The 72,089-nt window shown below is 44.7% G+C and overlaps 2 protein-coding genes across 2 annotated transcripts; both read right to left on the bottom strand.

Moving 5' to 3' along the window:
• Positions 1-3,645: 3,645 nt before the first annotated feature.
• Positions 3,646-4,773, bottom strand: UTS2R (urotensin 2 receptor). The gene has a single exon (XM_084832367.1). It carries the CDS (start codon positions 4,771-4,773, stop codon positions 3,646-3,648), a length of 1,128 nt encoding a protein of 375 aa, XP_084688493.1.
• Positions 4,774-15,415: 10,642 nt separating this feature from the next.
• On the bottom strand, positions 15,416-57,728 carry LOC146354133 (sulfhydryl oxidase 1-like). Its single transcript, XM_084838256.1, has 12 exons — positions 57,005-57,728; positions 55,154-55,254; positions 53,647-53,695; positions 50,793-50,898; positions 50,427-50,505; positions 45,551-45,696; positions 42,494-42,631; positions 39,725-39,854; positions 34,483-34,605; positions 33,097-33,241; positions 23,675-23,851; positions 15,416-17,160 (listed from the first exon to the last, which is right to left on the bottom strand). The coding sequence occupies exons 1-12, from the start codon at positions 57,642-57,644 to the stop codon at positions 16,988-16,990; spliced, it is 2,007 nt and encodes a 668-aa protein (XP_084694382.1). The 5' UTR covers positions 57,645-57,728; the 3' UTR covers positions 15,416-16,987.
• Positions 57,729-72,089: the final 14,361 nt, after the last annotated feature.

Genomic DNA, 72,089 nt, shown 5'->3' with positions numbered 1-72,089 from the left:
CCATATCATTCTTTAGCTGGATCTAGATTTGAATTTGGCCATCTGATTCCTTTTATAAAAATATAGATATATTCTCACCCCCACAACTCCCCATCAAGACCAGTATAATGAGTGTCACTCTGCTGTAGAATAAAGACATAGCATAGGTGAAATGATAATTTGCCTTAGACCAACTAATGGTTCAAAAGCTCTGCAAGTATTTGAACCCAATAGGTTTTTCTTCAGATAGTAAATGGAAGAATGTAATGGAATGAGTTCCCTTGGGATGATTTCATAACAAAGAAGTGGTTGCTGTTGATTTAATTAAAAGATCATTTTGTGCTGCCCAGAGGAGATGGGTAGCGCTCAGCTGCTCTGATAAGATACTTTTATTTCCCCTATCTTAGGCTACTTATAGTTTGATGGAGCTTCTCTCCTTGCTGGCAGTGGGATAACTCACAAACACTTTCCCCAAGGTTTGCAACATGAAGCAGCCTGGGGAAATCACTTCTTCGGAATGTCTGTTCTTATATATTTATTTACAAAAACAAGCCATAAGAAGTGCATTCCTGCATTCCTGATATTCTCAATTTGACCTGTTCTGGTCACTGGACAGTGCCTGACCCCAGCAATGCCTGATCTCAGGGGAAAGAGGTATGTATCCAGTGTGCAATGAATGAATGAGCTCCCGGAATAGGGAGGACATAGAATTTCTCAAAGTCAGCGTTTTTACTCAAACCTTGTCATGTTTGCGGACCTTGAAATATGCTGTGGATGTACACCCACCTATTCACCATTCACAGCAGTCTTGTTCCACTTTTCTGTCTTTTGCAATAAGTGTGTGCATGGAGAGGGAGGGAAGAGGGAAATGATGAGCAATGCTTTCATTCCTGACTTACACACACATGCACAGATGTGCACTGTGTGCCCACAATGGAGCAGCCTTTCATGGCCCAAAGAATTCAAAAGCAACCGTGGTGTGCTGACATTCCTGCCTTTTGTATTCCAAGTCAAAACAGGAGGATGTGAGGGCACCATCTTAGCTGTTTGAAAAGAAATACATTTCACCAGGAATAACTGATAAGGCACAATAATTATTTTGCAGATTCCACTATCCCAGCTATTCATCTCTGCTGACAAGGAGGCAGGAAGCTCCTTTGCCAGGCTCCAGTGAGTGTAGCGAACATCTCACAGGCTATAAAGCCACAGTTCATATTTTCTAGGTCCTAGGAAGTGATTTATGGCAGGGAAGCCAAAAGAAAGCATATCTGTTTTCCTAGGCCTAACATTACCCTGTAAAGTGAGGGAAGTGGGAGTCAGAGTGGTCAGAGATGTCCATCTATTTTCTAGATCTATACAATGACCTCATCACTTCTCAGTTTATGTTGTTGGCCTTGTGGGGTTGATTACTGATAGACACTTGAAAAATACTAGTTGCTAAAGTAGGTACTAATGTTTGGAACTAAGCTTTAATTTAAAAAGAATACACAAATGTGTGGTATATCAATAGCTGTTATATAAGATACTCTAGACATCTATATGTTGACAAAGGCAACATGGAAGTCTTGTTACCTTGATGGTTCTATAGAAGAAGATAGACAGATCGATTGATCCACCATTGTACTGAGCCTGGGTGTTTGGGCATGACAGAAATATGAATATCCCTGTATTGTATATTGACTAGATTTTAAAACCTGCAAAGAAGCAAAGTATGAGTCTTCCAGCACCTGCTGACCCTTGTTCTTGAATGCATATAGAAATATGCTTCACCTATTATGTACCTTCCTCCCCCTCCACCCCCCTGTCAATACCCTGGGAGATCAGTATCCATGGTGACACTGGTAATGGTTTTAATGGGATTCTTACACAGTCACTTCCTTTCCTGTTTCCCCTCAATATATTATCTGCAAATCAACAAGTTCATTGTTAAATTAAAAACTTCAGAAAGATTCTACAAGTAACTCCTGCTACTATGTGGGATTGTGATACCACTTTGTTTCAAAGGGCTTTCCCCACTCATAAGGGTCAAGCTTTATGTGACTGATAAATCACGTTACATGGATACTTGCTGCAGACAGCTTCTGCCCAGCCAAGATACAGAGACTGCATTTTCCTCTCTAAGAATGATCTGATGTAACTCTATAGGCTGGTTTGCATGATCAAAATAAGACATGGTGGCTTAAGCTACAGTGACTTATTTAAATTGCGGTGCATACTGGGCATAATTTCCAATATCACCACCCAGGTGTGGCTTATCATGTTGTCCAAACCTGGGCAGCATGGCTTGTTGGAGGGGAAAGCAACCCTCCAATAGCTCATGGGCTGTTGTAGGGTTATTGGAGGTTTCTTTCCCCCTCCAACAAACCATGCCGCCCAATAAGCCGTGTCCAGGAGGTGATTATGGAAAATTCACCCGGCATGTGCCACAATTTTAAAAAGCATATTTTGATTGTGCAAACCAGGTCCATGTCTTCTGTCTTGACCAATACTACTTATTGTTTGTATCAAGTATATCAGAATGATGCTACACTCTTTTTGTTTTTAATCTGCTTGAATTAGTTTTTCCCCTAAACAACACTTATTTTTCTTTAATGTTTCTTGATTTGATTGAGATTTCTTCTAACATTTAGAATTTAACTCAACCCTTAACATCACCCTATCATGTTATATTGATGTTATGTTATATTGACATGATAGGAGAGAGAAAAGCAAATTGAATTAAATATGCATTAAATTGTGCCAGTTGAACTCCTGGCTAGTTGTGGATCTTGCAGGACCTGCCTGGGAGTCAGGGTAGGGTGGTGACACCTGCCCAGAGTTAAAGCAGTGTCATGCCCCCCAACCTTGAAACTAGCCCCAGTGAATTCAACCTCCCATTTCCTCAAATACAAATTCCACAAATACTCCATCCATTCTCAAACTGAACAATACACACATGATCAAACACCAAGAGCTTCACCACAAAAAGCTAAAATCCAGCATCCTTACTGGGGCTTCTGCTTCCATATTCTTTGTGGGATTAAGATTGGCTCCATTACACTGGTGGACCTGTACTTTGAATCAGGAAATTCTTTTATTGGCAAGTTCTATATGTTTCATTTTACAGCCAGTAGATGGCACTGTGGTTATAGCAGAACCATGCAATTACACACAGCCACTATATCAGGTTAATGTTCCTTATTGGGTTATCTCTGATCTTTTAAAAAGCAGGATGAAAGTCAGAAAGCACGGGAGATGCCCTGGAGGTTGACAACATCGTGTAAAGGACCCACAAACGTCCGTGAGTGACCAATCATGAGTGTGCAATAAAAGTCTCATGTAGAAATGCTCTGACTAATTTAGCTTATTCTCCCAAAGAATTGTGCTTTGGACATGCAGCTCAAAATAACAATAATTTAAGAAACCCTTGACAAATATTAGTTCAATAACTTACGTTGACATATACTACATGTTTTTGTGATTTACTGTAGCAGAGAGAGCTCACCAGAAATGACTTCTAAGACAAAAAAAAAAAAATGGATAGGGGCCTCTGGGTATTCCAGGTAAGGATGTTTGCGCCCCTCATATGATGCTCCCTCCCTTGATACTTCGAGCCTCCTCTGTGATTTTGCCTTCTTTCAGGCAAGGCTGCCTTGATGACAGTTGGCATCTGGGGGTGTTTTTCCTTCAGGGGCTGTTGCTTCCTCCAGGGATGGGAGGGAGCACAAAGGTCTCAGTGCAGTGTTGGCTGCTTGTGGACAAGGATCTCCCAGAGATTCTCTGAAACCTGTTCCTCCTCTGGAAGTAGACAGCGCTGCCACTGCTGTTGAAGGAACGTTGCCTGTTCCTCAGATACTCCTTGTAGTTTTTGGTCAGCAGGGTGTAGAGGAAAGGGTTGATGCAACTGTTGCTGTAAGTCAGGCATGTGGTCAGGTAGTTGATGTTCCTCGTGGCCTTCTGGGACACAGGGAAAGGCTCGTAGTATTGGGAGAGGAGCTGCCATATCCAGAAAGGCAGGAAGCAAGCCCAGAAGACCAGCACAATAGTGAAGATTAAATAGAGAACTTTTTGGTTGGGGAGCCGCTTGGTCTCTTTCAAGGATGTTGTTTGGGATACCCAGTAAGTTCGTGCCAGTCTAATGTAAAGATACCCAATGACGACCCCTGGCCCCACAATGCTGGTGCAGAAGAGGATGGTGATGTAGATCTTGTAGGACAGTTTGCTCCAGGTTGGAAGGCAAATGTTCTTGTCCCCTTGTACCAGCTGGATCATGATAAGCATCGGCAGGGTGAGTAGCAGAGACACTACCCAGATGACCATGGCAATGGCTTTCCGGTAGCTCTTAGACCTTTTCACAGTATCCAAAGGCTTCAGCACTGCATAGTATCTCTCTGTGCTCATCACCATCAAAGTGAAAATGCTAGCGTGCATAGTGAGGAAATCTAAGCTGAAAAGGATCCGGCACCCAGCATCCCCAAAATACCATTCCTGGATGAAATATGTCCCAACAATGAAAGGGATGGTGAGGAGATAGAGGAGATCTGCGAGGGCAAGGTTGATGATGTAGATGTACATAGAGGCTGAGTATCTCAGATAGTGGCACATCACCACCAAGGTGTACACATTGCCTGTTATGCCGATAATGCACATAAGAGAGAGGATAGTCCCGATGGTGCAGGTGGCTATCATGTCCTCCATGGAGCTGGCTGTGGAGGCATCATCCCAGGTGGTGTTGTAGGAAATATTGGGGTGCATTCTGAGTGGGTTGTTCTTGTCTGTGACCATTCTCACAGTTGAGGAGATGGGTCCCTCCATCTTCTTGAAGGGTCTTCCTTAACATACCTTGTGCAGTTCAAAGTGAGTTTGTTCCAGCTGGAGATGCCACACACCATGAGGAGGAGGGGAAAGGGAAGGATTCATTTATTAGCTGGTATGATGTTTATGTTGAAGCAGAAGCAGCTCCCTGGTTTCCACACCCACTGTTTATTCTAGAAAAGGGACATAACAGAAAGTGTTAGGCAGTATCACAGAAGGGTAGAGATGCAAATGTTCTGAGTCCTGTAGTGGTGGTTTAGTCAACTAGTAGATAAATAGCCCACCTTTTTTGCAGGGCTTTTTGCAGGTTTGTAACCAAACCTACCTTTGGTTCCTTCTAACGTTGAGTCTCTGATCAGCTAGTCCAGCTCTCTGCATTAAGAAGACAGGAGCTTTGCTGCCCAGCTGCTCCAAAACATTTGCTCATTAGATACCATCACATGGTGCTACAAGCAGATGCCAGGAACATGCATGGCCCAGTGTGTCTGAGATGCCTTAGAGCTAATGGATATATTTTATTAAAGCCAACTCCAATGGCCTTTTGTAAACTTTAATACTGTTCAATAATGAATTAACCCTGAATAGCATTTCTCTGTGTCTAAAGACCTATTCAGATATGACTACTGCAATCTCCTTCTCTCTGTTCTTCAGTTTTGCCACCTTTGTTCACTCATGCCCATCCAGCACTCTCCTGCCCAAATTATTCACCTCTCTCATCACTCTGACTAAATCCTCCTTAAATCCCTCACTGGCTTCCTGTCCACTCCTGGATCCTGCATGTTCCCTGTCCATGCCTTAAAACCCCTCCACGGCCTTGGCCCTCCTTATCGCTCTGCACTTATTTCCCAGCACATCCCTGTCAGTGACCTACCCTTGTCCTGTTCCACTGCCTTTATCCATCTAATGATCTCCTGTTTGCTGAAAAGATTCCACCCATTTTCCCTTGCTGCCCCTTATGCCTGGAACTGCCTCCAAGAACTCTGGGTGACCACCTCCATTATTTCCTTTAAGTCCGTCCTCAAAACTGATCCTTTAGGTCATCCCTATACCTTATGGTAACTAAGCCAAAATATGTGAAATGGAAATCATCAAATATTCTTCTGCTAACCCATGCCTCTATTTCCCCCTTTCCTCTGCTGTTTCCTGTGTCTATTTTAGATTGTAAGCTGGACCTGTCATACATGTTCTTTGTAAAGCACCATGCACATAAATATTAATAATAATTAATAGTAGCATGATATTAGGAGGTCATCTGCATGCTGCTTCTCAAGGGCATCTCTTTGCACAGCACACTGATCTGGTATCTTAAGGGCAAAAGCACTATAAAAAAATCTATGTGCATTTTTTTTTAATTGGGAGGATTCCCCCCCCCTCCAATGGCGATTGGGACCTAATCAAAAGGTTTGGGTGCTCCAGCTGGCACCAGTGCAAGGGTTTTGTTCTCTGCAAGTCTGTATAACCTAATTGCGATGAATTGGTTTGGCCTTTTAAAGCCACCTGAGCTAGAGGCCATCACCACATCTTAGGGCAGTGAATTTCACACATCTCTTTGAAGTTGATGTGATGATGGCTTTAGAAGAGGGTTCGACACGTTCATGGAGAAGTCTGCCCCTGGTAGTAGTCATGATGGTGATCTGTTGTCCCCAGGATCAGAGGTAGGGTATCTTTGAACACTACTTGCTGGGAGCAACAACAGGAGAGAGCTCTTGTCTTCATGTCCTGCTTGGGGACATCTGGTTAGTGACTAGGCAAAACAGGAAGCTGGACGAGGTGGACATTTCATTTCATTTGTTACGTTCTCTCTCAGAGCTCTCCTTATGCTCATCCTTGAGAGTCAGATTTCCAAAACTATCCCAAGACATTTGAGAGTGTCAAATTAAAGATGTAAATTCAGCTGTTAAAATTGTTGCTTTCGTGAAACTAAATATTTCATCCCATTGATGAATTTGAAGGATTGATAAGGAGCTGGAAGCCAAAGGCTTTAACACCTTTATGCTTAAAAAAATAAAGAAATAGAATGTCAAATGTGAGTCCAGAAAGCCCCAACTCCAAATCCCCCACTCAGCCATGAAGTTCATTGGCTCTCCAGCTCTCTCAGCCTAGCCTACTTCACAGAATTCATGTATTTCTTGTACTAACTCTAAAAGGGATCTGCCTGTGTATATAAAGAAATATTAGAGAGGGACAGAATATACATTTTTGTTATACAACTAACTAAACAAATTAATTAAAAAACAAGCAAAATAAGGGGGTTGGAGAGGTGCCAAAGGGAGATTTCCCCTCAAAAGCCGGTAGCAGCTTTAGAAGAGGGATTTTCCTCAGGACTGCAGCAGGGGAAGTATTAGTTAAATTCCCCTTGCAGACCTGCTGCAATCCCAATCATTATCAGCCCCCCACCAGCCATTGCCAATGGCATTTGCGGTGTAGTGCTGAGAGTGTTGGACTAGGAGTCAGGAGATCCGGGTTCTAGTCCCCACTCAGCCATGGAAGCACACTGGGTGACTTTGGGCCAGTCACAGACTCTCAGCCCAACCCACCTCACAGGGTTGTTGTTGTGAGGATAAAATGGAGATGAGGACTATGTATACTGCCTTGAGTTCCTTAAAGAGGAAAAAAGGCGGGCTACAAATGAAATAAATAAATAAATAAATAAATAAATAAAATTTACCTTTTTAAAAAAGCAACAACAACTGTGCATTAAATGCAAAGATGCATTTAACCTCATGACTAGTTTGGTCTGAGTTCAAGTAAGTATATATAGGACAGCAGGCTTAGTTTACAGACAGAACTACTCCACTCCATATCACTTCATTTGCCCAGTTTGGGAAGAAACTAAAAAGAGTCAGACGATAATCTACTTTCCTCAAAATGAGAACAACAGTCACTTCCTGAGCTGCTGAGCTGAGCAAGAAAACCAGAAACAGTTTGTAAAGTAAGTAAGATTGTTGGCGTGACATACAAGCACATGCATATGATTTATCTTTACGTTTCGTATCAACCAAAAGAACACAATAGCCTTTCTAAGGACTACAAATAGAAATGATCCTTCCTGTCCTTTCCCTCTGCCTTTCATCTCAGGTGACCAATCAGATCTATGACACACATTTCAAGGAGTTACCAAACGAAATGAAATACAAGATGAAATGAAAATAAAAATTGAAATTCCAGATCCAAACCTGTCTTTGGCAAAATCCAGTTGATGGACTTTCTTCTTCTTGGGAGAAAATAAATAAATAACAGAAGGGTTGGTCGGAATGCGTTTAAAGGATCTTTGTCGACACAAAGAAACAACGCAAGACCCAGTACTCAAAGCATCTGGAATGGTTGTGCGAAAAAGAGTGAGAGAGCGAGAGCGCTATCGAGCCAAGTATGTTTGAAATCTGTGCCCTCCCAATCCTCCCATTCATTCATGCCTGCTATTTATGCTGCTCAGTGACATTCAGCATTGTGGAACTGCAACTGCACTGAGGTAGCTAGGATTGCTTTTAAAGAAGCAGCATTTTGACAGCCAAAGCTGGTTGTGCTAATGCTGTACCCTTGCTAGCCCAATAGACATCAAGCCGTCGGTGCTGCACATTGGTGCTGTTTCTTCCTGCCAGCCAGAGACTGAATAAAAAGGCTACCGATAGACTCCTTGAAACACTCCAAGCCCTTTCCTAAACTGCTTGTGAGAATTCTTCACAAAAGCTTAGCAATGGAAACAGAGATCAGCGAAGAGCGGACTTCAGAGTAAGACAGGGTTAAATTCTTCTGGGGAAGTTGCCCACGAGAGTGTTGGCATTGAGGTGAATTTCAAAAGGGAGCTGTGGTTTGTTTGGGTTGGAGAATTTATTGACAGCTGATCTGACAAGAGGGTATCGCAAGTGACAGCTTTGAGATGCGTTGCCCTGATAGTAATAAACAGCTGTCCAACTTGTTTAGGGCTAGGCTGATTTCTCTTTTGATTTGGGACAGCTTTGGCAAAAAATAAAGGAAGAAGACAGTTGGACTGCTTTGGAAATGAAAACTTTTTTGAAATAAACTGAAATGGAGAAATTGCTTTATGAAGCCAAAAGAAAAACAAGATTGATGCAGGTAGGAGTTGAAAATATTGCTCGCTAATTACTTGCTCGCCCCCGCCCTACCTGCAAGCAGCATTCATTGCTGATAGAATCATTCTTGGGTGGACCCAGAGGATGGATAAGGAGAAGGAAGGAGTGTGGCAGCTTTCCTTAAATTGACTTCTATTAATGATTGAGCCTTCGCTTCCAAGCCTCCTGGAGCTCTTGCACAAAAGTTAGTAGGCTTGACTGCGGCTGATTAGCCCGACAGAGCTAGGCTCTTGGCTGCATCTATGAGAGAAACACACTAGGGCCATTTACAGATGCCGAAGCATTGCTCATCCGCAGTCAGCTGAAAGCACAATTGTAACTGTGCTTCCCATATGGTATTTAATATAAGATTATATTCTCATTCATTCTCACTCCCATGACAGAGGCAAAACTGCAGCTTTGCAGCAAGAGTCTAGGTATGTTTATTCAAAAGGAAGTCCCTTTCAGTGGAATGGGCACTTCTCCCTGGACAGTGTGCTAGGATCTTTCCGTTATAAAAATTGATCCTGTAGCTGTGCCACCGTGCAGCAATGAAAATGAAAGGGGGAAATCTGCTTCTCCCTCCTTGAAAGTGGGGGAGGCAAGCTCTTCCTATTCCAATACTGCCTACACTGATACGCACACACACAAATTGCACCTGTTTGCTATTTTTGTTTAACATAACATTCAGCCTGAAAAAGAGTTCTACTTTTGACTTTTTTGTAACTTTTTTGTAACTCCTAACAAGCCTGTCTGTTAGGGCATAATCCTATGCATGTTTAGACAGAAAAAGGGCCTACATCTCCCAGCATGCCCCAGCCAGCCAAGATTTGAGAAGAAATGCAGGAAAATTGTGCCCACCAACATTTTTTGGCATTGACTTTGCTAGTTTCCATATTTCTTAAAAAGTCAGGGCATCACATAGAACAGTTTTTTAATGGATAGAATCTGTTAAGTTTTAAGACTTAAAGACAAGCCTGGATCAGATAGCATAGCATTATTCTGCTTTTTGTAAACCTTCTGAATACGGTGGTGCTAATTGTGATATTGATGATCTTTGGACAGAAATCACTAGATTAGAATTGATAATGCAGCTGGCAGCTTTCCTTCATCATCAATTACCATCAAACATGATCTCCTTGTTGAAATAATGTCATTGTTTTTGTTTATTTTATTTTTCTTCAACTGTGTCCCTGTTTGCCTGAGCCAGGCTGCAGAAACACCTTGTCTGTCTTGAAAAACTGGAGAATGTATTGGTATCCTTTTAGTTCCCTTTGTTTCATTCCTTACAGTTCTGGCTACCTAATTTGTATTTATAGCCAGACCTGGCAGTATGGGGTGTGTGTGTGTGTGTGTGCGCGCACGCATGCACGCACGTGTGCGCATGTGCAAACTAGACATGAACTCAGATATATCTTGGCCCTGTAAATTCTGCCAGCAGTGCTGGCTCCTATTGTCCCTAGGGCCAATGTCCCTGATTATTATGGGATAATCAGGGGCATTGCACAGGGTAGTTCATGAGAGAGCATGTCACATAGGCCATTTCTACACGAGGCATTTATCATGAGCTCATAATTGGCCACTCACGGACATTTGTCGGTCCTTTACATGATATCGTCTACCTCCCGGATGTCTTCAGTGGTTTTTCCCAGTTATTCCATCATAAAAAAGATTGGAGATAAGCTGGAATATTAACACACACACACACCGCCATTTCTGCAGTGTGTAGAGCTGGCATTTCATGATAATTCTGCCACTAGATGGTGCAGTTTCATTGAAAAATATAGAAAGCCCCATTAAGAGCACAATCCTATGCATGTTTAGACAGAAGAAAGTCCTCCAGCTCCCAGCATTGCTGGGGAATGCTAAGAGCTGTAGGTCTTTCTTCTGTCTAAACATGCATAGGATTGCACCCTAAGGCTGCTGAGAAAGGGCATTTTCATACTGGGATTTTCTATGTGAAGGGCATTTTCATTAACATACTGAGTAGCTGGAGGAAACCTGCCCCTCCCACCCCCAATTTGGAATGTGGGGATAATAATAGTGGCCTATCTTACTGAGTGGCTGTAAGAATTATTGAAATAATATATGTCAATGTACTTTTAGCACTGGAAGGAGCAATCCTATGGCCACTAGAAAGCATCTGGGGTGTGTGTGTTTTTTTGGATTCCTGGATCCAAGGTCGGAGACAACACTCTGACCTTGGACCCAGGAGTCTGAGCTCCCCACTCCCTCCCCCCACAGTCAGCTCAGAGAGAACAACGCTGGTGGCCTCTCCAAGCTTCCAAAGGCAACCTCGGAGAGGAGGGAAAGAGGGTAGTACTGTGGGCAGGGAGGGGAGGGGACTGGGGAGGCTGCCTTACAAAGAATCCTCTGGCCTCCCCAGCCTCCTTCCCTCTTGCTCTGCAGAGCCTAAGCTAGATGGGCAAAAAAGCCTGCCTAGCCAAAATGCCTCCTTCTGTGCGCCTCCAGCTCTGCATAGAATGCTGGTCAGCTTCTGAGTTCTGAGGCTGACAGGCATCTTGATAGGATTGTGCCCTAATGGAAGGACTTGTACTTGTAGTATTATACAAGTATTATTTTTTGGGAGGGGAGGTTGGAGCAATCAGAGACATGGTAACACTTTTGAACTATATAAATACCTTTATCAGCCAAATGAGAACCAGCTTATGTTCAGAGTAGTTGAGGAACAGTAAGAATGAAGCAGCTTAAACTGATGGAGGAAAGATTGTTTAAACATCCAGGAAGACATTTCTGATGATGAGATCTAAAACACTGTTTGTATTTTATCATGATGTGGCTTTCTGATACCTATTGCTGTACACAAGTAGCTAGGCCAATAAGTCGGGCGATAGCAATAAAATATCACTAGCAGAGGTGCAGAAACCCTTTCACCAGAATAGACATCTGTGAAGGAGGGCTTTGGGATATCCTTGATTCTGCATAACAGGAGGTGTGTGTGGACCATATGGCCTGGTAAAACATCGTCATTCTTCTTGCTGCAGCGGCATCACTTGCCTTGGCCGTGCCACCCCATATCGCTGGGTTTCTTCCTGTTCATTCTTGGACCTTGAGTGACATTTGGAGCTGGCTTCATAGTGATGTAGGCAGGCAACATTATGTGGGATTACCAGGCAAGTGATGGGATTTATTGCCTGCTCAGCCCTGACCTCAGGCTTACGCAAGCATCTGCAAACCACTCACAGAAGCTCATTTGTGCTGGAGGATAACTGTGTGTGTGTGTGTATGTGTGTGGTGGAGGTGGGGGTTTAATAAGCCTTCTATTGATGCTACATATTCCATGGATCAGGGGTGAGCTTGCACCTGTCACTTTTGCCTTTCAGAAGGTGGTAAGAAAGCTGGGACCATGTGGCTTCTTCTGGTGTCACTTGAACCAAATTAGAGCTCTGCATTGTTTTCCTTGTCCAGATATCTCTGCAATGAATTTTTAGTGTGGAAAATAAAATAATGCAGTATCTTGACTGTTACACTGCCCTCTATTGAGCTGAATACTTCTCACCAGCATGTGTAGTTTATTTCTTTATTTATTCAATTTATATCCCACCTTTCCGCTAATCTAATGCTAGTGGGAGGTAGAAAAGTAAACATATATATGAAAAGCGATAAAAAAGGAGCATGCTTACATGTATGCGTTTCAGATTGTCAGCATGAGCTTTTTCTGAGAAGGGAAAGAGAAAATAATGGCTGCCTGGGAAGAGATTTTTAGGAAGGGAAGTATTAAGAGAGTGCTGGCTGGTCATTCTTGGAGGAACCAGATGATTGATTCTAGACCGTTCCAGTCTGGTTTCAGGCTGGGGTTTGAAATCAAAGCAGCCTTGGTTGCCATAATGGATGACCTGCTCTAGGGGAGAGACAGGGGAAGTGCAACCCTGTTGACCCTCCTGGCCCTCTCAGTGTCTTTTGCCACCATTGACCATCGTGTCTTACTGGACCATCTCTGTCCAATAAGATACCATGGCATGGTGTTACAGTAGTTCCACTCCTGCTTGCAGGGTCACTTCCAGGGGATGGCATTGGAGGATTTCTGTTTGGCCTTAATAGCCCCATGCCTATTAAGTTGTGGGGTGCTGAAGGGTTCTGTTTATTCTCCATGCTACATGAAGCTGCTGGGTGAGGTCATCAGGGGTTTTGGAGTTTGGTACTATCAATATATTGACGATACCGAACTCTGTTTCTCCTTGTCAGCAGAGTCAGATGGGACTGTGCAAGTGCAGGATTCATATGTAGATACTGTGATGGGCTGGATGAGAGCCGATAAACTGAAACATAATCCTGACCAGATGAAGGCTCTATGGACTGGTGATTCCCAGGTCCAGGAACTGATTAAGCGACCTGCCTTGGATTCCCCCTAAAGGAGCAGGTACGTAGCTTGGGAATACTCATCTTTGTCATTGGAGGATCAAGTAGCCTTGGTGGCTTGGAGTGGTTTAGGCCAGCTTCAGCTGGCCCACCAGCTACCCAGTTCCTGGACAGTGATAACCTGGCCACACTAGTAACTCCCCATTTAGATTACTGCAATGTGCTCTGTGTAAGATTCCCCTTGACAACAACCTGAAAGCTGAAGCTAGTGCAGAATGTGGTGGCTAGGCTGTCGGGAAGCGTTTATAGAAATCATATAATGCTGCTTTTGAAGGAACTGCACTAGCTGCCAATCTGCTTCTGTTGTTGGTTCAAAGTGTTATTGATAACATTTAAAGCCTTAAATGGTTTGGGACCTCTTGGTGCTTCTCCTTGTATACAGTACAGTATTAAGATCTGCCAAGGGCACTGTTATTAGTGGATCTGAGGGCAGATGTCTAGGGCCCCCACCCTGCTATCAAGCATAGTAATGCTCCTGACAATGCATGCATGCACCCAGCTCTGCACAAACCTGCACAACTATGAGCATATGGGAGGCAGTCACCAGTGTGGGGCTCCTCCCTTAGTGCAGCTGGGCTGGACCTACCATTAGGCAGGGAAAGGTGCCCACCTCAAGCATAACACCTCATGGATGTCATGAAAGGGCAGCAAATGGTTAGTTATTTAGGGTGCAAGCCTATGAAAGTTTAGACAGAAAAATGTTCTACAGTTCTCAGCATCTCTCCAGCCAGCTATGCTGGCTGGGGCATACTGGGAATTGTAGGACATTTTCTGTCTAAACATGCTGCACCCTTAATGTATTATTACTGTATATTTTTTTTACTACCAGGGAAGGTGAGAGATGCTTGTGGGATTTCCTGCCTAAGGTGCCCAGTTTACTTGGCTGGCCTTAGGTATTATGCCCGTTGACTTACTGCTCCATCACATCTGTCCCCTGCATGTGTGAGGGGATCTAGAGGTAGATTATCCCCTTTTGGGGGGAAGATACATCACCAACTTACGTGCACATAGAATATTTTATACTATCCTCATCAGAGGTTGTAAGTGGAAAAATCCTAATGAAAGATTTTTCTCAGCAGAGTGGGTTTCTGATTTGGCTCATGCAAAAAGATCTCAAGTCCTCGACCCCTTATTGTGAGCTCCCTAATGCGGAGGTTTACTTGCAAGGCAAAATGTGAAGTTCACCTACTTATGAAACCCTTTTCATGTCCCCAAGGTTCCAAGCAGGAGCTTCCCAGTCCTACCCACACAAATGCTTTATTATTTATTACAGCAACTATAGCGATCCTTCCCGAGGACCCTCGTTCATTGTCCCCACTGCGCAGAATAGGAATTGAACAATTCGCTGGAGAAAAGATGCTGTCTGCCTTTGGCAGCCAGGAGTCATTGCTTGGCTCTGAATTTATGCTTATGAACTTTTCAGATGAGAAATACACACTCACAAACAGAATGCTCATGTTTTTTCACCTGTTCTTTGTTTGTAGCTGACTCTTTACATGTATGACAAATAAGTTGGACTTGTTGCTCCCTTTTTCCTTTTATGGGCTTCTTCCTCAATCTCTCCTTTCCAAAGCCATCGTTCCAAATGTCGTCTCTATTGCCATGAGGCCCAGCCTAACCTCACCCACCTACACAAAGCTTAAAGGGCAAGAACAGTGGGGATGGCAAGAGGGGGATAAAGCCTTCCTCCTAATTTCTCATTTTGCTCACAGCCCTTCATCTCTGTCACCTCTGCCACAATCCCTGTGGAACAGAGACTTACAGCTCTGTAAGAGTTGTGGTACCTGTTCCAAAACAGATAATTCTCCTTTTTAGTTGAAGAATGGGGGTAAAAATGCTATAAATAAATAAATAAATAATAGTTCTGTGACTGATGGTCAGTTAGTATAATCAATTGAAGTAACAGCTCAAGGAGAAAGCTTATTACTGTTAGGCTTGCTTCTGCTAACTGGGGGTTGGATCCACATTCTTCCACATATGAAAGGCTAGGCTACCACTTGCAGAATGGGACTTTCCATCCCCCCTCCCCCCCGAGCCCCTTACATGCCCTTCAACTTTGCTCTGGGCAACCCTCTTCCATCAGCCTAGTTGAATGCACCTAAATCTGGAGTCAACCCCATATTTTAGGAAAATGTACTGCAAACATAGGACCACATATATGGTCTTTGTTTAAAAACAACAGAGAGTCTTGTGACACTTTAAAAACTAACAGATTTATTGAATAAGCTTTTGTGGGCTAGTCTCACTTCATCAGATGCATGAAATGATCTCAGTAGGCAGATAAAAATGTATACAGAGAAGAAATTGTAAGCAGTGGGACCAAAGAAGTATGAAATGCATGAAATATGAAGTGTAACAATTCTATGTAAAGCTTATTTACAAGATAAACATAGTAATCATTCACAATAATCCTATATTAATTAACATTAATAGTGGGAGAGGAAACCATTATCTTGATTCAGACTTAAACTAACAGAATCCAATTTCCTGATACAGAATTCTCCCACTTAAGTTCTACCGTAGAACAATGCCAACTTTCAGGTCAGGAATGCAGTATCCTGGAAGACTGAAATTTGACAATGCATTTGGTATGCAGGAACAAGTTATTACAGGACACAGACGAGAACATAAGTGAATGCCACTCTTTATCCTGGAAAAGAAGTTAAAAAAATTAGAGTTCTCTAAATAATATTTCAAACTAGCCATACTTCTGCTGTCCCTAAACTGGCAACAGTAAAGTGTCTACATGGATTATATTATACTCTGAGTATCTGAAGGAGGATTTTAATACGGCTGTCTAATGAAATCAGAATACTTTCACCCAAGGAGAGGTAAAAAAAAATAAGAGCCCTCTCTAGCTTCCCCGAGAATCAAAGACACGGTCAGCATGTGTTCTAAAATATAAACCTCTCTTAAAAAAAAAGACTCCACCTTTCCTCTCTTTTTTTAAAACACTCCACCTTTCAGTTTAATTGATTTTACAAAAATTAAAAGTTTTTAAAACAATCCTAAAAGAGCAATAAGCACTAAAACTAAAATAAAGGAGCAGAACAGTACTGAAACATTCCATGAGAGCAACATGATCAAAATGAACAAGAACCTAGAAGCTCAAAGTCCTGGGCAACTAAAAGGGTCTTTGCCTGGTGCCAAAACATAATGGGTTGGCCCCAAGTGAGACTTCCTTGGAAAATGTGAGAGATTGGGAAGGGGGCACAACCAAAAAGGCTCTTTCCTTGGTCACCACCCACCTGATCTCAGGTGGAAGGTCACCTGGAGAAGGGTCGCAGTAGATTATCTGTTTAATTGGACTGGTTCACGTGAGAGCACATGGCTAACTTTTCTGTCAACTATTTGTACTCTTGTACAGATACACAAACACACGCATGCTGTAGCAATTGTCAAGGACGTGGGCATGTCTTATTCACCATGTTTCCTTTTACACATGAGAAGGGCTCCCAATTCCCTCTGGTTGCTGCTTCCATTTATACACAGAGGAAGGCCCCGATTCTGTCTCTGGGTATCACTTCTGTGAGATCTCCATTGGAGGCCCTTCTATGGGTGCCCCCACCTGCTGAAATGGTTACCAGGGAGAAGCCATTTTCTGGGGTCATATCTCATTTGTGGAGTTCTGCCTGGTGCTTTCTCTATTATCTTTTAGTCAACAGGCAAAATGTGTTCTGTATTTTGTCTGGGCTTTTGGTGATTGATTTGTGAGTTAATTTGATTATAGGTTGAATTGGATTTTGGTTGTTTGGGTTGAGGGGCTAATTTGTGAATTCCAGTGAAATGTTATCTAATGAGAAATGCTGCTTGATGAAGTTTAAAACAGCCATCTTATTCCATGCATCTTTCCCATTGATGGTTCTGTTGCATGGTAGACACAAATCTTGGGAAGGCCACTGGATTTTTGGAAATTTAGGATCCTCACTTGCTTCACCTGAACAACAAAAAATAAAAGAGGAGATATTACCATGAAATACTTCCTTTCTACACTCCTTGTAAATGGATGTCAAAGGCTTCATGTAGCCTTTCCAGCTAATTCCAACTAAAGACCCTCTGCATCCGACTTGACCAACCATTTATAGATCTTTGCCTGTCAAACTGACATAGCAGCCTAATCTGCATCAGCATATTGCCAGGAGGGTTTCGCCGTGACAACAAATGGAGGATTATCCAGATTTTCCTAGGAATTGGCTTTGGTGCACTTTGGTCCGTGCAGAGCTCCACGAATGAGTGCATCACACCAGCATAAGTTGCTTCTCAGAACATACTTCCAGGTGGGGTGTGGGGGTTGGAGTGGTCATCTGATGGGCAGGGGCTGCTCAACCAATAAGACAGCCCCTCCTGTCCAGGATCTACTCCCCTTTCTCCTTCTATAAAATCTTGCCAGGTTTCCTTCTGTGTCTGACAAAAGCACTCTCCTTCTCTCTCTCAATGTCCCCCTGCCCCGCATTAATTACTTCCTTACAGCAGGAAACATTACAGAAACACAGCTGCAGATCCTTCTCCCTCTGTTAAAGCTCCCCATGCTGTGATGGAGTGAAGTTCTGCATTAACTACTCCCTTACCACTGGCGAAGTGCTTCAGAGCCTTTAGGAGACTTAACCCTGTGAATACTTGAAGCACCTGGCTCCAACAAGCCCTTTTTCTAATTCCCTTTCTCCTTTGCCTTGAAGCTCCCAATGCTGCAAAGGACTGAAGCTGCAAATTAATTACTTCCAAAAAGAAAGGAAGTAAACATCAGAGAGAAGACTTATTCAACACAATGGGATTTACTTTTGAGTAGACACACATATGTTTGTGCTAGGAAAGATGGAGGTGGGAAACACAGGGATGGAAAAGCAGCCCCCTTTCTAACCCAATGCTGCACATGATCAAAGGTGTGAATTAGTTACTTCCGAACAGCAACAAACCAAACAACCAAGAATCACAGCTTCAAGATAGCAGTTTAGGGAATTTGTGCTTTAAAATGTGCTATTTTGATTGAGGGGGATCCCTGTAAATTCTGAGGTGTGCATTCAGGAGACAAGCCTCATTGACTGCAATGGGAATGTCTTCTGAGTGGACACTAATTGGTTTGTGTTGGAAAATACAAGGCAGGAAACACAGGGACATGAAACACCCCTTGACCAGGGTCATGGTGAAAGGCACACCCCTGGGCAAGGCTAGCATACCTGAGGTCAATGCAGGGGTTGCGGGACACAACAACTATACCACAGAGAACCCAACTTAAGGAAAAGAATTGGACTATACGCAGTCTCAGGAAATCCATCTTTTCCACGAAAAGCTCCAGGGTGGCTGCGGGATGGTCATGACGTCATGTGCCCCAAACGACCTTGAAATGGATCCAGCTTGCAGCAAATCAACCATGGAGACACCTCCCAGGAGTCAACTAAAAGTCAACCCTGATGGCTCACTTATGAAGGCAGAGAGGAAGGATGGAAGGAAGGAACAGTAGAGCCTTATTGTTCAGGTTGAAACTAAGGTTAAACTTTGCAGTTTTAAGCATTACCATTTAATGCCTAGCTTCCCAGCTCTGTGTGACAAGGACACTGACACATTGGAGTACATCCAGAGAAGGGCAATCAGGATGGTGAATCGTCTAGCAACCAAATCCTATGAGGATGAGGAATGACTGAAAGGTATGGGTATGGTTAGCCTGGAGAAGAGAAGATTAAGGGGAGACATGTCAGTGGTCTTCAAATATCTGAAAGGCCATCATACAGAAGATGGAGCAGAGTAGTTTTCCTTTGCTCCAGAGGGCAGGACCAGAACCAATGGGTAGAAATTGCAGGGAAGCAGATTTCAGATAACCTTAGGGGAAACTTCCTAACATCGAGGGGTTGTTCAGCAGTGGAACAGATTACCTCTGGAGGTGGTGAATTCTCCTTTGCTGGAAGTATTTAAGCAGAGACTGAAGAGCCATCTGTCAGAGATGCGTAGTGGCACCCCGCAGTGCAGAGCCTGCATTGAGCAGGGGTCTGGACAAGATAAACCCCAAGGTACCTTCCAGCTCTATGACTCTAAGATAAGCGGGATTCCAGAAGGTGCAGAAGGAAATAATTTCAAATCTTTCATTGAAGAGTGACTGACAGGAATACTGCTACGCAATGATTTTGAGGGAGATCTTGATATAGAAGAGATAATGAGAAACTTCTTAGGTAAGCAAACAGTATAACAGAGAAAAATAGCAGAAATTTTTCAGAGTTTGTAGATAAAAAAATCTTATTTTGAAGATAGTTAGAGAGAATGATGCCAATAAAGTGAATGATGCCAACATTCAAATTTTGATTGATTTACAGTGCAATCCTATGTGTGTCTACTCAGAACCAAGTTCCATCAAGTTCAATAAAACTTACTCCTGGGTAAGTTGTGGAAAGGAATGCAGCCTTAGGTTTTGAAACCCTGAAAGAGAAGCAAAAATGTAAACCTATGATTAACATTTTGAGAGAAAAGGAACCACAGTAATCTTGGTGCTTCTGTGCTAAAAATATATAAGCAAAAAGCATATAATATAAAGGACATCAATGCTATATAAAGATTTCTGAATAAATTGCAATCATCTATTCATTTAATCATTAGAGTCAAAAGGCTAGGGGAAAAATCTGATAGAATTGCTATAAGAAAAGAAAGGAACCCAGAAAGAATGGACATGTGAAAAGGTTTTTGCTGAACATTTACGAATTGTTCATTCAACTTTTATATCTGTTTCAAACAGAGGGAGTTAACGGGCAGAACCCAATGGGGTGTTTCTGTCCCCACCAATTGTCTTCCGTTGTGCAAGTGGCCCCCACTGCTTGTGCAACTGCAATTTAGCACTTCCAAGGCAACCCAAAATGAGTGGAACTGCTCGTTTCTGGAAGAAGGCAGGTCAGTAAAGCTCGCATAAGGGAGCTCTGAGAACTTGCCCCCTTCTGGAAATGAGTGTTCCCTCTTGTTTTGGGGCTTCCCCTGGGAAGCACTAAATCTCCCTCATGTAAGCAGTACACCCCACTTGCACAATGAAATTGGAGGACCCACCACTTGCAGGAGGAAGTCAACGGGGTGGAAAGGAATTGGTGGGGGAATAAACACCCCATTGGATTCTAGCCAATAATGATTAATTTTCAAGATGGCTCTATTATTAAGAAACTGATGACAGTACATCTTAGATAAGGTTGGTGTTTCTATGAAGAGCTATATTGGTTCACATTCTCATATTTTTAATTATATTTCTTTTTCTTTCTTCTTACTTATAAATAAAGTTTGATAGTATTTTTTTTTCAGATTTCCATTTCTTCAAGAAATTGTGACTCAAGAACTTGGCCCATTTTTACCTTGTCCTTTCTTTAAACAAGTCAGAATCATGGTCCAGCACTGAGGCAAAGAACCTTGCTGAGGAAAATGGGTAGTTGCAACACTCACAACCGCAACCAGAAAGCAGTTTCTCCAAAGAAGAAGATGATTTACATTCCAGTTATAAAATTTGGAAATCACTTATTATGTCCATTGGGTTTTTTTTGCTTCTCTTTGTAATTTGATCACAGAGTCACCCTGTGAGGACCACACAGCCTCTGAGGTAGGGAGTTAACCGTCCTGCAGGGCCACAAAATCAAATAATCCATAAACTGTCTGCCCCAGTGCACGGTTCTTAGCTGACCAAAGAGGGCAAACTCCCATAAAGGAAACCCAGAGGAGGCGCTGGCCCAGTCTTGCTTACAGACCTTTAGCAGGCTCTGATTTCTAGGGATGGATGAAAGTCCCTTACCTGATCCCGAAGCTTGCTTCGCGGTGGGGGGGAGGTGCCCCGTCCCTCCCCCCGCAAATTCTGGCTGGGGGGGAGGCGCCCCGTCCCTCCGGCCGCGAAACCTCCTCTCCTGCCGGGACGCAAATGCCGGCGGCCATAGCCGCCGCCGTTTGCGTCCCTGCAGTCAGCCGTGATAGGCTATGTAAATGTTTACGTAGCCTATCACGGCTGACTTTAAAAAAAAAAAAGCGTGTACACAAATGGCGGCGCCCACGGGCGCCGCCATTTGCGTTCCTTATTTTGGCACGTGTAGTCTACGTAAACATTTACGTAGACTACGGCGAAAATAAGGGAACGCTATTTGCGTTGCCCTTATTTTCGCCGTAGTCTACGTAAATGTTTACGTAGACTACACGTGCCAAAATAAGGAACGCAAATGGCGGCACCCGTGGGCGCCGCCATTTGCGTACGTGCTTTTTTTTTTCTTTCAAAGTCAGCCATGATAGGCTACGTAAACATTTACGTAGCCTATCACAGTGTTTTTTAAAAATCTAGCCGTGATAGGCTACGTAAATCTTTACGTAGCCTATCACGTTTGTTTGTTTGTTTTACTTGGTAATGGCGGTGGCAGCAGCTGATCGGAAGACCGGCTGCCGCCGCCGCACCGCTGGAGCCGCCGCTGCCAGGGACATTCGAACAAGGTAAGTCCCGTCCCGGGGGGGGGGGGGGCAGACCGTTTCTCCACCAATTTCGGGGAGATTCGTGGAGAAATTCTCTGACATCCCTACATTTCAATGTGAAGATGATGGCTCCTGCTTCCTTCATGGTGGCTCCCACATTGCTCTAAAAAATGTGTGTATCTTCTGCCCATTTTAGCCCTATTCAAGCATTTATAGAGAATGCATGAATATGGCTGCACACACAAGCCACACCCCAATATCCCTGCTCTGCTTATAGCACATTAAGCACAAAGGTGTGAAGTGGGATTCTAAGCATGTTCAGGTGAATGTGTTTAGAGTTCTCCTGGTGAGTGGGAGCCCTGTGCTATCAAGTGTTCTTGTCTGCAGGTTCTAACTAAAACTAGGAATGTTGGAGAAGTCCGCCACGGACCCCAATGAGGCCGGATTCCAAGAATCTGGCCCCACTGGGGTCTGTGGCGGAATGTAGCACTCACCTCTGTGCCCCTCCGGAATCTGTCCAGGCCGGCTTCTCTGAGCAGTGATCGTGAGGAGCCAGCCACTGGCTCTGCATTGCTGGTGATATGGACAGTCACCATTGCCATGCCGTATCACTGTGCTCAGTCCGGACACAAATGGCACCGTGGGCACCATTTGCAGCCGTAAAGCTGTTAGATTAGCTTAAATGCAGCCATTAACAGCTGCATTTAGGTTAATCTAACAGCTTTACGGCTGCAAATGGCACCCACTACGCCATTTGTGTTCCTGTTTTCATGTGATAGGCTATGCAAATTATATTTATGTAGATATTTGCATAGCCTATCACATGAAAAAATAGGGACACAAATGGCGTAGTGGACGCCATTTGCATCGGGACTGAGCACAGTGATATGGCACGGCAATGCTGGCCAGCTGTATCGCCGGCGATGCGGAGCCGTTGGCCGGCTCCGCAGGATCACCGCAGAGCGGAGCTGGCCTGGATGGATTCCGGGGGGAGGGATGGATCGCCTCCCCCCCTGTGGACCCCCCCCAACAGGAACAGGGTAAGTGATCCACCCATCCCTAACTAAAACACACTTAGAATCTGTGTGAAGGTCTCTGGCTGCCTTTACACTAAAGACACCCCTGCAGTCCTCCTGTTCTGGAGTGCTTCTGCTTTTACCACAGGCTCCCAGACAGCGACCATGTGATTGCTGAGAGGAGAAGCTTTTAATTTTCAAGGTTCTATAGAACTCAATGAAACAGCGCCATCTAGTGGATCTTTTAACCGCGTAACATTCGAAGTTAAAAAGATAGTTAATTAGTTCTGGATCTTTTTGAAGCGAAATAAGCAGGAAATACCTCTGGATGTGCCCTGGAGGTTCACAACATCATGAAAAGGTCTTGCAAACTTCCATGAGTGAGCAATCTCAATAGCAGGATAAAAGCTCCATGTGAAGAAGAAGCCCTCTGTCTTGAACAGGGACGTCAGGAGAAAGACTTGCATATGCAGCCCCACAGCCCTGTTCAAGCCTTCTTTATGAATGCCTGAATATGGCTATGGTTGAGTGTGGGGTATTCTGCCAACCTAGCAGTTCGAAAGCAAGAAATTGCAAGTAGATAAATAGGTACCGTCTCGACGGGAAAGGTAACAGCGTTCCGTGCACCTCGGTATCCAGTCATGCCGGCCACATGACCACGGAAGCGTCTTCGGACAGCGCTGGCTCTTCGGCTTAGAAATGGGAATGAGCACCACACCCTAGAGTTGGACATGACTGGCTGGGGACACCTTTACCTTTTACCTTGAGTGTGAGGTTATGCAGGAGACACGTCTCCTAATGGGGCAGTGTAATGATACCTCTGGAGCCCCAGGTAACAAATAAATAGGACCTGAATTTTCAGAAGCTTGCATCTCCCCCCACGCTCTGACCTTCTCAGTGAGCACTCAGGACTGATCTGAGGAAAGAGTGGGCACCTGTTAGCCAATTACTAACAATGGCCAATACATTCACATGTTGCCCTGAGGCAGCAATGGCCAGCGTGCATCCCAGCAGCAGTGAGACCCTCACCTGCCAACCAAAAGTTCACTATGTTATGCTTTGACCAAAGCCAGAGAATAGCCTCATCTGTGTTCTTCACTTCATCCATGGATTCTCTCGCCATGATCTCAAAGGATTTCACACACTTCCGGCATCCATAGACATTCTTCATGAATTCTCTCATGGTAGAAAGGGCTGCTGACAGTGCTAGGGGGAGACAGAACAGAACAAAAGGCTAGACCTGTTACAATTAGAGTAATGGATGGGTGAGAAAAAATCAGTCTGCTCAGCATCTGAAAAATATCTTAGTCTTTCAGAGAGAATTTAGACCGTCAGTTCTCTTCCCTGAAACACAACTACTCCTGCAGTCATCGCATAAGAACAATAACAGATGTTTGGTGGATGTATTTCCACCTTTGCTTTCAAACAGTGGTTGTGTATTCCAAGAATAACCTCAGCAATAAAGTTCTTCACTTCCGCACTGCCCACACCTTCAGTTGAGGCCTGGAGATGTTCAACAGCAGTCCTGGTCTATGAACTCAGGCTGCTAATCTGTAGTAGAGAATGGCAGGAAGGAAAGGACTTCTTAACCATTTCCCATCTGCCACTCTGGCATTCTGGCCATTTTTTTTTTTTGTCACATTGAGAGGGAAACTGACTGACAGCCAAGGGTTATGGGAAAAAGCAGTAGATTGGAGAGGAAAGAATTAAGCACCCTTCTCCCACCATTACTCCTCTGCTGCAATCTCACAATTCCCCATTACGTTTTGAACATGTTTAGCCCTCAGTGGGAAGTAAACTGAGTTGGCATAGTAGATAAGTGAAGAACTTCATTGCTGAAGTGACTGGTGGCATAAACCACCACTGTTCGAGAGCATAGCTGCAAATGCACCCAGTATCTGCACAAGCAGCTTTGTTGTTGTTGTTCAGTCGTTCAGTCATGTCCGACTCTTCGTGACCCCATGGACCAGAGCACGCCAGGCCTTCCTGTCCTGCGCTCTCTCCCAGCGTGTGCTCAAGTCCATATTCATTACATCGGTGATGCTATCTAGCCATCTCATCCTCTGCCGTCCCCTTCTCCTTTTGCCTTCAGTCTTTCCCAGCATCAGGGTCTTTTCCAGGGAGTTTTCTCTTCGCATTAGGTGGCCAAAATATTTGAGCTTCAGCTTCAGTATCTGTCCTTCCAATGAGCAATCCGGGTTAATTTCCTTTAGGATTGACTGATTTGACCTCCTTGCAGTCCAGGGGACTCGTAAGAGTCTTCTCCAGCACCACAGTTCGAAAGCATCAATTCTTCGGCACTCAGCCTTCCTGATAGTCCAGCTCTCACAGCCATACATTGCTACTGGGAAAACCATAGCTTTGATTATACGAACCTTTGTCAGCAAGGTGATGTCTCTGCTTCTTACTATGCTGTCTAGGTTTGCCATAGCTTTCCTCCCAAGGAGCAAGCGTCTTTTAATTTCATGGCTACAGTCACTGTCTGCGGTGATCTTGGAGCCCAAGAAAATAAAATCTGTCATTGCTTCCATTTCTTCCCCTTCCATATGCCAGGAAGTGATGGGGCCAGACGCCATGATCTTAGTTTTTTTAATGTTGAGTTTCAAACCAGCTTTTGCACTCTCCTCTTTCACCCTCAACATGAGGCTCTTGAGATCCTCTTCGCTTTCTGCCATTAGGGTGGTATCGTCTGCGAATCTGAGGTTGTTGATAATTCTCCCGGCAATCTTAATTCCGACCTCTGATTCATCCAACCCAGCATTTCCCATGATGTACTCTGCATATAAATTAAATAAGTAGGGTGACAATATGCAGCCTTGTTGTACTCCTTTCCCAATTTTGAACCAATCAGTTGTTCTATGTCTGGTTCTTACTGTTGCTTCTTGACACTCATACAGGTTTCTCAGGAGACAGGTAAGGTGGTCTGGTACTCCCATTTCTTTAAGAATTTGCCAGAGTTTGTTGTGATCCACACAATCAAAGGCTTTAGCATAGTCAATGAAGCAGAAATAGACGCTTTTCTGGAATTCTCTTGCTTTCTCCATGATCCAGCGAATGTTGGCGATTTGATCTCTAGTTCCTCTGCCTCTTCGAAACCCAGCTTGTACTTCTGGTAGTTCTCGGTTCACATCCTGCTGAAGCCTAGCTTGTAGGATTTTGAGCATCACCTTGCTGGCATGTGAAATGAGCGCAATTGTACGGTAGTTTGAACACTCTTTGGCATTGCCCTTCCTTGGAATTGGAATGTAAACTGACCAATGTGGTCAATCTTGTGGCCATTACATCTTACTGCCATTACATCTTACAATCTTACAGTCTTGTGGCCATTGTTGAGTGTTCCAAATTTGTTGGCATATTAAGTGCAGCACTTCAACGGCATCATCTTTTAGGATCTTAAATAGCTCAGCTGGAATACTGTCATCTCCATTAGCTTTGTTGTTAGTAATACTTCCTAAGGCCCACTTGACTTCACTCTCGAGGATGTCCGGCTCAAGTTCAGTGACTGCACTATCATGGCTATCAGGGACATTAAGATCTTTCCTGTATAGTTCTTCTGTGTATTCTTTCCACCTCTTCTTAATCTCATCTGCTTCTGTTAGGTCCCTGCCTTCTTTGTCCTTTATCATGCCCGTCTTTGCACAAAACATTCCCTTGATATCTCCAATTTTCTTGAAGAGAGCTCTAGTCTTTCCCATTTTATTGTTTTCTTAGATTTCTTTGCATTGTTCATTTAAGAAGGCTTTCTTGTCTCTCCTTGCTATTCTCTGGAAATCTGCATTCAGTTGGATATATCTTCCCCTTTCTCCATTCCTTTTCGCTTCCCTTCTTTCCTCAGCTACTTGTAAAGCCTCATCAGACAGCCACTTTGTTTTCTTGGATTTCTTTTTCTTTGGGATGGATTGAGTTGCTGCCTCCTGAACAATGTTACGGACCTCCGTCCATAGTTCCTCAGGCACTCTGTCTATCAGGTCTAATCCCTGAAATCTATTCCTCACCTCCACTGAATATTCATAAGGGATATGATTTAGGTCATACCTGAATGGTTTAGTGGTTTTCCCTACGTTCTTCAATTTTAGCTGAAATTTTGCAATAAGAAGCTCATGATCTGAGCCACTGTCAGCTCCAGGTCTTGTTTTTACTGACTGTATGGAGCTTCTCCATCTTTGGCTGCAAAGGACATAATCAATCTGATTTCGATATTGACCATCTGGTGATGTCCATGTGTAGAGTTGCCTCTTGTGCTGTTGGAAAAGAGTGTTTGCTCTGATCAGCGTGTTCTCTTGGCAAAACTCTATTAGCCTTTGTCCTGCTTCATTTTGTACACCAAGGCCATACTTGCCTGTTATCCCAGTTATTTCTTGACTTCCTACTTTAGCATTCCAATCCCCTATGATGAAGAGGACATCTTGTTTTGGTGCTAGTTCTAGAAGGTGTTGTAGGTCTTCACAGAACCGATCAACCTCAGCTTCTTTGGCCTCAGTGGTTGGGGCATAGACTTGAATTACTGTGATGTTGAATGGTTTGCCTTGGATTCGTACTGAGATCATTCTATCGTTTTTAAGATTGTACCCCAGTACTGCTTTTCCCACCCTTTTGTTGACTATGAGTGCTACTCCATTTCTTCTAAGGGATTCTTGCCCACAGTAGTAGATATGATGGTCACCTGAATTAAATTCACCCATGCCTGTCCATTTTAGTTCGCTGATTCCCAAGATGTTGATGTTCAGTCTTGCCATCTCATGTTTGACCACCTCCAGCTTGCCTTGCTTCATTGATCTTACATTTCAGGTTCCTAAACAATATTGTTCTTTACAGCATCGGACTTTCTTTTCACCACCAGACACATCCACAGCTGAGTGTCCTTTTGGCTTTGGCCCAGCCGCTTCACTCTTTCTGGCACTACTTGGAAATTCCCTCTGCTCTTCCCCAGTAGTATATAGGACACCTTCCGACCTGAGGGGCTCATCTTTCGGCGTCATCTCTTTTAGCCTTGTGATATGTTCCATGGGGTTTTCTTGGCAGGAATACTGGAGTGGGTTGCCATTTCCTTCTCCAGTGGACCATATTTTGTCAGAACTTTCCGCCATGACCTGTCTGTCTTGGGTGGCCCTGCATGGCATAGCTTATGGCTTCACTCAAGCCCCTTCACGACAACAAGGCAGTGATCCATGAAGGGGGCACAAGCAGCTGAAGTCATGTTAATTTTCATTTCAGTTTGCCTGTCCGGAATGTTCCCCATATATATTGATCCTCCCTCCTCTCTTTAAAAATATAAAACTGAATGTACCCATTAACATCTTTTATTCTTTATGCAAAAAAAAAAGTGAGGAAAAGAAAGGAAAGAAAGAAAGAAGAAAGTCAAGGACATTGTGGGACAGCTGTGTGGGATTTATTGACATTGCTAGGGCTGAGAAAAGTCAGAATCTACCCTGTCTCCCTAAAAGAAATTAACAAAAAAGAAAGACGACTGCCAATCTGGAATATGCACAAAATCCTGATTGTGATGGGCAAGGGTAGAGCAATAACTGGGATAAGGAACACTGTAAGATTTTTGTCCAAGGGCCGATCTACACTTATGGGTTTTTTCACTTCACCGCCCATCTTTCACACTACGCAGTAGCCGCCTCGAACTGGAACCAGAATTTCCTGCTTCTGTGCTCCTGCTTTCAATACTCTAATATCCCGATATTTCCCCTCAATGTGCTCTGATTTTCCGCCTTTGCTACCATATCTGGTCGTAGTCCCCTCCCCTGCCTGTCCATATACGGCGGTGTTTGTATTTCCCTCCTGTCCAATCACAGCTCTCGACGGCCCCGTGTCGTCTTCCGGCTACTGATTGCATAGCTTCCTGAGCACTCAATGTTTCCTCAGCAAAAGCAAAGGGCTGGATGTGTGCACGCTTGTCTGATCTCGGAAGCTAAGAGGGGTTGGCCCCGGTCAGTAGCTAGATGGGCGACTGCCTGGGAATCAGGCTTCCTGCACTGAGGAGAGGGTTGTTCCATCCCTTCAAATGAGACTAAGTTTTACCTCCTTCTATCCTCCACTTTGTTTGTTTGTTTTTTTTAATTAAGGCATTATCTTCGAAGAATCGTGGCTTCTCCGCAATTTTTTTTTCTAATTCAGGCATGATCTTCGAAGATTTGAAGATGTGAAGCTTCACATCTTCGAATCTTCAAAGATGCCAGCAACCCACCCCCAAATGCAAGCACTGAGTGCCGCTGCCACTGCCCCTCTTCCTCGCGCCGGCTGTCAAGGGCTGGCACAGGGAAAAGAGCATTGGCAGACACCCCCCAGCCGCTCGCCCTGGCCTCCAGCATGTGGGGGGAGAAGAGGATAGGTGCCTCCTTCTTCCCTCCACACCCACCTGCTACAGCAGTGGCGGCAAGGGATAAGCTGGTCGTTTTCCCCAAGGCAGGAAAACATGCGGAAAACAACAAGCTTTTCCCGTGCCACTGCCACGTGGTGGGCATGGAATCAGCAGAAACAGGAAGAGTTTCTGCTCCTCCAGTGAGAGCCGCCATCTTTAAGAGCAGGAAAACAGCACGGCTCTCAAGTGTGAACCGAGCTCACGCATTCGATGAAGCATTTTTGGGGAAAATGGCTGAGTGTGGATAATCACGTTTTAATACGAGAGCGTTTAACCCGACAGGGCACCAAATTCATTGTGATGGCAGGCACAATGTAGATCAGCCTCAAATGAATTAATTTAAGGCTAGTACCTCTTTAAATAGGCCTAAATTATTTGTTTCATACAAAGAAGACATCCTAAAATGCTAATCAAGGAGGAAATCAACAAGAGATTAGGAAAAGCTTCTTGTCCTGGGGGGCTTCTCCACAACAACGGAAGGAGACAGAAGGAGAATCCAATTGTGGCTTACTGGATTTTTCAAGGAGCCGGCTTTGGTCTGCAGTGCACAGGGCTCCATGAGCCACTGCATCGCAGTCGCTTAACAGAACATACTTCTGGGTGGGGTGGGGGTTGGAGTGAATGTCATCTGACTGGCAGGGGCTGCTCAACTAATAAGAGAGGCTCCCCCCCCATCCAGGCTCCCCCTCTTTCTCGTTTGATAAAATACTGGGAGTTTTCCTCCTTTGTATCCATAGAAATCACTCTTTCTCTCTCTCTCTTTCCCCGCCCCGACAATCATGAAAGGAACATAGTGTTCTAGCTGCCCTACTGCGATCAATCGAAGCTTTGAAGCTTTGCCTTAAGGCTCTCTAAATTAGGGGTGGACGAAAGTCACTTACCTGTCGTCGAAGCTTGTTCGCGGTGGGGGGGAGGCACTTCGCTGCTCCCCCTGCGAAGTTCAGGCCGGGGGGGGGAGAGGCTTCCCGCCTCGCCCCGGCCGAAATTCAGGCCGGGGGGGAGGCTTCCCGCCTCGCCCGGCCGAAATTCAGGCCAGGGAGGAGGCTTCCCGCCTCGCCCGGCCGCGAACTCCAAAGTTTTAAAAAAAAGAAAACGCCCCCGTGATAGGCTACGTTAATCGTCATGTAGCCTATCATGGGTGACTTTAAAAAAAAAAGCGCGTACGCTAATGGCGGCCCCCATAGGGAGCCGCTATTCGCGTTCCTTATTTGGTTGCTGTAGTCTACGTAAAGGTTTACGTAGACTACGGAGAAAATAAGGGCAACGCAAATAGCGTTGCCCTTATTTTCGCCGTAGTCTACGTAAATCTTTACGTAGACTACAGCGACCAAATAAGGAACGGGAATGGCGGCTCCCTATGGGGGCCACCATTATCCGTACACACTTTTTTTTTTTTTTAAAGTCACCCGTGATAGGCTACATGACGATTTACGTAGCCTATCATGGCTGACTTTGCAAATCTAGCCGTGATAGGCTACGTTAATCGTCACGTAGCCTATCACGGGGGCGTTTTTTTTCCCTTTCTTTTATTGGAATGGTGGCGGCGGCGGCAGCCGGTCAAAAGACCAGCTGCCACTCCCGCCCCGCACAAACACCTGCCGAACCGCCGGCCGGACCTGCCGCCGGGAGGGACATTCGGCAAAGGTAAGTCCCGTCCCGGGGGGGTGTGTGGGGGCGGGGGGTGTGCGGAGAATTTCTCTCCGAAACTTGTTCGGGGGGCCGAACACGTTGGCGCTCGGCCCCCCGAAGTTTCGGGGAGAAATTCTCCACCATCCCTACTCTAAATGCATTATTTCGATTCAAGGGGATCTTGGGAGTGCACAGTTTGGGAACAAGCCTCATTGACCACAATGGGAGTTCTTCCCGCATAGATACACATGTTTGTGATGGGGAAGACAGGGAGGGGAAACAAAGGAATGGGAAACCAGCCCCCTTTCTAACCCAATGCTGTGCTGGTTCGGGATGATCGAAGGTGGGAGTAGTTACTTCCAAATGGCAATAAACCAAACAATGGAGAACTGCAGCTTTGAGAAAGCGCTGTACAGCCTTTAGGGAATTAGTGCTTTAAAATGTGCTATTTCAATTGCGGGGGTGGGGTGGGATCTCTGTAAATTCTGATGTGCACATTCAGGGGACAAGCCTCATTCGCCACAATGGGAGTTACTTCTGAGTAGACACTAACTGGTTTGTGCTGGGAAACACACAGACGGGAAGCACATAGGAAACATCCCTTGACTGGGGGGTCACAGTAAAAGGCACACCCCTGGCAGGGCTAGAATATCTGAGATCAATGCGGGGGTTGGGACACACAACTATACCGTGGAGAACCCGACTTAAGGAAAAGAATTGGAATTTAAGCAGTCCCAGGAAATCCAGTTTTTCCATGGTAAGCTCCGGTGTGGCTGCTGGATGGCCACAACGTGATATATTCCTAACGACCTCCAAACACAGCCAACTCAGAGTAAATCGCTCATGGAGACACCCACCTGGTTTCAGTGGCAGATCACACAGAGACTTTTTTTTTAAATAAAGGGGGAGAATGGGGATGGGGGAGAAATCCTCCACGGACCCCAGTGAGGCCGGATTCAAAAGAATTCAGCCCCCTGGAGTTCGTGGAGGATGGGAAGACTTAACTCTACCTCTTGGAGAAATCCTCGCCGGCCGGATCCTCCCTCCCGGCTGGCTCCGGAGTGCCAGCGATAGGGCTGCCATTGCTGTATCGCTGGCTGGGCGGATTGACTGCAGCCACAAATGGTGTCCGGGATGCCATTTGTTGCTGTAAAGGCCTTAGTTCAAGGTAAATGCAGCTGTAAATGGCGTCCCGGATGCCATTTGCGGCCGCAGTCAATCCGCTCAGCCAGCGATACGGCAATGGCGGGGATTCCGGGGGGGGGGGGAGGGACGGATCGCCTCCCCTGACTGTGGACCCCCCCACAGACCCCGCCGTGCTTGTGGCCTTTGCTGTTCCGCTATCGGCTGCCTGCAGAGCACAACGTGGTGGGAGCCTGTAAGCCTGGTAGAACGGCTTTGCTGCTTCTCCTCAATTTCTCCTTCTCACCCGCTCCCACCGCCACAACAGCAGTGCTTTACGGTGGGATCGGGGGATTGCTCAGCTCTGCAAGTGCTGCCCAGAAAGCTTTTGACCCTCTCTATTCAATCCCCATGCAACACAAGCGAGAGGAATGTAATTGCTTTCTTTGGGGGAGCAGGGAGCAGACTTCTGACATTGCAAAAGCATTGTGGGATACAGTGGCCGAGGGAGGGATTGGAGGCAGCGGAAATGAAAAGGGGAGGTGAGTAGGTCGAAATGAAAAAGTCCATGCTGAGAGGGGGGAGGGCCACCCCAGAGGGAGTGGACTGCTGACATCCGAAAACATCCTGCCAGGCTCCACTAGGGATGGATGGACCCATCTCGGTCCGGGGTGCATGCGGGGGAGCTCAATGGGCTGCCCCCCCAGCTTGCACGGCCTGGACCCACTTGGCAAGCCTCCCTGCTCACCCCGCCCATGGGGCTGCACGAGCTGCCCCTCCTCTCTGCACCAAGGACTCCAGCAGTCAAGCCCTTGTGCTTTATGTGCACAAGGGCTTGACTGCTGAGTCCTCGGCGTGGCTGGCCCTCAGTGCTCTCGCCCTGGCCTCCTCTCTGTGGCCGGGTCCATCGGCACCCCAGGGTTTGGCGAGCGGGGTCTGGCAGGCTGGGTGGGGGCGGGGCGAATCCATCAGACTCCATCCCCTTTTCGGACTCCTGTGCCATCCCTAGGCTCCACCCATCAGCATAAATGGCTGGTAGTGTTATGCAATAAAGAAAAAACAGCTGTTCAAAGAGCTGATTTAAAATCCTGCAAAGAATCCAGAAGAAGGAGCGGTTAATCACAGGACAGAATTCTCGTGTGGAGAAGCCCCTGGACGGACGGACACACACTCCCAGTAAAATTCTGTGAATTAGGCATCGTGATTGCACAATAAAAGCCTCATCTGGAAACAATGGAGTCTAATACTCTAGTACCTGAAACATATTGGTTTTCTATTCTGAAGCTCTAGTTCTAGCTCTGGTTCTCAACCAAACAGAGGGTGCATTACTTACCGACATTCTTATTGTCTGGCAGTCCTTCCTGCACAGTCAGGAAGTGGAAGAGAGTCCAGACAGAGCATGGGTAACCTCGGAGCAGAGGTTGGCTTCCCTGACATCCCACCCAGGTTCGAGTATCTGACTGGGTGCCATTTAGAGCCTAAAAGACAGGGTGGAAAAAACTGTCATGGTATACCAAGATGGAGAGGGAAGAGGGAGACAGAACAGAGAGTCCTGGGGTTCTTCAGAAGCTTAGCAGGGATTCCTCAGTGCGAAGACTGCAAATTGGTAATGGAGAAAAAGCTTCACCATCAGTCCTGATCTCCCCTGTGAAGTGTATAAGTGTGTGTTTGGGGGGGATTTCCATTCTTTTTTCTCCCTTTTATGAGTGAGAAAACAAATCTGATACACCCCACCCCACCAAATACAACAAATAAATACCCTGAAAGAGAATATACCACAAAACTATCCCTTTCTTTATCAATACAGTATGAAGATTGACCAGTTCTCCATATATATTTATTAGCTATTTTATTTTCTGTCTCTTAGGAATAAGAGATAGGGTTTTATATAACAAATATAAATTATTATCATCATATATTCTACACATTTTAAACGATTTACAAATAGTCATGGCAGCAGGTTATGTGTAATTTCAAAGCTAATGAACTATTCATTCTCTGTCTGATTTTTTTTTAAAATAACCCCTTTTAAATAAACAATTTTTGGATCACAGGGAATAACTAGACCAAGTGAATCTTTAAGGAGATGGACAATGAAATCTTATACATGTCTACACAGAAATAAATCCCATTGAGTTCAGTGGGGCTTACTCCAAGAAGTATCTATAGGATTGCTACCTTAAAATAATTGTCTAATAAATGTTGATCTTGGGACAGCTCCAAAATGTGGTTAAAAAATCAGCATCAATGGTATTACAGCCCCAGCAATTGTCATTTCCCAAGGTCTATATAAATTGTAATCTTTGAAGAGTGAAATATCACTGGTATTGTACCTTTGACAAGTTTTCTTTTAAATTAGAACAAATGTTTCTTAAAGCATCATTCCGAATTTATTGCCATGATTTGTCAATATTATACAACAAACTGGATATATTCTTTGGATACATTCTAGGTGAATTCAGTCTATGCTAGATAATAGTCAGGTGCCCAACAGACCTGCAGGCCTACATGAACACCCTAGAACATGCCCCAGAAATCACTGTGCACCACAAATGATATTGCACAGCAGACATACAGGGGTTCTTTGTCACATGCCTGTGTGGAAAGAGTTATCTGAAGATGACAGTTTTAAAGTTACTTGAGTAGAAATACTAGAAAATGAGGGATAAAACATAGATGTTTCTGAGCTGGAATAAACCACCTTGTTTGGACAGTGTACCTTTTTAATAGGCATGAAAGCTTTTGTCCATTTGCTCCGTGAAATATCTGTTGTCACATATAGCTTTAGCCAGTCAGTCAGTTTGTGAAGGTCATTCTTGACCACGGATTTATCAGGAAAATACTGTTGTCAGAATGGAAAACAACAGGAAACAAGATTAGCCACAGGTGCCCATTAACTCCTACCCATGAGAGCGGTGAATGAAGAGGGAGTCAAGCTTTGAAGGCTATGCCCACGGTTGTGAATATACTGCAAATGTTATGGAAGAATATGATACTGGATGCAGAGTACAAACTCTTGAGACTCTCAGTCTAATTTTTTAAAAGCCAGAACTTCTCCTTGTCCCTGTGTATGGGTATATTTGCACATAGTGGGAGAGCACAAGCATAAAGGGACCCACTGGGCGAAAAGCTATCCAGGTACTTCACAACAAGACATTTTGCTGCTTGAAGTGGAGCCCAAATGTCCGATTCTCCCCCCCAGTGCTTAATACTTTAGAAAACCTCCTTTCATGCCCACAGCACTGTGGCTTTCTTCAGAGATAGCATTTCAGTCAGCAGGACACTTCCTCCAATGGCCATGTAGCCACACCAGAGCACATCACATGTGGTGGTCACATGGGCATTCCACCATAGGCAATGGGCTGGTCACATGGGCTGACCTGCACAGCTAATGGTGAGGAATCATGGGAGTTGTAGCCCTCCAGATGTTTTGGCCTACAGGTTGCCCACCCCTGCTCTAAAGCTTCCAATGTCTTTCCCTTTTAACTAACCCAGGCTTGGTTTACTTAAAAGGAGGTAGTTTAGATCTTCTTTAGGCAAAAAAGCGGAACCACTTTTCAAAAATCTTTCAAACATTTGCAGGCCTGCTGGGGCAGTCCTGGCGATAGGCTCCAAAATGAGGTGTTCCTCTGGGTCATAAGCTCCCTTGTACCCCCAAGAGGCCCCCTCATCTCTGCCAGTCTTGAACTGGAGTAGCAAATCTCTCCCCCCTCCCCATCCCACTGGTTTCAATGAAGGAAAACTGAAAAAAGAAAAACACTACCAGAAAATGGCAAGAAAAACACTGCCCACCCTCCCTTGTGCCCTGGCCAGCAAGATCTGGCAATGGTTTGGAAGTGGCAGATGGCCCATCACAGAACTCCCCTGCTCCATTTTTTGGGGGGGAGGGTGTTTTTACCCCACTCTTCAGCCGAAAAAGGCTCCCAGAGTGGCTTACAAAGATGAATATTAAGACATTCCCTGCCCTCGAGCTTACAATCTAAAAGACATGACACAAAAGGAAATGGGGCTGGGAGGAAGGAGGGGAAGGAAAGCAAATACACCAATGACTGATGTATAGGACCAGGTTGGTCTCCCCCTGCGATGATGTTCATCCTGGGAGGCAGGACGTGCAGCCCCCCAGTGGCCTTCTATTCTCTAGCTGATGGATGAGGCCAGAGTCTGCAGTCCCAAGGAAGTGTTTTACAGTTCTTTTGTAACACATTTGTTGTGGCATAAGCTTTTGTGGACTAGGATCTACTACATCAGATGCATGATGTGTTATAGTGAGTTGGCTAATTAGATATATATTTTATATCCATGCATGGACACACAGAAAAATGGCCCCATGAACCGTGGAAACAGAAGGCTATGCGATATAAAAGGTACAGCCTGGCCCTGTGATATTTCTATGCAAAGTTAAAATGTATAGCTCAAACACATTTTGTATATATTTGAGCTTAGCACAGAAATGTCACAGATGGTATCTCTTATATCTGATCATCTTTTGACCTTGGCCCCATCTACATGGAAGATTTACTCTGGTTCTACTGTGCCTCAGAGATGATCATGGCAGATGATGTTACCCTCAGGCCTCATCAATCCCGCATTTTTCTGCCCGAAAAGACAATTTTTTGCAAAGCTGTTTTGTGCTGGATTTTCCTGTTGCGGCAGCGTCAGTGTGGTTTGGGAGTCTGTGTGATCTCAACTGGCTTTGGTGCAGGCTGGCGGGGGGGACCAGCGCTAATAAGCAAAACGGAAAGTTGCATCATGAAAGGGTGGACACAAGGAGAGGTGTTGGCTACATGTGTCTGCTTGGAACTAATTCCTTCTCTTCCACTGACCTTCACGGACCATGGGAGTGAGGAATGGGGTGGGGAGCAAGCCTCCGCTCATTCGCTGCCCCACACCCATGCAGTTGATGACATTCAGTTCTACTTGCAGGACTCCGCCCACCCAACCCTGAATTAATGCAGTGTCAGGTGTCATTTGCCCCATGAAAGCAGGTTTTTGTTTAAAAAATGAATACACTGCTTTACTGGCTGCATGTGCTGTGCAAGAAGCAAATTTGAATTCTTGAAAATCCAGATTTACATGGAATCGCCTCATAAAGCATCTCCATGTAGATGTGGCCTTTAATTATTTTACACACACACACACACACACACACACACACACACACACTATATCTTATATTATTTTAGATGCTTTTGCTTTTAAAGTTTGACAGTCTTGCTGAAGCCAGGGCTGCTCATATCCAGTGTTAAAATCATCCATATTTTGCCAAGCGCACTAGGTTTCTGAGGAAAAAACATGATACACAAAACAAAATGTATATATTTTTGCAAATAAGCTATTCCAAGCTAGATTTCTGATTTTTTCACAGGAAAAGATTATGGTAACAGGAAAAAATGGAATGGGTAACCAAAAGGTGGTAGACGGACATGGATAATAAAACAAGACTGAAGGCTATGTAAAGAGAATATATAGCAGAAAACCCAACCTCAAAATATTGATCCCCACAAAACAAGATGGCTGGAAACCAGAGGTGTGCGCTGACTGATTCAACTTGCACCCCAATTCAGCACTTCATAAAATAGCCCGATTTGGTTTGGGCCAATTTGGAGGCCAATCTGCATCAATTTGGCTACCAAACATAAGTCGAAATGCAGAAATCCAAGGTATTCTGGCTCTCTTTGGCTATCATGGGAAATGTTTTAAAATGGCTATACCGTTTTTTTCTCTTTGTCAAAATTGATAAAATTGGCAAGCATAGTAGCCCCTTAGGAGGGAATTACACCTGTCAAATCTCAGAAAAATATGGATGCTACTTGCAGGGATAGCTGAGGGGATCCAGCCTGAGGGAATCCATCCTTGCAGAAGGCATCCAGCCTGCCAAGATTCAGGTGATTAGGCACAGGGGAGTGTATTGCCCCAGCTGTGGGCTTCGAACTCTTAATTTAGAGGTGCCAAGATAGTGATAAATCAGATCCAGGTTTACTTACAAGGAGATACTTTATTGAGTACAGTCAGGACACAGGCTTACCCAATGGTTGGATCAGACAGCTTCTCTGAACCCAGAGCCATGGGGTAAACTGGGTCTTATACCATACATGTTAGCAATGAGGCAGCATGACAACAGTAAGCATTAATTACCATTCGTCTGCAGCTTTCCCAGCATAGGCTAGCAGTGCTTGCTTCCCAGCACAGCCACCTGTAGCTTTAAGGAAAACAAACTTCGCTTCCGAGGCGCATACTGATAAGACACTCCACTTGTTAGTATGGAATGTGCTTGAGGCTGCCCTATCACTCTTTGACTCATCCTGGTAAATCAAGAGGTCTGTTAGGGAAAACAGCAGCCCTCTGAACCAAAGTCAGAGAGCACTATGAATCATCTAAGCCCCTCTAAAACTACTCATAGCTTGGTTCAGGCCTGGGGCCTTACAGGGAATTTGTGCAAAAAAGCATTTGCATTTTGAAAGTATCCCAAACAGGAAGTGCTTATACCCCTATGTTCCTTGTGGACCATTGTTCTGAAAATGTCAGCCACCCTAGAGGTGGCCTTTAGTAAGATGTCTGCAGAGTTTCAGAAGGATAGGGGCAGTGGTTTGTGTACAAGGGTAGTTCCTCAAACTTTGGGAGTGATTCACTTCCCCATCCTTCCTCATTGTATTTGAGCAATTTGTATGGAATTAGCACATGCCATTCAGGTGTCTCCAGGCAATAAAGGAGCAAAGATTCAGAAGGATATGTGCAGGGGCTACAGACTTACGATGCTTGAAGAAAAATTCAAGGCTTTGTAACAGTGAAGCATGGTGGCATGGGGAGAACAGGGTATCAAAGAAAAGAGTTTTCACTGAAGGAGAACGCCTAAGAGAAGGATCGAGGTAATATTTGAGAAGGAGAAAGGAAAGGTTTTGAAATAATTAACAAATTTAGCATGTGAAGCTACCCTACCCCCAACTCTACTCAGAACCTCTCATTTCCTACTTGCTTCAATTTGCTACAGTTAGCAACTGAGAGAAATGGAAGAGCAGACATGATTTATATTATAATTCACAGCTCCCACATCTGACCCCAAAGCAGTGATTTGGAAGCCCCTGGTAAAATGTGCTCTAGGATTAGAAAGTGGACCTGTCAATCACTCAACTCCACTCCCTCCCCCTTTCATCAGTGTACAGAAACAAAAGCAAAAGGTAGCATTTTGGGAGATGGAACACTGTGTCTCTAAAGACCAAATTGTTACCTATGCTTCTTGTGGGTCCAGCTTTGGTTCTGGGAAGCAGCAAAACTGGTCTGAAGGGGCCCAATTTGGCTTGGGGTTTGGCCAAATCTGCTGTGCCTTCCTACTAGAACCCCCCCTTTTTTAGGAAGAAGAAAGTTGACCATTTCTAAAAAAAAGCCTCTGACCAAATCTCCTCAAGACATTGCTTTTCCTACTCAAACTGGAGTTTTTATAATGGGATGATTCAGTTCAGGTTTTGGCCCAATCAACTGCACCCTGCTACTAGAAGAAACCTTTTTTTTTTTTTTAAGGAAGAAGAAAGCAGAGTTTCAAAACTCCAAATTTTGCACTAGATAATGGAGCTCATATCACAAGGGTATGCCAAGGGCAACCTCATCACAATTACCCAGAAATAGAAAAAATAATCACAAACATATGCGTTACAACCCTAATTTGACCATTTCTAAAAACTACTGACCAAATCGCCTTAGGAAATGGCTTTTCCCACTCAATCTAGTTTTTATCATGGGACAAGTATCATTTTTGTTTTCTGAGCAAAAGAACCAATTAATAACTTACAAGAGGCTCTTAAAAATGAGAAAACCCAGAACATAATTAATAGTGTTCCCAAAACTTTAAACATGAAGTAGCTACTATGGCAACAACAGAGAGGTAAGCATGTGTGCAGAAGCAAAGGGAGGCAGGTGGGGAAGAGTATGTGGTGAGAACCGTGTGCTAAAGACTTCCTGAAGCTTACCTTGGCCAATACTTTCACATACTTCTTCAATGCATCAACTTGCTCTTTGTCAAGGTAAGAGAACTGTATTTCAATTTGCCGTAGGCTACAAAACACTGCAGACTCCAGGTCAGCCATGTATATCTTTGACCTGTGGCAGAAAATGAGAGAGAAGGTGTAATCTATGTGGCAGCCACATCTTCTACACAGCATGAATCAGCAACTGGCATCCACAGGGATAAATCAGCCTCCTCTTCAGCACCACCAGTGGTCAAATCAGAGGGAAGAGGGGGGGGGTGTGCGCGCGCACGCGCGCACGCATGCATGCGTGGAACTAGCAGACGCTGTAGCCACAGAACGTAGTTACAATCCACAAGAGAAGGGACAGGAGACTTTGACCTTTATCTCCCGTGATTCAAAGTGGACTTCCAGTAAAACTAATTCCTGATCAGGGATTTAGAGAGTCGACCACAGCCTTCACCAAAACCCAGAAGGCCACTCACATTCATCTGCTGGGGCAAAATCAATAGCAAGCGAGTTTTGTGGCTCCCTGATGACTAATGAATGAATTGTGATTTACGTTTTCCTGGGCTACAGCCACTTCCCCATGCATCTGACAATGAATCTGTCAGTCATTAAGATGCCATAAGAATTTCTTATTCTTGCTGCCTTTGCTGCATGTTACATTAACAGACTTTGGCCTGTGCATGAGAACTCCCTCATGTCCTGAGCTAAAGAGAATGCTGACTACGAAGCTGAGCTGCACATGTAGCTCCTGTGTCTTCTCAAATCTCTAAAAGACCCTAAAAGGGAGCATTCCATGGCTTCCCTCCCACCAGATGCAAAACATCCCAGGGTGTGCTTTCTTTACTAGTGGATCTTGTCTGCCAGGAATCAGGTGGGATGTGTCTTCCATTCACACCTCTTATCCTACCTACCTGGGTTGTTGGCAAGTGCTAGTGACCATTCGCACTCTGCTCTGTGTAGAAGATGAAGCTCATGCATCTCAACCTGGAATTCTCCCAACGAGTGCCTGGTGCCAACATTGTTATCTTTTTGGTGACAGGTACCTCCTTCTTCTCTCAGGCATTTGGCAGCATATGATGAGGTTTTAATCAGGTCCTGGATTTTTCTTATTGTTGATTGTTTAAAATTGTTTAGATGTCTGTGTGCACGCTGTATATTTATATGCTTGTCTGTCAAACATATTTTGTATGTCAAATGTTTTTATACTATGTATAATGTATTTTTAACGGTTTTAAATCTTTGTAAACCACCCAGAGAGCTTCAGCTATTGGGTGGTATAGAAATTACATGTATGAATGAAATGAATGAATTTGTAAACATTTTGGGAAAAAATGTGCTCCCGTTCACATTCGTGTTTGGCATTGCGAACAGGGCATTTTCAAGCAATTTGTGAACTGAACTGAAATTCTCATACAGCCCTAGTAATGAGACTCCTATCAAGGAGAGATGGCTCTACTGAACTGGAGGATTATCTTCTCCTCCAATCAGCCCTCTTGCTGATCCCAGGGATAAGGAAGTCCATTTTGCTTCTGATTTTATAATCCACACCCCTCCTCAACTGAACCACGGATGACATGCTACCTGATTTCTCCCTCTCCCTGTACCCTTTTTGATTTGAAATCTGCGGCTTGGCTGTATTGACATCTCAAGGATAATTTCTCCCCCATCAATCTTGGTGCCAAATCACTTCACAGTATTATTTATTTAAACCATTTTTCTTAAATCTGGCTTTCAAGATGCACTGCCTTTAGAAGGCAATTTACAATATTACAAAAACACGAATATACACATTTAGTTACGGATTTATTTATGTAATTTTTGAGGCAGGAAACTATGTACAATTCACGGAACTCGCGTGGAACTGATTAAATAACATTTGAACATCCCTGCCCCCATGTTCCTTCCCAGAGAGATGATCCAGAAGGATACTATAGTCAATTATATATATAAAAAAAAATGGTGAAGTCTGGGAGAACTAATAAGGTTGCAATCTCCCCATCCATTCAAAATACCACATGGTATAAAAGGGTGGAAAAAACGATACAACAGATTAGACTCTGCCCTACAGTGACTGGGGAGAGTTTACTAAGAGCTGCTCCTAGATAGTTGACTTCTCTCACTCCAAGGCTAGGAAAATAAGAGAGTGGAGGCAGCATCAAGTAAATAAATAAAAGGAGATATGATCTAGACTGGCCCACATCCCAAGGCAGGTGGGCAACTTTCTTCACACTGTCCTATCCTGGAAAGGTGAAATAATAATTGATAGCATTCTAACAGCTTGACAAAACTTTCTGCAGCAAACTTACATAAATCAGTGCCACTGCATAATTCTTTAATCTGTTCTTTTATCAATGGAGCTGCAGTGTTGTAAATTAAAGGGCAGACACTAATGTACATAGTGATGAGGTTAATGGACAAGCCCCCTGTTCCCATTGATCTTTCATCAAAATGCTCCTGTTCAATCACTGCAAAGTACAGGGCTTGCCTCATGCACTGTGGCAGCCCTGGCAAATTCTTAAAATTTGCCATATAGTATGTTGAGCCCTGACTGGGCAAATTTTTAAAATGAAGCCTTCATCTACTAGCTCTTCCTTGACCATCACATCTTGTGATATAGTTCATTGAGCCCTGATAGGGCTTTCTTCACCCCTTCTTTCAAACTGTGCCTGATAGCTACATGCAGTAATTAAGGTTGCCTGATCTACAACAATGCAGTGAGAAGAGAACAGTTAAAAAAAAGGGAACAGCTAAGTTAGTTCTCACCTGTTTGCCACCTCCCAGAGCGTACGGTTAATCATTGGTTCTACACTTGGTGGATCAGGATCTGTGAAGTTGATTTTTCTGTAGACCCCAGGTAGGTTCTTGAGATGGCCTGTGCAAGTGGGTCTCGAGATGTTTCCCCTGTAAGGTAAGTAAAATATAAGGTGATACTGTCATGAGACAAAAGCCAGTTTTAAACTTCTGATCTATATAATTTCAGATATCAAAAAACCTGTTTAACTCAGATACAAGATAGTCAAAGAAATTGCACTGACCATTCTTTTTTTATAGCATCCATATGCACTTTTGCACACAGCTGCATCTCTTCTGTAGCACTGCCAAAAACATTTCAGATTATGTCTCAAGGAATCCCAGATCTACTCCTGGAATAAGGTATTCCACCAATTTTCTCCAAAAAAAAATTGCTGAGAATGATACAAGATCCTGTCAGCTACCCTAAATGCTGCTTGTACAATGACCTCCAAACCTTTTTCACTGTTGCAGCCACCAGGCGGTGGCAGGTTCTGAACTGATCCAGATCAGACTCATCTTGCACCTGGCCATGTGAGGCTTGCCCCAAAGTCTCTAGGGCCCTGCCACGCTTGGTGACACAATAAATTGGTGACATTGGTGGCATCTACTAGGCCAAGAGGCCTCTATGGCTCTGGTGGGCTTCATGGTGCAGATTGGACTCTGCACCTAGTGATGCTGGAGGAATCTATCCAGGGGGTGAAGTTTGCCAAACTTGCATCAGCTTGGGCCCCCAGACTTCAGCTCACTTACCCATGAGCTGGCCTGACTCAATGCAGAGCAAGTCGGGCCACCTCATGGATTTTTGGTCCCCCCATAAATGGACATTTACACAAATTGTGACCGCAATTTGAGTAATTTGTGCAAATTTCAGCCATAAAATCCTTAATTGCAGGCACAATTTGATCAAATTAAGCCAGTTATGGCTGAAATTTGCACAAATTACACAAACTGCATAAATGTCGATTTAAAAAAACACAAGAAAAGTTCCCAGATTTTGGGAAATAGCCTGTGGCTTGGGGAAAATTCGGTGTGCTGAAAAAGGGCTGGTTTTCCCCACCACAGCCATCCCTATCTGCACCTCCCCTGCAGAGTTATAACATGACTGGAATGTGCCAGGAAATTCCCAGTTTGGATTGAGATGGAATTTTTCACAGAATGCAATTCAACCCCTCAATGTCCTTTGAGAGTTCTAAGGGCTGGAAGCTATTGATACCCTCTCAGAGCAGTAGTAGTGCTGGCAGGAATGCCAGGTGGACTGAGGAGAAGACTGAAGAATATCTATCACATCAGTGACCCCATTTGCTGGCACAACCACCTTTCAAAGGAGAGACTGGAATCTCATACCATCAACTGGTATTTCAGAACTGTTATTATGAAGGTGATATCATCTACCTATGCACTGGAATGCATTATTTTGAACTGCTTTGAGAACCATTATAGGCGAAAAGCAGAATACAAATGTTATAAATAATTTTCAAATTGAAAGGATCTGGAGCCTCAAATCCTTTTTATAAAAGATTCTGCAGCAACCCTAAAAAAAATGTCTCAATAGTAATCTCAATCCCACCTCTCACTGATTGACCCACAACATTCATATTGTATTGTGGCATGAGCCACGAAAAGAAAGCTCATAAATTTCTTGCAAGACAGCTGTCTATAACAAGTTCTCCCACACAACCAAACCATCATTTTCTTCTGCAGAACATCACATAAGTAAGACAATTTATCTCTGGGGTGTGGGATTTTTTGTTACCCTACTTTCTGCCTAAACTGCTGTGTTTAGATGCAGATGCAGCAGGGGTAACTGGTATGATCTCAGAATGACAACCATGGCTGTCAGAGTGTTCCAGCCTTGTGGAACTGCACTACCAGAGCTCATTCCAATCACCCAAGCTGCCTCCTACATGTCCTGGCAATTTCAGTGCTGTGCAAATTCCCTTGCTTGCTCTACATCTTTCTGCTCCTTTTCTACCAGCATCCATTACACTCAAATCAGCCTTCCAGGAGACCCACACTGAGAAAGTCCTCTTCCAGCAGGTGCTTTGTTATTATTTTAACCATGGCTGGGCTCTCTCATCTATCATGATGGTCTAAGGTTGTGGGTTTTTGTTGTAGTAGTTGTTGTTTCAGTTTTACATGGAAGCCAGATCTGGAGCTGGATTTGGATTTTGAGTATCTTTGTGTTCTGGTGTACTACACAGAATGGCCAATTTGGATCTAGGTTAAACCCCTGCTCACTCAGTGGCCTTGGGCAGATCTCTCCCAATCTGACCAAGGCTGTTGTGAGGATAAAATGGGATAAACCCCATGGTTTCCATAGGAAGGACAAGTTACAAACCAGGCACTTTTTTTCAAAGCACATTTTTAGTTTTCATGATTATACAAGTGTATTGGAAAATAAACTCCCCTGGACAATGTTTGCAAGAAATCTAGTGTCCAGAGGGTGGAGCTTTTCACCAATGGGGCTCAATTTTCTTAGCCCAACACCCAACTGGTGCTTCTATTTAATGGTGACCTTTAATTATCTGATGTTTCTGCATTTTGCAAAGCTATATTTTTTATTTGGCATGTTATTTTTTAAAGTCATTTTAATTTGGAAGCTGCTTGGATTTATTTGATAAAGAAAAGTGTAATAAAAACAAACAATTTTCATTAACTGCAGCAAGGCCCCTTCTCAAATTGATTCGATACCAGTCCCAAATGGATCACCAGGACATGTCATGGATCTCCACTGTTTGGCCCATTAAATAATTATGTTCTTAAAATAAAAAAGAATTAGTCAACAAATAAAGCCCCACAAACATGAATGGAGCTTTCACAGCAACATGTTCTTCTTGGGCTGCACACAAACTCCCTTGGGCTAGCCTTTGAGTATTCATAATCTCTGAGCCTTCAGTTTACAGGCTATGTAATAGGAATGAATAGGTAAGGGGCTTTAAAATGATTATGGATTATGCACAGTGAAAACACTGTTATATAAGAACAGAAAATGTAAGTAGGTAGACTGTGAAAACAGCAGCAACTCACGGAAGGATGGGTTCACAAGAGTCTTTGCTCAGAAGCAGGAAGAGAGAAGGGAAAGTGATGACATCACATCCACTCACTAGCTTTTCATCACCCTTCAGGACTCTCCTCACAGTAATGTTTGCAAACTGGACCATGTCCAGTATTACCTAAGATCAGAGGTACATATTACATTAGTTACAGTTATGAATGGAGCTGATCTCTTCAGCTATGTGCCATCTCTCCTCCTCTAATGTCCTGATTGAATTATGTTACCAAATATGCTCCCATGTGTGCAGATATATGCATACCCTTGTTCACATTCCCATAGATACACATTCATTAAACCCAACAGGGACTTTTAAGACATTGATCCTAGAGTGTCTATGGCTAAGAGAAGACCTCCCACCCAAGGATCCACACTCACACAAGCATTTTTGGGTAATGACACTTGGCGTATTTATTCATTACAGACAAGAATTTAAAATGCACACATTGATTTTGGAGAAATTAACTTGGTTAACAATAACATTTTAAACTCAAGTGTAATACCGACAATGAACCTGCAAGTCTTCCTTGAGAATTGTACACTGCATGGGGAAATTATTTATTTTTATTTTTATTTTATTTATTTCATTTCTATACTGCCCAATAGCTGAAGCTCTCTGGGTGGTTTACAAAAATTAGCTATGTTCTTGTCAAGGCCAGTTCTTAAAACCCAACATGAGTCTGCAGACATGTGCAAACAGTCCATTCTGCAGGGGGGAGGGGTAGATTGGGATGATAGTACAAGGAGAAGAGGATTAGGTAATGCAAAATTCCTAATACTCATGGGAGTAGGAAAAGCAAGGGGATTTTGAGAGAGGGGAGAATGTTGGGACTAGAGGGAGCTGGTTGGATGGAAAACTAAGCTAATAGGGAGGGGAGTTGCGTTCCACCTACATCTGGCGTTCACTCAGTAGGCCTGTTCACACAATCACACTGAGAGAGATAAGCCACAGTGGCATATTTTCCTCACTCTGCATGCCAGCTGGATTTCCCTAATTAAGCTTGCTGGCACTTTTTGCCATGCCATCCAAACCTGGGTGGCATGGCCTGTTTGGAGTGGGCAGGAACACTCAAATAACCCAAGAACAGCACATGGGTTATCTGAGAGTTGCTGCATGGGCTTGGATGACATGGCAAGCTGTGCCAGTGAGGGGAATTAGGGAAATTCAGCCAGCATGTGCAGTGGGGATAAGAAGCCACCATGGCTTGTTAACCATGCTGTGATCATGCGAACCCGGTCACTGTAGTTTGCAAGGCTATGGATAAGGATATACACCTGGGGCTTGTAATCTTCATGTACTTCAGTGTATACATGCCTCTTTTGAATGCACAGTTTTCTGCTCCAGTACCCATTTCACAGAAGGCAAAGTGAGGAGGAACAAAGATAAGTAACTTGGCCAAGGAAGTGAATACAAGGTAGAGGTGAAGTCTGAGCCTTAAATGTTAAATCAAATATTTGCTCCCACAAAGCACAACATTTCCATTTTACAGAAGGCAAACTAGTGATGCTCACAGAAACACAACACACACACAGGCAAAACACCACCTTCAAAACTAGGGAAAACACACACACATCCCAAAACAAACAAAACAATCAGCTAACACATACCAAGGCAAACACATACACAACACAGGCAAAACACCCTCCCTTGTTTCAAAATGAAGTGCAGGGCTGCAGCTTGTTTACTAAGAATGCCTTTGGGGCCCACCTCAGCCCAGAGGCATCCTTGGAAATAAAGATGGTGTTGGAGGCCCACACGCCACTTTACAGCATGCCAGCTTCCCAGTTAAATGTTTAGAAATAAAATATTTTAAAAAATAAAATAGAAACTAGGAGGGGCAGGGATCCTGGCAGGCCTCAAGGCAGGTACCTGCAAGCAAAACTGGTGCCCATGGGCACCACATTGGAGACCATCCATAGACGATCTAGTAATGATGATATGAGACTTGAATTGTTTATTTTACACTATAGATGACTGTTCTAATCTTGCTAGTGTTCTTCCTCAACAACAACAACAACAACAACAGCACTACATATAATAGCATCTTTAAGTTTAGACTAAACTAAAGTTTAAACTAAATTAAGCTGGTTTAAACTAAAATGCATAGGTCACACAATAAAAATGATATAAATTAAGTAATTAAAACTTTACAACAAAGACAACTGTAAAAGAGAACAGCCAGGGAAAGCCTGTGTAAACAGATACATTCTCAAAAGGCACTTGAAACTTGCCATAGTCTCTGTCTCTTGAACCATGTGTGGAAGAGTGTTCTGGAGTGTGGGTCCCCCTACTGAAAATGCTTTCATTTATGATATTCCCTGGTGATAGTCTACTGATCATGGAATGACCAATAAGGGCTCCCCTGAAGTTCTCAGCAGTTAGGGGGAGGCAGTTTGCTAGGAATCCTGGTCGCAAGTTGTTCAGGGCTTTCTATGTCAACAACAGAACCTTGAACGTAGCTTGGTAGCTAATAGGCAGTCTGTGCAGTTCTTTTAACACAGGTGCAATATGCATATGTCTCCGAGTCTCACTGACCATCTTAACTGATGCATACTGCAGCTTCTGAATGAAGTGTGAGGGCAGCCCCACAGACAGTGCATTACAGTAGTCTAGTCATGAGGTTACCAGTGTGTAGATCAAAGTTGCTGTGCTCTCCCTCTTTCTGATCTGGTATAATTAAATTAGTCAATTATTAGGTAAGTTTTATAATCAATATAAGGATTATCTCTGGGAGAGATATATGTACCATCCTTTAGAGCAGGGATGGGCAGAAGATAGATCTCCAGATGTTTTGGACTTTAAATCCCAGCATTCCTGACCATTGGCCATTGTGGCAGGGGCTTATGAGAGTTGAAATCTGGAGTTCTAGAGAATCAACAAATACCTCTAGATGGTCCCTGGTTAGCAAATAAGTCTCCTGAATGACTCCCTAACTCTGTGTTGGTGGCAACAGCAGCTTCTTCTCCTTTTTCTCCCAGAGCAAGATCAAGGTAGGCCAATAAACCCCACTGATTGTGTAGAACACTAGTAGACAGGAGTTCTCTTATCTCCTTAGAACTGCAACCAGAAAGGAGGACAAAGAGCCAAAGAATGTCTGAACTGGGGCCTAGATCCAATTCAGTTATCTTTCTTTTTTAGTTCAGTGGCCTTCATGCAATGATGGCTTGCTTTTGTTCTTCTTTGTGTTCCTATCTTTTCTTGTTTTGGCTTTGTGTTCATTTTTCACTTTCATTAATGAGCTGTGAAGGAAAACCCTGCCTTCAAGGCAGGAAGATGACCAAGGACCTACAGAGATTTCCCATCTCCTCAGGAAGTGCTTATTGGCCTCATCTGACCAGTCACAGAGGTAAGACCTTGCCTCTCTTCTTCCAGCGTGGCTAGCTTTGAGGAGGAGACCAGAAACATCTGTTTTAAACTAATTGCAGTTTCTCATTCAATTTGAACTGAGACAAACCATGGTTAGTTCAAACTCCAGTTTGTCCAGACAAGCCATAACATTTGCATTGTATGAGAACACAATATGTGAGGGCCAAATTAGGCCAACTGATCATGGGGATAGAAGAGGCCCATGAAAGAGTTCTGATCTCTCAGTGACCACTGAGAATTCTGCATTATGGGGGTTGGGAGAGAGGATATAAAATGATGGGTTCTTCAGGGGGAGGTACGGAGTGCCTCCCCCCTACCGCGAATCACCCCTGCAAAAAGGTAAGTGACTTTCGTGCATCCCTAACTGCAAGTTCAAGGCAGGCACGCCATAGGGAAAGGAACAAAGTTTGGTTTCCTAGGATAGTCTAGGCAAGTTACAGCAAGAACCTGGAAACAGTCAAAGTTTAGAATAGAGATGGGGGAAAATTTCTCCCCGAAACTTCGGGGGGCCAAGTGCCAACGCATTCGGCCCCCCGAAATCAGCGGTGAAACTCTGCGGAGCCGCTGGCCGGGTGCATTCGCAGGTGTCTGGAGCCTGTGGACGCAAATGGTGGCGGCTATGGCGGCTGCCATTTGCGTTCATGTTTTTGGCCATGATAGGCTACGTAAATATTTATGTAGCCTACCATGGCAAAAAAAACAGGAACACAAATGGCGGTGGCTACGGCAGCCGCCATTTGCGTTCCCTTTTTTTGCCATGATAGGCTACGTAAATTTTTCGTAGCCCATCATGGCCTAAATGGGGAAGCGAACGGCAGCAAGTAAGTGCTCTGTTTCGTGCGCCTTTCGCGGGGTGGTGGGGCAGAGGGCTTCGTTCCGCCACGGATTTCGGGGGGCCGAATGCACTGGCATTCGGCTTCACTGAGATCTGTGGCAGAATTCTCTGACATCCCTACTTGCAGTAAAATAAGCCTTTGAATCCCAAATACCACAAATTAATCTCACCCCACCTTCTCTGCCCCCGCCTTGTTATGTTCACATATAGTCAAATTTCCAGAGAGACATCCTTCTGCAAGACAGCAGAGAGAAGCAGCAAGGCACCCCTGAATGCAACCCTGCAAATATGTCCACAGAAGTCACAAGCCCACTGTTTTGTTTTTATTCGCCTGTCTGTTCACACATAGCTTAAGTCATTTGTAAAGTTTTGTAAACAGTCATCATCTGGTTGCTTGAGTAGAGTGGCCAGATGCAAAAGAAGGCTGGGCTCCCTGTGCAGAAGAGGGAGTTTTAGCAGGAATAGCTTGACATGAAAGCTACAGCTGCTGAAACTCCCTTATCTGCATGACTATTAAAAGGAGCAGAAGCCCTGCCCTCTTCTGCATCTGGCTGCTGTAGCCTGGCTTTCATTCTTAATTCCCACAGGTAACCAGGCAAGCAGGTATTTGAAAGCTTGCTTCAATGCTTATATTAATATTAAGAGTCACCTCTCCGCCCAGAAACGAGTCTTTGTCCTCAAATATCAGGGCCACATTATTTTCCTGGAACTGGAAGGAGTCATTAGCACTACAAACAACAAAGAAAATCACATACTGAACAAAAGTTGTGATTGTTACTTTTATGCAAACTCTGGACTTCCCAACTTCATTCTACTGTAGGAGATCCTCCCAATTGCTCAGCATTTTTTCCTGGATATAAACCAAGTAAAGATCCCACAGTCTAACTGGATTTGACACACTGATGCGTGGTCCAGTGAGGGAAAATAAAGCTGCATTCAGAAATACAGAGAGAAAATGCATTTTTAGAACATTCCTAAGTGTTCTGCTCCATGTTATAGTCTTCTCTTATGTTACCTGATCGGCATCAGTTCTGGGGAGTCACGGGTCAAGAATGCATTTTCATGACTCTTTACCAATGTAATTATGCTTTCCCTCAGGCTCTGCAGGTCATCCACCGTTCCTGTGTGGGCAATAAAAGCAAATTATAATGAACTCCCAGGTCGGCCACAATGCGCTATCCAACCCACATGCCACTAGCAAACAGTTACCATGTGCTAGCAAAAACAGCTTGCCAGCAAAAGGTTCTACCATATTTGATTCCCAAGAATCATTATGGGACAAAGTTTCTTAAATGTTTGGATGTGAAACAAACAAACACACACACACACACACACACACACACACACAAACACACACACACACACACCTTTTACACTTTACTCTGCATTTTTGTATCCACACCCAACCTACAGCTGTTGACTGTTGTCAGGAAAGTGTGCAACACACCCAAATGTGTGAATCAGGTGAACAGATTTTACAGATTTGGGGATGAGTGTTAACCTTCTTCTCCCCACAGCAACACCACTCCCTTGTCTTGCAAAGACAGCCCATTTAACTGTTCTAGGCATTGATGTGAAGGATGCAAACCGAGCAAAATCTTCTTCTGCTTGCAGAACTCCTGTTAGGGGTCAAGAGAGATGGGAGGGGGCAACCCCCAGCAAACGCTTGTCTTCAAGCAGCAGCAGTAGCAAATCACTGTCCCAGGTCTATGACCTTCTGAAAGTGCCATTCAACTTGCCCCAGGAGACCCAATCCACAGTTTGAGAACCAAGAGTTTAGAGATAAAGTAACTGCTGCCTGTTGAATATGAGAAAGAGAGCACTAGACTGCAAAAGCAACAACATCCCTAAAATACAGCCAGGGAACTACTCCCCACTTAGTTCCTGTAAAGCTCATAGGAATATAGGAAACTGCCTCATACTGAGTCAGGCCATTGGCCCTAGGCCAATACTGTTGACACTGACTGGCAGCAGCTCTCCAGGGTTACTTTCAGGCAGACATTTTTCCAGCCCTACCTGGAGATGCCGGGGATTGAACCTGGGATCTTCTGCATGCAAAGCAGGGGCCCTGCCACTGAGCTGCAGCCCCTTCCTTGCCAATAAGTTATTATATCTCCTCTTTTTATCTCCTGAATGGGGATTCCCCATGTAGAGAACATGAGGCACTCTGGAGAGTTTTCTTGAGTGGAACTTTGTAAACTTTCAAATAATGTAAGGAAAAACAGCTGTTTGACCTAGTTCAGGTGCTGGAGTTATCAACTACTGGACTTTGCTAAGAGAGGGTAGCTAGGTGCTGCCCTTCAGCTTCACAAGCCCAATCACAATAAAGGTCTTCCAGAAAAGCAACACAAGCCTATTAGAAAGAGGAAATGCTGTAGGGGCTCCTGCAATTATCTGTTTAGCAGGAGGCAAATCACAGGGTCCTAAAATGCTGGAACTAGCAATCCCAGCTGCCTTGCAGATCATGTCCAGTATCAACTTTTTAACTGGCTCCACCTATTGGCCAGAGGAAAAGCGGCAGCCAGGGCTCCTGCAGCCGTACGTTCTGCATCAGAAAGCTTCCCATACAAACCACACCTGCTGAAATTCCTTCTTCTACACAGCTAGCAACGAGGCAGGAACCCTATCCTCTTTTGCACGGGGCCACCCTACTGTGCCTTTTACAGTGGCCTAACATTCAGAAACAAGGCATTTGGATAACACAGGAAAGGGTCTTGCTGTATGTTACTCTGACGGACCAGCTAAAACAGCTCACTCGAAGAACATACTTTTCCAGAGTAAGATACCCAAAGACTTCTTGACCATAGGGAAGACTATGATCAAAATACAGAAAACTGCAGAGTGGTAATAAATTATTGCTTTTGTTTTGAGCATCAGTCTTTCAGGTGCTACCCTCCAATTTTCTCTCCCACTCTACTAATGCCAGGGAAATAAAAGGTATGTCTGTCTACACTGCAAGAAATGTTCTGTGAGGTTGTTTAGAATTCTCTGTTAAAGATTCCAAAGCACTTGACAAAATGATACTCTCCTGAGTTCCCTAGAGAGAGGAACTGACTATTAAGGCTGTTATCCTATACTTAAGTACCTGGATGTATGTTTCACTGCGCTCAGTGGGATGTACTTCTTTAATGAGCTTCTGCCGTGCATTAAAGACGTGGTTGTTCAGGCAGGCATTTGGGGTGGGTTAGGGTATTTTAGAAAATGTTTTTATTGTAGAATTTTATTGTTTTAAACTGTTTTATTATACGCTGTACATCGCCCAGAGTGGCTGGGTGACCAGCCAGATGGGCGATTAATAAATTTAATAATAAATAAAATAAAATAAATAAATAAAGTAGACATGCATAGGATTACACTGTAAGTCAGTTATAAGACTGAGGTGTACATATGCTTAAAGAGGTGACAAAAATGGACCCAGCACCACAATGCATCTAGAACCATAAGTTCTAGCTGCCTACACTCACCAGCGCTTTAAAAAATTCAAAAGATGCATAGATGTATGAAAACATATGTTTAAATGACTCTGTGTGTATGTGCAGATTTTGACTGTAACACCCAAGTCAGGAAGCCGATTCACATCTTGTCTTCCTAAACAAGTATTTCAGGGCCAGAACATATATTCCTATGACCTGTATTAATTTAGATATGGATTTTTGGGGGCTACATGTGTATCTATGAATCTCTGTACCCCCAAGTGAGAGTATGAACGAACTCCAAGTGACTGATTTTCAGAGGAGGGACATTTTATTATTTCAAGTTGTGACCAAACAAGAAACAACAAGAATAGTAGCTACTGATAGGGTCCTCAGTAGTGAGAGTTCTAGATGCTGGTAGAAAATGTAGATAAGAATTCATGTCGTGATACATACTGTTGATCTTTATGCCATCATCAGGTTGCTCGGAGAAAGGCTTGAAAAACTGGAAGGAAACAAACCAGAATGTCAGGTGTTGCTATTAAATGTCCTTTTAGAAGTCTGCTTCAATACACTGTGAGGGCGCTCAATGCCAGGTTGCAACCCAGGGATCACATCTCTCTGGTGCTGACAAAGAGTATGCTGCCATTCTTTGAACAAACTCAAGCTGGGTTCTTCTTCATTTTACCAAAAAGTCTCATTCTTTCCCTTTCTTTGCTTGATTTGCAAGCAAGAACAGGTGGTCGGTGGCAGGTTCTGTGCGTAGCTGCCTTTGCTGGTTGCTCATTTCCCCCGGCAAGCGAAGGTGCAATCAGCTAGGATCAGGCAAAGAACAAATGGTAGTGGGCAGGGCTAGTACCGCTGTTCATACACATGAGCCCACCTGAGCAGGCAGTGGTGTGGCTAGTGGGGGGGCCCACCCCGTGGCAACTTGCTGAGGACCCCCTGCAACCTAGAGTCAGCCCCGGACACGTGTTATGCACACATCTCGCCCAGGCCTTGCCGTGGGATTTTAAGCTGCTCTTGTTAATGTATTTTGAAACCTTGAGGAGTCGAAGTAGACTACAAAGTGAGCGTCCCTTCTTGTGTGCGCTCGTTCCAGACACGGAAGAGCTAAATTGTTACAGATTTAAACAGTTTCTGCCTTGAAGATGTTAGGATCATGCTGACCAGGTGTTGCAACGGAAGATGAACAAAGAAGAGCGCGTAGGAACTCTTGGAGCCAAAGGGAAGCACAGGTCAGTGCTGGACACCACCTCCTGGCACAAGTCCTGGTGCCAAACAGATCTTGCACGGATGCTGAAGGTCACACACCTACCCAGTGGACTCCGAATAAGGAAAGAGCTGAAGGAATTCTACAGCTGCAGGGGCCATGCCCCCATGCACAGGCAGGGGAAACAAGCAAGGTAGGAAGAACTGGGTATGTTGAGATCACAGGTACAGCAGGAGCCAGTGCTGCCAGTCAGTGAGTTAGACCTCTGGTCTCCTGGATGCTGCACAGTGAGTTGGACCCCTGGGCTCCTGAATGCAGCAGAATTTACCCACAATAAATGAACAGCATGGGAAGATGCAGATGTATTAAACTTACATATTTGAAAATGTTATGGGAAAAAATAAAAATCCAATCAAAAGACATCATTAAGAATGTTGACATAGCTTCATTAGATATTGGAATAGAACCAAACGTAATGAAAATGTAAGATATTGCTTAGAGATGATTCATGAAATTACTAACTTGCATTAAGACGTAAGACTTTGATATATGTGATTTTTATTAAGATTTTGTTATTGTTCTTTTAAAGCAAATAAACAGATAAAACATAAAGACGGAGAAGCCAACTCTGAACAATAACTGGAATTTATATTATCATGTCATATTCCATATTTGAAAAGATGGCAATAAATAAAGCGGTACTGTTCTACTACAGTAACATGTCATCCCCATGTTTTCCTTAATCTTTACCTTCAAAGTTGGGTATTTCTTGATTCCAAAGTTGAAACATATTTTCTCATTGGAGATCTCATCACAGTCTATCACACCCAACCTCACAGTAGGCCTCCAATCTGAAAAGAGAGGTGTACATGAAGTCACATGGGGTGGACAGGGAAGATTTAATAGGCTACAGCTGATTATTCTTTCACAGAAGACAAAGTTAAGAGCACCCACTAAACAGAGCAGATTTTAAACAAACAAGAATATTATCAATGGTGTATTTTTTTGTTGGTAGTGAAGCCACTGGCAGAGACCGATTGGCTGAACTGTCTTAATGTCACAGAGAGGTGAGCGGAAGGGTCTCTCGCTGCCATTGTCTGAAGTGCTCAGATCTGGCCAGACAAAAAAACCCTTCCCCAACTTGGCACCCTCCAGGTCATATATCCAGACAGCATTCTGATTATCCTAGCAACCCTGACTGCCCCAGTCAAGGCTGTCTGAATTTTCCCCAAACTACTAGTCTGGCGGTCTTCAACACCAAGTTTGAGACAACCTGCGGCAGAAATGACAAGTACAGAGACATAATGGACATTCTCCATTAATAACAGGCAATTCTGCTGCGTCTCTCTCTGCACTGCAAGTGACTGAACTGAGATGCAGCGGGAATATCCACCCCCAGCACAGACTTAATGGAAGTAAAGAAGGCCAGAGCAGAGATGTGTCATAATTCCACGCAGGGGTGGCATGTACGGTTTTGGAATGTGGAGAAATTCCCCATATCCCTGGATGGAAGCACAGCAGTCAGTGTTACTGGCTACATCCCTGGGCGAATGCAGATGCGGCAAATGCCCCTTTGCTCCCCCATCCCTTCGCAGCTGCACAGTTACAGAGGGACGTTATCATTTATTTAATTTTGCACATCTTTTGCACATCTTTGTGGCTTCGTATCTTCTCAACGGTTGCGGACTCAGTACCCAAGGGCTGGGGGGAGGGGGGGTCTTGGGGGAGGAACAACATCGCTCCAGCCACCATTTTGGAGCGATGGCTAGGCACGTAGTGCTCACGCTTGTGAGTGCGAACCGTCACGAGAGTCTTAGGCTGGGGAACTGACAAACTGATGCTGCGGAAATGAAGGAGCACAAAACACCCAATTTTTACTGAAAACAGGGTCAGAAAGACACAGCAGAGCCATAAAACTGTCACTGAAGTTTCGCACACCCACACTCATGGGTCTGCATAGCTGCGCATTTTAGTATAATGGCAAAAAAAAAGAGGACACGGCGAGTCTCTTAGGGAAGCACACAGTACATCGTGAGTGTATCACAAGGCACTGTGATCCGAAGCCGCATTGCTGCGCAGTTGCGACAGGCTAGGGGACCAAAGCGGTGCCATGTAGTTGGGGCCAGAGAGGCTCTAGGAGGCCAAGATAAGTCTGGGATTCTGCGATGCAAGCAGGGGAGCTAAAGGAAGGGGTGATTCAACCCCTTGACACAGCAGAGTCCTCAGGTACTGGAAACTCAAGGAACAGAGCATGCTGGCAACCCAAGGTTTGAGTGAGAAGAGGGAATATGTAAGTGGCCCTGAAGATGCAGCACCAGCCCAGTTCTCCCTGGGCTGGGGATGGATGATAGTTTCTTTAACCAGGGCTTAATTGCAGTGACAGCCCTGATAAACAACATATGACACAATGAAAAAAAAGCACCTTTGAGCATGAGCAGAGTATCTTCCCTCACATTCAGCCACCAAGGGCACCTCTGAAATTGGAGAGATTGTGTGACAGGATTTCAAGGCCCCTCAGTGGTGGCTCGACCTCCCAGGCAGCAAGCCGGCCTTCTTGAGCCCAGCCAGCACCATTCGGAAATCCGGCGCGTGTGTACTCACCCTTGATGTCTTTGGCCAGCGCTCGCCAGGTGGGGGCCACTGCGACGGAGTCGCCGCACCAGTGGGCATAAAACTGGATCACCCAGGCGCTGCGGGAGAAATAGATGTGGCCTTTCAGCGTGTCTGCATCCAGCACCTTCACCAGGTCGTGGGGCTGATACTGGACGAAGCCACATGCCTGGGACAGTGGCAAAAGCAGCGAGCCCGAGACTGCAAGGAGAAGGAGGCAAGGGGGCGGCGGCAGCCCTGGCCGGGCTCGGGAGAGCCGCCCTAGCATGGCGATCGGCGAGAGCGCGGACGATGAAAAGGGGGAAAGCGCACGCCGCGGGAAGCCGGAGCGCGAATGAGGGGGGACGGCCGGGGGGCCCCTAATACTACCCACAAGCCCCACCCCTGGATCTCCCCCCACCCCCAGACGTATCCGGATCATGGCCTCACCGTAGCCTCCTCGAAACAGTCGCTGAGGGGGCCGGCAGAACAAGTGCGGGGGCTGGACCCTCTCACGGGGACTGGAGCGCTGCCTGAGGGCCGTCCCCTGCCCGTGCCCGGGAAGGGAGGCGCTCGGAGCAGCTGGCCAAACTGCTGCTCCGAGCGCGCCAGGCCAGCGCCTCCCTGCCCTGCCCAAACCCCGAGGGGGCATCTTTGCCCCAAAGCATCGCAGGACCCGCCGACAGAGGGGGCCGCCCGGCGCATGGACTGTTGTCTTCGGAGCGCAAGGAAGACGAGGCGAGCCCTCTGCAAAGGTGGCCGAAGCGGTGGCATCGAAAGCCAAGAGGACGAAGTGAAAGTGAAACACACCGTGAACTGGGCTGTAGAGGGGAGAGAAAAAGAAAGGGCGGTCCGGAGGAAGAGGGGAAAGAGGGTGCATTTCCTCGGGAGGGAGCCCTGCTGAACTCACCGGCGTGTGTGTGTGCGTGCGTTTTTCTTCATCAAGAGAATGTGCAAAGGATCGGGCAGCACAGTTTATATGTACAGCTTGGTGCACTGTGTTCCACCAATAGGTTTCTAATCACCTTACCTATTTAGGCAGGGGGGAAGGGGCAGAACTGTTACTGTTCTGTTATTGTCCTCTTTCCTGTGTAGGGCGCAATCCTATGCATGTTTAGACAGAATCCATTTATTTATTTATTATTAAATTTATTAATCGCCCATCTGGCTGGTCACCCAGCCACTCTGGGTGATGTACAAGCATACAATAAAAACAGTTTAAAACAATAAAATTCTACAATAAAAACATTTTCTAAAATACCCGAACCCACCCCAAATGCCTGCCTGAACAACCACATTTTTAATGCACGACGGAGGCTCATTAAAGAGGGGGCATGACGGAGTTCCCTAGGGAGGGAGTTCCACAGAGTGGGGGCCACCACAGAAAAGGCCCTCTCCCTTGTCCCCACCAGTCTAGCTGTCCTGGCTGATGGGACAGAGAGAAGGCCATCTGAGGCTGATCTTGTTAAGCGGCCCCCTCATGCTGGGACTCGTAGGGTTTTTTTCTCTGTATCTGAACATGTATAGGATTGCACCCTTCATTACTGAATATATGGTATAGTTAGTATGAATAATATATGGGTGGTGTGGCAAGTCACCAAGTCCTATATGCTTCCAAATTCTGGGTTGAGTGACACTTGGCAAATCAAGAAATTTTGCACGGTTTAGAATTATCGTGTTTTCCCCAAAGACCCTGAGAATTGCCATTTGATGGTTTTAGATGGTAAAGGATATAACAGGTTAATCTGTAGAAATTACCTAGCTTCAAACTGTAGTGGGATGGATGAGGGGGGAAATGCTGGGTGTGTGGGGGCCAAAATAGTGCATAGTGCCTCCAGCCAACACATTTCCTGAAAAGAGGTAGGGAGAAAAACAGTGGGAAACATAATAGAATAGAAAATGCAAGAACTAGGATTTCACAGGGAGCAGGGAAGAGGGGAGGAAGCAAGAGGAACAACACAGGTATACAAATAGGAGGCGATGGAGTCTAGTCATTTAGTCACTCTTAGGTGAGTACTTAGTGTTTCTCAGCCCTGGCTCTGGCTACATAGTCTTGACCTGAGGTACAGCTGAAGTCTCCCTCTCTGTGTCAGGCCCTGGCTGTGGATGCTGTGTGAGGGCAGAAGGCAGCAGGCAGCTGCTCTCTCCTCCACACTCTTCTCTGAATGGCCTTAACTCCTGAACAAGGCTTCTGTGCCGCCTCCTCAGACTCTCCTCCTTCCTCTCTCGTTCTGTTTATACTCTCCTCAGACTCTCCCCAGGCCTTTCTCCCAATCCCCTCAGGCCAAAACCCTTTGGTCCCCTGTGGCAGCTCCGAAGGGCCAGAAAGGGCTTTGAGCCAGGCATCCCTCGGGGGGCTACACATACAGTTCTGTCTGATTTCTGGGCCACCACAGCACTCCACCTGCCTGCCTTCCAAAGGGGGCAGTATCGTCAGGCATCTGCCGGGACCCCTGCCTCATCACGGGGCCTAGGGCAGGCCGCCAGGATCCCCTGGCAGTGCAGCTGCTCCTCTTGCCATTGCTGCCTCACCTGCTCTCTCCCTCTGGCCCAGAGGGAAAGCACAAGCAAATGAACGGGTGATAGGAGTGAGGGGGAACAGCAGCCGCTCCTCCCCTTTCCCTTTTGGCGGCAGTCAGGACTGGGTCCTGAAGAAGAAAAGGGGGAATGAGTAGGCAATGGGAAGGAAGGGGTCCACCTCAGGGCTTCCCAAACCTGGAGCTGGCACTGTGGTGAACTTTGGTTCACCCCTGCTGCCCTATATCCTAATGCAGGTTATGCCACTGCATCCATTTCTCAGGCCAGTTCCTATAAGCGTACACACAAGACTTGCGTTAATTATCTTCAGTTTGGAGTTCCTGGAAGTGATGCTCACTGGAATCTATGATGCCTCTTCTGCCAGGAAGACAGAGAGAGGCTCTTGATTTCTAACTCAATGATTGCCTTTTATTCCTCTAGCCCCAAAATAAGCAATGACCTAACTGCCTCTTCTACCAGCTAGAGCAAATATGAGAGGTCAGAACATTTTCTTTTTATTTACTTGACTGAACTATTATGTTCTTTATGCTTGTTGGTAAAACAAATGTGTTGGTTAATTCATCTGTGTGTTTTGACCTGGGAGAGGTGGAGTTTTAATAAGCTTATCTCATCCCACATCACTGCCTTGGTCCCCTGAGCACAGCAAAAGTATGTGCCAACCCTCTCCAAGTATTAGGTGGGCAGAGACTGGAAGCTGGCAGAGTTGTGGCTTGGTATCCCAGTTAATCAATCAATCAAATTTATTCAGTGCCTCATAAAATAAAGTTCTCTACATTTTTGACAAGAAGACTCCTCCAACTGCACTGAGTACAGATCAATTGGATATTTTAGAATGGGTCTAAGCCCAGTGATAAAGCTAGAACAACTAGACAACCATCTAATTTGTCTTACTAGTGACCCATTGGAGTGCCACTGTAAAGGATGGCAAGTGATGCCTAAAGATAACCAGCTTTGCTTCCCCCTGTTGAGCCCATAACTACCTTTGCAGCAGTTTGCCTTTTGCTGAAGGGGGAGATTACTGTTAAACTAAATTGAGTCTGTAGTGTAGATGACAGGTCCCCAATGTGGCACCCATGGGCACCATGATGCCCACAGCCCCTGAATGTGGTGCCCATGGGCATCATATTTTTTTTAATTTTTCCTATTTTTAAAATATATATACATGGATTTGTATGAAATGCATACAGCTTTCTGGCAATTATACATGGGTTGCAACTAAAGTGGACCAAACATCTAAATAAGTATCCATTTGAAGGTGATGTCTATATGCCACCCTTTAAAATATTGAAAGTGTTGTAAGGTCCTCAATCTATTGCATTATAGGAGGTGAGTGTTTATCCTTCCAATGTTGTAATATTAGTTTTTCTGTCAAAAGGGTGTAGAGAATCCATTTACGCTGACCATTTGTTAATTTCCATGAAGCAGGTAAATAATTTAAAAGAACGTGCACGTCAGTGAATATTAAAGACTGTTCCAGTACAAAATTTTTCTGTGTGATAACCTCCCCACAGAAAGAAGCAACTACTGGACATTGCCAAAACATATGTTTAAAAGAAGCATTAGCTGTATTGCACGTCCAGCAATTAGCTGAATTCGACAATCCCTTATTAAAGTGAAATTGTGGTGTCAAATATGCACAAAGTTTTTGCTGAATAAGATGCAGCCTAAGATCCATAGATCAAAGGTAGACACCAAAGTGGTGACCCACTGATCAGGCATTTTGTGGTGGTGCCCACAGCAGTATCACCAATTCCCAAATGCACCCATGGGTCCAATTAGGTTGGGACCCTTAGTGAAGATATACTCCAAAGATCAACATTCTTTGTTGCTCACCCCACTTCTTTGACTGATGAGAAGTTCCAGGTGTACAATGCTTGCCAAGGTTTGGTTCTCTTTGGAAGGAGGACACTGGTGGCTTATTGCATTTTGTATTTATTTGCATACAGGTTGAGCATAGTGGAGGTACAGCTTAATCACTCCAACTACAGCCAAAGCACACTGCTATCATATTAGATCTCCAGGATGACAGCCAGCACCCTAAGATGCTTATGGAGCAAGAAATGCTCTCTTGCTCGCAGAGCTCAATCAGATAGTAGCCTTTTGGGGGGGGGGGTTGTCAGTTTGCACCTTTTAAAAAAGTGGAAAAATGTGTTATTTTACTATTCTTTTCCACCTTGCAGAAGGTTCCCATTTCCCACCAATTATGCTATTCTGGCATGTACCACAAACAGTCATCCACATTCATGGGCTGGGAAAATATCGGGGTTGTAATTCCTGACTGTAATCCTCCCCTTCCCTGCCCCTCCACTGTCCATTTACTAATCCCAATTCTGCATTCTGTACTGGGAGGTGGGCAGGTGAGTCTAAGCCGTCTGCGCACACACAAAATAAATAAACAAAAGCAGGAAGCATGCAAAATCTTCACACTGGCAGTTTGCCTTTCCTTCCTGCTCTGCGCGTGCAGTTTAACAGCAGGAAGTGTGCAAGATCTTCATACTGGAAGTTTGCCTTACCTTCCTTCATTTCCACTTCTGTGGTGGAAGTGCCGTTGCAGAGTGGAATAGATCAGTTTATCTGGATTGTGATGGAGCTGTGTTCTTTACTCCTGTTTCTGAAATGTCATCTCAGACTCTTGATATGTGTTTTGGATGTTATTGCTCTGCAGTGTCCCCTTCAAGGATCACTGCCTTGTTGTGGCGAAGGGGCTTGTGTAACTCAGTGAAGCCATAAGCTATGCCGGGCAGGGCCACCCAAGACGGACAGGTCATGGTGGAGAGTTCTGACAAAATGTGGTCCACTGGAGAAGGAAATGGCAACCCACTCCAGTATTCTTGCCAAGAAAACCCCATGCAACGTATCACACGGCTAAAAGATATGACGCCGGAAGATGAGCCCCTCAGGTCAGAAGGTGTCCAATATACTACTGGGGAAGAGCAGAGGGTATTTCCAAGTAGCGCCAGAAAGAGTGAAGTGGCTGGGCCAAAGCCGAAAGGACACTCAGCTGTGGATGTGTCTGGTGGTGAAAAGCAAGTCTGATGCTGTAAAGAACAATATTGTTTAGGAACATGGAATGTAAGGTCAATGAATCAAGGTAAGCTGGAGGTGGTCAAACATGAGATGGCAAGATTGAACATCGACATCTTGGGAATCAGCAAACTAAAATGGACAGGCATGGGGGAATTTAATTCAGCTGGCCATCATATCTACTACTGTGGGCAAGAATCCCTTAGAAGAAATGGAGTAGCACTCATAGTCAACAAAAGGGTGGGAAAAGCAGTACTGGGGTACAATTCCAAAAATGATGGAATGATCTCAGTACGAATCCAAGGCAAACCATTCAACATCACAGTAATTCAAGTCTATGCCCCAACCACTGAAGCCAAAGAAACTGAGGTTGATGGGTTCTATAAAGACCTACAACACCTTCTAGAACTAACACCAAAAAAAGATGACTTCTTCATCATAGGGGATTGGAATGCTAAAGTAGGAAGTCAAGAAATAACTGGGATAATAGGTAAGCATGGCCTTGGTGTACAAAATGAAGCAGGACAAAGGCTAATAGAGTTTTGCCAAGAGAACACGCTGATCAGAGCAAACACTCTTTTCCAACAGCACAAGAGGCGACTCTACACGTGGACATCACCAGATAGTCAATATCGAAATCAGATTGATTATGTCCTTTGCAGCCAAAGATGGAGAAGCTCTATACAGTCAGTAAAAACAAGACCTGGAGCTGACTGTGGCTCAGATCATGAGCTTCTTATTGCAAAATTTCAGCTAAAATTGAAGAATGTAGGGAAAACCACTAAACCATTCAGGTATGACCTAAATCATATCCCTTATGAATATTCAGTGGAGGTGAGGAATAGATTTCAGGGATTAGACCTGACAGAGTGCCTGAGGAACTATGGACGGAGGTCCGTAACATTGTTCAGGAGGCAGCAACTCAATCCATCCCAAAGAAAAAGAAATGCAAGAAAGCCAAGTGGCTGTCTGATGAGGCTTTACAAGTAGCTAAGAAAGGAAGCGAAAAGCAAGGGAGAAAGGGGAAGATATACCCAACTGAATGCAGATTTTCAGAGAATAGCAAGGAGAGACAAGAAGGCCTTCTTAAATGAACAATGCAAAGAAATCAAGGAAAATAATAGAATGGGAAAAGACTACAGATCTCTTCAAGAAAATCGGAGATCTCAAGGGAACGTTTTGTGCAAAGATGGGCATGATAAAGGACAAAGAAGGCAGGGACCTAACAGAAGCAGATGAGAGTAAGAAGAGGTGGCAAGAATACACAGAAGAACTATACAGGAAAGATCTGAATGTCCCTGATAGCCATGATAGTGCGGTCACTGAACTTGAGCTGGACATCCTAAAGAGTGAAGTCAAGTGGGCCTTAGGAAGCATTACTAACAACAAAGCTAGCGGAGATGACAGTATTCCAGCTGAGCTATTTAAAATCCTAACAGATGATGCTGTTAAAGTGCTGTACTCAATATGCCAACAAATTTGGAACATTCAACAATGGCCACAAGACTGGAAAAGGTCAGTTTACATTCCAATTCCAAAGAAGGGCAATGCCAAAGAGTGTTCAAACTACCGTACAGTTGCGCTCATTTCACATGCCAGCAAGATTATGCTCAAAATCCTACAAGCTAGGCTTCAGCAGTATGCGAACCAAGAACTACCGGAAGTACAAGCTAGGTTTTGAAGAGGCAGAGGAACTACAGATCAAATCGCCAACATTCGCTGGATCATGGAGAAAGCAAGAGAATTCCAGAAAAGCGTCTATTTCTGCTTCATTGACTACGCTAAAGCCTTTGATTGTGTGGATCACAACAAACTGTGGCAAATTTTTAAAGAGATGGGAGTACCAGACCACCTTACCTGTCTCCTGAGAAACCTGTATGAGGGTCAAGAAGCAACAGTAAGAACCAGACATGGAACAACTGATTGGTTCAAAATTGGGAAAGGAGTACAACAAGGCTGCATATTGTCGCCCTGCTTATTTAATTTATATGCAGAGTACATCATGAGAAATGCTGGGTTGGATGAATCACAGGTCGGAATTAAGATTGCCGGGAGAATTATCAACAACCTCAGATTTGCAGACGATACCACCCTAATGGCAGAAAGTGAAGAGGATCTAAAGAGCCTCTTGTTGAGGGTGAAAGTGGAGAGTGCAAAAGCTGGTTTGAAACTCAACATTAAAAAAACGAAGATCATGGCATCTTGGCCCCATCACTTCCTGGCATATAGAAGGGGAAGAAATGGAAGCAGTGACAGATTTTATTTTCTTGGGTTCTAAGATCACTGCAGACGGTGACTGTAGCCATGAAATTAAAAGATGTTTGCTCCTTGGGAGGAAAGCTATGGCAAACCTAGTCAGCAGAATAAGAAGCAGAGACATCACCTTGCTGACAAAGGTTCGTATAATCAAAGCTATGGTTTTCCCAGTAGTAATGTATGGCTGTGACAGCTGGACTATAAGGAAGGCTGAGCGCCGAAGAATTGATGCTTTCGAACTGTGGTGCTGGAGAAGACTCTTACGAGTCCCCTGGACTGCAAGGAGGTCCAATCAGTCAATCCTAAAGGAAATCAACCCTGACTGCTCATTGGAAGGACAGATAGTGAAGCTGAAGCTCAAATATTTTGGCCACCTAATGCGAAGAGAAAAGTCACTGGAAAAGACCCTGATTCTGGGAAAGATTGAAGGCAAAAGGAGAAGGGGACAGCAGAGGATGAGATGGCTAGATAGCATCACCGATGCAATAGATATGAACTTGAGCACGCTCCGGGAGAGAGCGCAGGACAGGAAGGCCTGGTGTGCTCTGGTCCATGGGGTCACGAAGAGTCGGACACGACTGAACAACTGAACAACAACAAAGCTCTGCAGTGCAAAATGCTTCTGCGGAACCTGAGCCAGGGGAGGCAGTTTATTCTCTCATCCATGAACCCCCATTTTAGCAAGCAGAGGTGTGGATTGATCCACATCAGTTGTTCTCGGAGAATGCCTACTAAAACATGTACTGCTAGCCCGGCTGCTGCTTTAGCAATGCTTGCCTCTGGCCCTCTGCCATGTTGGTGATGGGGCGAGCCTAAAAATAGGCACTGGTGGTACCAGTGGAGGCTGGTGGCTCCAATGTCAGTGGGGTGGTGAATCTGCCCCAGGTTTCAGTCAGAACCCTAAAGGAACTATCCAAGGTGGTGGAGAGCTCCTTTAGAGTTCTGACTGGTTCTGACTGAAACCTGGAGCAGATTCACTGCTCACTGACATCGGAGCCACCAGCCTCCACAGGGTAGTACACAGATGCTTTGGGGTTTGGGGGTGATGAGTGATGGCTAGTGGAATTCCACATGCCCACAGTGACCTTTTTTGAATTTGTAGTGCTACTCCATCCACAGCTGCAGAGGCAGAGAGCAATCATGCATGAACCTATCTCCACTGAAGAGTGTGTGGCTATAGCTGTAAGGTGGCTGTCCAGTTAAGGTGGCTGCCATGAGCTTGCCACATAGTTCAGGCTGGGGACGGCCACAGCTGGAAAAATAGTACTTGGTCTGCTTTGCTATTGAGCATCTCCTTCTACACAAGATTGTCATACTGGGGGACCACCACAAGGTAATTATTTGGAGGCTTGGATACATGGCGCCTGAATTGAGTCAGCATTTGAGAGGATGGCTGATGATGGATGGTGAAATTAACAATCCATTTGAGGTATATCTATGATGACCAAGTCATACATTTCACTCAGCACTTACTGTTACAGTCATCAAGGGATCAGTGTAGAGTACATATGTGTATCAGGCCACAGAAATACCAAAAGAGAAACTGACAGTCATTCACCAATCATTTTGATGTGTATCCTGATATCAGCAAACCTATTTTGGGAAATACAACATACTGCCTATTAAGGACCTTGACGAGTAACTAAACTTCACAATGTTTACAACTGCACAGATTAAGGTATAGGGGATACATGTTCATGCATTTCACATGAGTAGTAAATTAAGTGATCACTGGGTGCTTACGCTGGGGTTGCTTTGACCCTTCATCATTGGCACCCAGACCCTTCTCTCACAAAGTGGTAGCAACACAATAATTTCTTGCAGAAGGTATGGAGTGTAGCAAATAGGTCCTGCAGAGAGAGAATCTAAAATACTGTCCTTGGAATAAGCAAATAGAGGAGGGAACAGCATGGTGCTGTGAACATGGAACCACATGACCTCTAATCAGTGGTCTTCAGATGAATGACCTGTACACAGAGATAACCAGGAACAAAGATAATTAGGGAAAATACCCATTACTTATTTGACCATTAGGAGAAAAACATTTCCTCTGGAATGGTCACTTTACACAACCTTCCCCAATCTTGTGCCTTATAGGAGTTACGGTCCAGCACATCTGGTGGGTGCCAGGTTAGGGAAGAGGGACTTAGGAGATGGGTTGTATTATAGCAGGGGATATACACCTGGTCCTCCCAGTACTTCTTTTTGCCTGTTTCATTTTTACAAGCAGTGTTCACATCTCTTTCTTTCAATGTATGTGTTTGGCATGCTTGCTTGCTTGCTTGCTTGCTGCTTGCTTGCTTGCTCTCTCTCTCTCTCTCTCTCTCTTTCTTTCTTTCTTTCTTTTTAACCTGTAAATGGAATGTCTTTACAGTATTACCCATATTGGGTCTTTCTTAAGGTCAGCTCCCATGGTCATTAGAGGTGGATAGCACAATCCTATAGATGTCTCCTTAGGAATAAATTCCATTGAGTTCAATAGGGCTTACTTGCAGGTAAGTGTGTATTAGGATTGCAGCCTTAGAATGATAATACCAGAAGATGCACAATGGAAAATGTTGTATTCTCTTTTTCTTTCCAATTTTGCTTCTTTCTGCTTTACTCTGTCTTGCTGCATTGTCTTCTGTCTTTCAGAAGCAGAAGCTGATGGTTAGGCTGGACAGAGCCATTTTCATGTGATGAAAAATTGACATTTATGCCCATGTATGATTGATAGGTAAATTTATTTTTAAATGATTGTAACTACTGGCTTAACATGTTTATTATGTGACTTAATTGTAAGGATGTTATTTATGAAAAGAGAGAGAAATTTAGCTTTTTGCTTAACCATTAAAAAAAACATACATAAACTTTTTTTAAATAAATCAATAAATTCCATTTGTTTTTGGATTTTGTTTATGAAACCATTTTTTAAAATTCAGCCTTTCTTTCCCTGGCCTTTAAAAAAAAAAGACAGTTCTTACGCACAATTTTCATTCCATTTCTCTGCTCTAGTAAATGATTTTTTCCCCTTGTACCTGTTTCCCTTATGCAGATTGTGGATGACTTTGTGGGATTCAGATTTCCTCATTATGTGAGTGCTCTCCATGGCATATACATTCCCATTTGTGTACCCACTGCCAAAGTGGAAGAATATATTAACCAGAAGAGCTTTAATTCCATTGCACTGCAAGAACACTGGGCATTTTATAGACACTGAGGTGGTCTGGAATGGGAAAAACCACAATGCCTTTGTATTCATAAACTCTGTACTGGACCAGGCCGTGAAGCCACAGATGGGACATCTGTGCTGGGCAACCCCACCATCACAGTTGCAGGCGTTCGGATACCATCTCTTAGTCTGTCTGATGGTGCCTGCCCCATGCACAAATGACCAACGAAACCATATGGTGGGAACCTGGACCAGAGGCACCAGATGTTTAACAAAAAATGTAACACTGCTAGAATGTGGTGGATTGAGCATTTGGCAGACTCAAGGCTGAGCAGAGGGGCTTAACTACTCTCTTGCCTGTGGCAGAGGAGAACTTGGCAGCAGTGATCACTGTGTGTGTTGTTCTCCACAACATATGTGAGTCCTGGGGCCATGCACTGCAAGAATTGGTGCCTGCTCAGGAAGATTTGGTATTGCCATTGTATGAGGGGGAATAGTGACCGTATATTATCAGGCATGCCCAGGATGGGGAGCAGGTGCAAAAGGCTATAACAAACGTGGTAGTCGGGGGTGTTTGAAGTGTGGATGTTTGCTGCAGCAGGACTGCAGCCATATTACTGCCAGCACCTCACCCGAATTAATGTTCATGGCAAGGCAGGCCAGGCCAGCATATGAGGAATGTTGTGCTTTGTGAGAGATGTGTGAACAGGTGCTGCTGGTAGCAGCAGCACTCCCCTGATTCTATTGCTGCTTAATAAACTGTTTCTGCTTCCACCAACACCATCCTGTCCTTGCTGTTGCTGTTGTTACACAGGGGCGCCCATCAGTTGATACACACACCTCTTGGGCAGAACAGTGCTTTGGAGCAGCAGTACAGGTACAGGGCAGCAGTGGGGGGATGGAGCGAGTCAGGAGCACCTGGGAGTGACACACATAGCCACCTATGGTTGCCTGGGCGTGGTGCCATAACACTCATACTGCGACAGGTTGCAATTTTATAGAACTCGAACAAATAATGGGTGGGTATCATGTGGGCAAATATGGCTAACACGTGACGCACCGCACAGTTAAGAGGAGGCAGAAATCTTAGAGATGGAGTGCAGAGCAAATATATTTTAAACTACCAAATAGCTATGTGGGGGCAGGGGGAAAGACCACCCAGGTCTGAAAAACTAAGCGCCCAAATTTCACAACGAGAGTGCTGCCACAGAGAAGCAATTCTCCCACTCTCGCACCCAACTACCCACTCTTTGTGGTGGGACATAGGGCCTCCAAAGGATATCTTAAAGCATGGCCAGGTTAATATCGGGTGGTGTGGTCCTTCAGACATCCTGGACTGTGTCTCCATGGTTGATTTGCTGTGAGCTGTCTCCTTTGGAGGTTGTTTTGGCTACATGATGTCATGGCCATCCTGCAGCCACCCTGGGGCTTCTTGCAGAAAAACTGGATTTCTTGAGACTACTTTAAGTCCAGTTCTTTTCCTTAAGTCGGGTTCTTCACAGTATAGTTGTTGTGTGCCCCACCCCCCACATTTACACTGGGTATGCTAGCCCTGCCCAGGGGTGTGCCTTTCACCATGATCCTAGTCAAGGGGTGCTTCCTGTTCCTGTGTTTCCCGTCCCTGTGTCTCCCAATGCAAACCAATTAGTGTCTACTCAGAAATAACTCCCATTGTGGTCAATGATGATTGTCCCCTGAATGTGCACTTCAGAATTTACAGAGATCCCCACAATTGAAATAGCACTTTTTAAAGCACCAATTCCCTAAAGCCTGAACAGTGCTATCTTGAAGCTGTGATTCTCTATTGTTTGGTTTATTGCCATTTGGAATCAACTAATTCATACCTGCACAGCATCGGATTAGAAAGGGGGCTGGTTTCCCATCCCTGTGTTTCCCATCCCTGTCTTTCCAAGCACAAACATATGTGTGTCTACTCAGAAGTAACCCATTTGGTCAATGAGGCTTGTTCCTGAAATGTGCACTCCTGAAGTTACTGAGATTGCCATGCATTGAAATATTTAATTAATGCGGAGCTTCAAAGCTTCAATTGTTTGCAGCATTGGCAGCTTCAGTGGAGGGAGAACACTGTGTTCCTTTAATGATTGCTGCTTTAAGAAGGTAATTAATGGAGGGTGGGGGACAGAGAGAAGGAGATTATATGCAACATCGGCAGCTTCAGGGGAGGGAGAACACTGTTCCTTTAATGATTGTTGCTGTAAGGAAGTAATTAATCCAGTGTGGGGGGGGGAGAGAGAAGGAGAGTGATTTTTGTCGAGACTTGGGAGGAAACCTCCCAGGATTTTATTGAAAGAGAAAGGGGGGAGCCTGGATGGAGGGGGGGGAAGCCTCTCTTATTGGTTGAGCAGCCCCTGCCAGTCAGATGACATTCAGTCCAACCCCTCCCCCCAGAAGTATGTTCTGTGAAGCAACTTATACTGGTACTATGCATCTGTTCATGGAGCCCTGCGTGGACCAAAGCCAATTCCTAGGAAAATCCAGGTAAGCCACCATTCCCTTCTCCTTCCATGGTCATGGAGACATCCCCCTGGCCATAAGCCATTTACAGCTTTATAGATGAGGTTTTGTATAATTCTGCCATTAAAAAAAGACTGGCAGCCAGTCCAGCTAATGTTGCAGTCTTGCCCATTGTTTTCTACACTGGTTTGAACCCAGTCCCCCCCCCCACCCTACTTTTTCTAGAAGTGGCCTTACAACCAGTTTCTTTAAAGCATGGGCTTGCAACTGGTTGCCCTCCAGATGCAGTGGCCTGCAACTCCTTTCATCCCTCACCACTGGTAATATTAGCTGCGACTCCTGGGAGTTGTAAGGGCCACAGGTTTCCCACCATGTCTACAAAGAAATCAGTTCAGATAGATCAATGGGAATTTGCTGCGCAAATGGATGGTTGTTTGTCAGGGCCCTCCCTGTGGAATCAGTAGAAGAGAAAAAGAGGACCAAGTGCAGCACCACATTCTAAAGAGCAAACTGGAGGGCTGTATCAAAGTCTAGCAAAAATTTAAGGACATTATCAATTAAAATGCATTTTTGTGATAAATGTCCTTTGGCTAACAAGCATTCAGTTTGGGGAACATTGCCAACATCCTTTTCAGATGTGCTGCTACAAAGACTGGTATCCACCATCTTAGACCTGTGCAATTCAGTGATTGTGCTTTGGGGATACATACAGAATGCAGCATTTGTCTATGGTGAATTACACTGAGTGACTTACGGGAAGATGCAAATCTCAGCCCCCCCCCTTCAAAAGCAGCCAGTGATTGGCTGTCAATAGGTCACATTGAAACAATACTGGCACTGCAAATGCACATTGGGCCAACTTTCCATACCATTATAGGTATGAGCCCAGAGTGGCCAAGCAAGTCCTTTTAAGGAGGATGAAGAAATGATTCATACAACTGGACCTATGTCATGAGAGAGGCCACAGAAGGTAGACAGAAAAACTAACAGTTTTGGGTCCCATGGGCAGGCCTCCATGGAAAACAGTGTTGGGCAGAGGTCTACTCACAAGGGATATTTCCCCTTGGCATAGGAAAAAAGGGTGCAAGATGTTGTTTTGCAATATTTATTGCAAGTCAAAAAAATACAGAGACAGCATAGAATCATAGAATAGTAGGGTTGGAAGGGGCCTACAACACCATCGAGTCCAACCCCTGCTCAATGCTGGAATCCAAGTCAGACTCAGAGAATTCCTGACAGGTGGCTGGCCATCCTCATCTTGAATGCCTCCAGTGTGGGAGAGCCCACCACCTCCCTAGGTTTTATTACATGGCTGGGTAAAGGAGAAACACACTTGCTATGTTTACTTGGAGTACAAATAGAAGGAACACACCAGTACAGGGCTGTGGCATAGTAATCCAATGTTTATGCTTTATCAGAGTGAAAACAAATCTGTAACGAACTATATGCCTGTGTCACAATGTCCTCAACTTTTCCTGATTACTCAGAGTTCTAGAAAGATGAGAGTAGGACAGAATTCCAATCAAAGTCATGGGCTATAAGGGACACAGACCTTTATGTGATGTCCTGGGGAGACACAGGATGCTCTTTGGGCACTGCAAGACAACTTCCTGATCACCATCTGTTTCAACTGCAACATTCTTAGCTAGGAGA

The sequence above is a fragment of the Heloderma suspectum genome, chromosome 2 (assembly GCF_057233095.1).
Source record: "Heloderma suspectum isolate Gila_16-S chromosome 2, 16-S_ref, whole genome shotgun sequence".
Lineage (NCBI taxonomy): Eukaryota > Metazoa > Chordata > Lepidosauria > Squamata > Helodermatidae > Heloderma > Heloderma suspectum.
This window is presented reverse-complemented; position numbering and strand designations above follow the sequence as displayed.

Bases quoted from the DNA above. Each gene is read 5' to 3' on its own strand.
- LOC146354133 (XM_084838256.1), bottom strand. From the start codon at position 57,644: ATGCCCCCTCGGGGTTTGGGCAGGGCAGGGAGGCGCTGGCCTGGCGCG. The intron at 55,255-57,004 runs GTGAGTACACAC...CTCTCTTTTCAG, and splicing joins GCTGGCCAAAGACATCAAGG to ATTGGAGGCCTACTGTGAGG. The intron at 23,852-33,096 runs GTAAGTAATGCA...GTCTCCCCCTAG, and splicing joins GCCAGACAATAAGAATGTCG to CACTGTCAGCAGCCCTTTCT.
- UTS2R (XM_084832367.1), bottom strand. From the start codon at position 4,773: ATGGAGGGACCCATCTCCTCAACTGTGAGAATGGTCACAGACAAGAAC.